This window comes from Notolepis coatsorum (assembly GCF_963971535.1).
Source record: "Notolepis coatsorum genome assembly, chromosome: 6".
NCBI lineage: Eukaryota > Metazoa > Chordata > Actinopteri > Aulopiformes > Paralepididae > Notolepis > Notolepis coatsorum.
The window spans coordinates 47,832,529-47,904,617 of NC_140170.1; the positions used below are offsets into that span (position 1 = coordinate 47,832,529).

A 72,089-nucleotide genomic window follows, 5' to 3' on the forward strand; every position below is an offset into this window, starting at 1 on the left:
GCCCCTCATAGCACAAAGAAAAACATTTGCAGAGCGAGAGAAACAAAAATATATATATCTTTTCTGAGTGTTTCGAGGGGAGTAAAAAGCAGCTAGGGAGCTCAGCCAGCTGGCTCCAATTCCAGAGTCCAGGGGTTAGAGTGTCTGGTCGGACACACGCAGCTCCCACCCCTCTCACGGCAGCATCAGCAACAAGGGAAGAAAAAAAGGGAATTCATAACGGCGAGCAGCGACAATTCAGAGTTCATTATCCCACTTGTGTGTCACAGCTTTTGAACAATGGACACATAAACTCTTTGCTTTTACATGTGTTCCACAGATGGGTGTCAGGAGGACTGGCCAGCAGCCCCGCCGAACCCCTGCCCGTCTATTCTCTACACTTTGGTGGCCAGAGAGTGTACCTGTGACTTCTGAGTCTGGGCTTTGAGTGTGGAGGACATGGAGCTCATCTGGCCATGCATGGCCTTCTTCAGGTTCAGAAGGCACTGGGAGCGGAAGTGGAGGTCAAAGAAGGCATACAGGAACGGGTTGAGGCAGCTGTTGACGTAGGCCAGACAAGTGGCGTAGGGGTGGGCCAGCAGGAGGAAGCGCAGGAACCCACAGGAGTCAGGAGCCAGGTTGAGGTAGGAGAGAGCGTCCATGCTCTTCAACACGTGGAAGGGTGTCCAGCAGAAGGCAAACACCACCACCAGCGTGGTGATGATCTTCAGGAGCCTCTTCTTCTTCTGGTCCTCCTTGCGCAGGTTGTTGAAGTGACGGGTGACGGTGCAGCCGATGAACCAGTAGAAGATGGTCATGGCGAGGAAGGGCAGGAGGAAGCCCAGGGCGGAGGAGGACAGGCTGAGCCCTGCGATCCACAGGGACTCGTGGTCTTGGTTCAGGGTCACCAGGCGGAAGTCCATGGCACACGTGGTGTGGTTACTGTTGACGTCGTCCACCGTGGTGCGGAACAGCAGGGTGGGCACCGCCAGCAGGCCAGACAGCGTCCAGATAGCTCCCAGGGAGGCCAACATGGTGCCGCGGGAACGCAGCCTGGTGCTGGACAGAGAGTGCACGATAGCCAGGTAGCGGTCAAAGCTCAGGCAGGTGAGGCAGAAGACACTGGCATACATGTTTACCACAACATAGCTGCTGATCTTGCAGAGAGCAACGCCAAAGGGCCAGTGGTAGCCAAGCGCCGTATACACGGCCCAGAGAGGTAAGGTCGCAACAAAGGTGAGGTCGGCCAGGGCCAGGTTTCCAAAGTAGACATCTGCTGCCCGGCGCTTGGATTTGGATCTCCAGACAGTGAAGATGACCACCCCATTGCCTGACAGACCAAGGATGAAGATCAGCATGTAGAGAACAGGTATGAGAGAGTAGGATGGCTCCCATTCAGAGAAGTCACAAACAGTCTCATTGTCATCATAATATTCATAGGGATATCCATATTCCATAGTGGTGGCTTCCATGCTGAAGTGGAGATCAGGAAAAAATATTTATCCTGTAGAAATTCTTGTAAATTCCAGAGCTTCAAAGGTACAGCTAAATAAATCAAGTAAAAAATCGGTGTAAAAGGAGACTAAATAAATACAGTAGGAGTTCGTCCTTCTCTGTTGACTGCAAGAGTTGGAAGAGAGTTCAGATTAATGTGAGAGTGAGGGTTGGTGCTGCTTGCCTTTTTAAACTCGGCCATCCACACCCCTAGTTCCCTCCCAGGACAACCCCCTCCCCCCATTAAAACACTCACATCCCCCACTCTCTCCCCTCCTCCTCTCTCACCTCTTTTCGCGCACTCAATGGCTCTCCTGGGATGACGTCCCGGATTTTAAATGATTTTGCCTTCCAGAATGTTTCTATCCCAAAACATAATTATCCTGGTCTACTAGTTGGTCAACTTAATCATTGATAACATACTGGTGTCATATCTCATTGAACTGTATCTGGTTAATAAGCTACTACCCAAATCTGTAAAGGAATGTGAATCACTACCCACTTTCAAAACCACTCTCAAGGAACACCTACGGGAGACTGAAATTCGAAACTGGCCCCTGTAAATGTCCTAACCCAACCCCCTCCAATGTACAGTAATTTACCTAGTATGGTTTTGTCAATATTCCAATGTACAGTTTTGCTTGTTTGTACAGTGTCCCCCCCCCCCCCCCAACCCCCTCCAATGTAAATTACCTAGTATGGTTGTCACTATCCCAATGTACAGTTTTGCTTGTACAGTTGTACAGTGTTTCCCCCCAACCCCTCCCTACCCCCCCCCCCCCCCCCCCCCCACACAACCCCACCCAACCTCCTCCAATGTACAGTTTTTACGTCAAATGTATATACTCCCTTTTCTGGACTCTTTTTGTATCACAAACAGTACTGTATTTGCAAATCTGGTATGTCATAAATGTATAGATGTAGCAGTACTGTCTATCTGTATGTCATGTATGTCATATATGTCCTGATGAATTGAAAATGGGGGACCCTGATGTAAACAAGACGAAAGTCTTTCTCTGGTCTGCATCTCCTTAACAATTGTGTGTATTGAGCTGTACTGTATTGTACCCATTCTGCAATCTGTTAATAAAGTTTTCAATCAATCAATCAATCAATCAATAAAACGCACCCCACTCACAATAATACATACATAATGGGATTATCTGATGTATTCTTGAAATGTATTATGACCAAAATACACACTTGACTTTTCAAGGTTGCTATTAACAACACATTAGTCTACAGTACTCAGCCTCTCGGTACAAAATAACGATTCGGAACATGTCTGAGCCAGGTCTGGACATGCATGATTCCTTCTTTACATTGCAATCACCAATTAAAAGTGCAGTGCGGCAAACGTAAACCACATAGGTTGTCTCCTGATTGATAGCTAAGCCTTTTTATTTAGTTATTTAAAGTATTTATTAATTATTTTATTTAAACATGAAATCCCTTGAGATTAAATCACGTTTTCGAGGGACCTGGCCAAGATGGCACACCATTACAAAGTTACAAACAATTATAAAATAGAGCGTGTTAAAATAGACAATTTAAGGGATGACAGGTGACAGCTAAAGCTATTTTACGAATAACAATTGCACTCTTCAGTTAGGCCTGCCCTACACCGTTCTTCAACAACCCCTGCAGGAGACAACATCATTACGCTGTATGTATCATTACGTTTATCATCATGACCAGACAAAACAGGAGAAAGCTGCGCTAAGTTCTGAACAAATCCTGACTATAGTGCGGCGAACAATATACTGGTCAGCTGGTGGTGAGAAGTGTAAACTCCCTTGTTCGTGTCCCGAGAACACATAAATAAAGGGAGTTTACGTATATGGCCTCAGATAAGCTGCACTAAAATGATGTAGCTTCAGCGACACAGGAGACATATAAGACAAGTTTAATGTTGTCTATTGTTTTGAAGTGAGAATGTAATTAAACTATAGATGGACAATGCATTGCAAACTGCTGATTATAGCAGTTAAAGGGATGTATGAATTCAATTCCCAAGTCTGGGGATTAATTTCCATGATAAAAAGACAAGCAAACACTAAGGTTAAACAAAAGGAAACGTCTCATTGACAAACTATCTTTGTTCTATTCTACTTTAGTGGCCCATAGTTTATTAAGATCAATGCATTGAGCATCAATTTCTTGGTTTTCTCTGAAATTATTGATAGCACAACAGTATTACATAAAAACGTCGCTCCATTTGATACTATAGGTGTAATGCAATACAAGCAACACATTTATTCGATGTTATGGATAATTAGGCCTATGGTGGAAGCTCTTCAAGACTTTGTTTGGCTATACAGTGAGTGGATTAAAGCAATAATTAATGTTTGAGCAGGAATGGGGATCAAATACTGAGCAATATAGGCCTAATTCCTATTTAACCTATAGCACCCTCCCCCACCACAACCACCCATTTTAATGACCGATTCAAGATTCCCAAACCATAAGAATCTATTGGTGATATGATGATGATGATAATTATAATATTAGTTATATTAATTAGTTATTGATCATTATTATTATTATTATTATTCATATATGTTTTACTTTGAGGTGATGCAGTAGTGCTTACCTCGCATGCAAGTCTATTCTAGGACTTATTTTTATAATCACAACCATGAAAGTCTCCCCAGGGCTTAATATTTAGTATAAATTAATAATAATAATAAAAAAAAAATCAACAAAATTGTATTTGATAAACATTAGAGGTAATTATGTAATTGTGCATGATTGCATTAATTTGCAGAAGGATAATAATATGGGAAAATCCTTTTGACAGACTACTAACAGTCTACTAACTCTATTATTATTATTATTATTATTATTATTATTATTATTATTATTATTATTATTATTATTATTATTATTATTATTATTATTATTATTATTATTATTATTATTATTATTATTATTATTATTATTATTATTATTATTATTAGGACTATTAGTCAACTAAGAATTGCAGGGGGAGTTATATTGTCTTTAAGACTCAGAATTTACCATATTCAAATGGCGGCTATTATGTCATGCTCAGGTTGGGAGCTATTAACAGCACATTAGTCTACAATACTCAGCCCCTCTGTACAAAAGAGGGATTTGGAACATGTCTGGGCCAGGTCAGGACATATACTGGACATGATTCCTTCTTACATTACAATCACCAATTACACTACAGCATTGATATAGCTATATGGCCTATTTTCAAACCAGAACAGGGTGGAAAGGAATCCCAACCCGAGCATGACACAAGAGCAAAATGGCTGCCGTGTGAATATGGTCAATTGTCTTATAGCTCCAGATGGATTCACAATCAAGGTGCACTGAGCTGCATGAGCGAGGTGGACAGCCAAGGTTGGAACTGCATTTTCAGGTTTAAACTATAGGTTTAAACAGTCCTCCTGCAGGCTCTTAGAGAACACACCTCCTAGTGGCTATAATAGAAAGGTGCACAATTCAAATATACCTTTTCAAAATCAGAATAATCTTTAGTGAAACAGATGAGTGAAACGCTTTGTTCCAGTCTCCTCTGCCTAGCAGCAGCATCAATCAGGAATCAAGAAGAAGCAAGCGGTTTATTTGTCACATACATACCAGGGCATACAGTGAAATGCGGGTGGTCATGCCCGCATTGATTGTGCAAAATACAATAATAAAATAGGCATAGGCATCAATATGAAGTAGTACAAAAAATATATAAAAATATAAAAATAAATAGCATTAATTTATAATACAATAATCGCAATGTAGTAATCACAGTGTGGGTGTGGTGGGGAACAGAGATGGATCATTCATCAATGATTCTCAATGTGTATTGTGGTATGTTATTTCAGACAGACAGACAGACAGACAGACAGACAGACAGACAGACAGACAGACAGACAGACAGACAGACAGACAGACAGACAGGCAGACAGACAGACAGGCAGACAGACAGACAGACAGACAGACAGACAGACAGACAGACAGACAGACAGACAGACAGACAGACAGACAGGCAGACAGACAGACAGACAGACAGACAGACAGACAGACAGACAGACAGACAGACAGACAGACAGACAGACAGACAGACAGACAGACAGACAGACAGAGGAGACAGCCTGTCTTTAAGGCCAGATGTGGGATAAGATTAAATGTGAAGACTCTGGCGCATTCACCAGGCAAATCCTTTAGCCTTCACACCACATGTGATCACAATACCATCACACAAGCATATACATGTCATCATATGTAATGCAGTTTCATATGTGATACAGTGAAATCACATTTGGTATCCTCATCCTGTAAATCACAAGTGTTCCAAAAACGAAGTAGAAATGCATGTGATAATGTGAAAAATATTTTGTTTTATTCATACAATTCCTGTGGCTTTTCTGTGAGAGAGAGAGAGAGAGAGAGAGAGAGAGAGAGAGAGAGAGAGAGAGAGAGAGAGAGAGAGAGAGAGAGAGAGAGAGAGAGAGAGAGAGAGAGAGAGCATGGGTGTTGGGAGGAGCCAGGGCTAAAATCTTGCCCGTCTCAACAGCAAGAAGATGCTGGTGCCCCGTCTCCACCTTGGAGACACAACTGCTACACAACAGACCTAGCTGCCGTCTCCAAAAGCCATATATATTGTTCACTGTTGATTTTTCCATCCATCATTACAAAAGGTCCTAAAGTACTGTGGTAGAATAAACACTGCTAAACACTGTTAAACCAGATACATTGACCTCTTCCCCAAATCTGTTAGGCAAAAATACAATGTTCTCAAGGTTCTTGTTACTTATTATTACTCATCTTATTTCTTAACTAATGACACACACACATGCACTGTTGTGTATGCATCTGGGTAGGCATTACAACGGTGTTCACTTTAAAGGAAAACTCCAACATTTTGGGAAATTAGCTTATTTAACATCTTCCCTGGAGTTAGACAAGAAGATACATAACTTTTTTGTCTCTGTGCATGCATTAGGCTTAGGGAACAGTCGCTCCGTTAGCGTAGCTTAGCTTCATCACTGGAAGTGGGGCAAAGTTAGATCCTGACGTTCCCTACAGTGCCCTACAGTCACGAAATACACTCCAAATACAACTCCAAAACGTTCCTGTAAACATGTTGTGACCTGTGGAGAAAAAAAAATGTATTCGACAATTACGTTTTCTAAGCAAATATACTCGGAACTATTTTTTGCCTAAGCACTCGTCTCTGGGCGCAGTCAGTGATTTCTACGTGAAGCCGCGTTTGTTGACATTCTCATTCATTCAAAGGATCCGAACCGATTGAAGTTTATGGATACCATGACTTAAAATCCTCTTACCTTGACGATTAAAAGCCTCCCCAATTTAGAAAACAGTATTCCAATGGCTGGTCTTCATAGGCTGCTAGCTAACGGAGCTAACCGGACACTAAAGCTAACCGGACACTAAAGCAAATATAATGACTTCCTTTCTGGGGGGTTTCAAAATAAAAGAGCGACGTCTATAGCAGCGGAATACGTTTATTTTGTACATTATCTAATGTTAACACAAACCTAAACTAACGTTACAACTAACCTAAAGTTAGTTTAGGTTCGTGTTAACGTTAGATAATGTACAAAATAAACGTATTCCGCTGCTATAGACGTCGTTCTTTTATTTTGAAACCCCCCAGAAAGGAAGTCATTGCTCTCGTTCTTTACTTTAGTGTCCGCCAGGTTCTGCGTTTGTTGGTTAGCTCCGTTAGCTAGCAGCCATTGGAATACTGTTTTCTAAATTGGGGAGACTTTTAATCGTCAAGGTAAGAGGAGTTTTTTATTTTAAATGAGGCAAGGGGCAAGCCAATGCATGTAATTGGCAAATAATTTAAATGTATGTTTTTATGTGCATTATATGTGCATTATATGTGCATTGTATGTGCATTATATATCCTGCCTTTTCTTCCAAAAAATGAAATAAAAATATATAAAAAAAAAAAAAAAAAAAAAAAAAAGGTAAGAGGATTTTAAGTCATGGTATCCATAAACTTCAATCGGTTCGGATCCTTTGAATGAATGAGAATGTCAACAAACACGGCTTCACGTAGAACTCATATGACTGCGCCCAGAGACGAGTGCTTAGGCAAAAAATTGTTCCGAGTATATTTGCTTAGAAAACGTAATTGTCTAATTCAATTATTTTTAATTTCTCCACGTGGTAAATACACAGGTCACAACATGTTTACAGGAATGTTTTGGAGTTGTATTTGGAGTGTATTTCGTGACTGTAGGGCACTGTAGGGAACGTCAGGCTCTAACTCTGCCCCACTTCCAGTGATGAAGCTAAGCTATGCTAACGGAGCGACTGTTCCCTAAGCCTAATGCATGTACAGAGACAAAAAAGGTATGTATCTTCTTGTCTAACTCCAGGGAAGATGTTAAATAAGCAAATTTCCCAAAATGTTGGAGTTTTCCTTTAAGACGGCACGGTGGTCTTACGACAGGCTGTGAAATACGTCCCAATTGCGTCTAAGTGTGCGTTATTTCTAAACCTAGCCGCATTCTGGCAGACGCTCTCTGATTGGTACTGACTGACGCTCTCTGATTGGCCACTGACGCGTTTGCCCAATCGCGTGACGAGCTGTGTCTTTGCCCATTTCCACGTCAAACAGCTTGCAAACTACCTGGCATTCTATCGCCATGCTCTAAGACAAACTCTAACCTTAACCAACTTCGAAAGAGTGCCTAAGCTTAACCAGTGTAGAAACAGGCGTCGGCCAATCAGAGAGCGTCTTGCCAGAAATGCGGCTAGGTTTAGAAATAACGCCAAATGGATCCGTCATCAGCTCTATTTTCAATCTTTCAAAATGTTCTTATGTACCCCAGTTGCTATTGCATGTACTTATTTGTGTTTCATTACACATATATGTACAGTACATGCTTACCAACTGTTTCGCTGTTTTATAGCAACACTACTATCACGACATCTAAGAAGGGAGATCCCCCCTTGAACGGCCTTTCTAAGGTTTCTCCCCATCCACATTGCCTGTGGTGCTTTTTTCATATTGCTAGGTTTTTAGTGAGTGTTGCATTAATTAATTAATTAATTAATTTAACATTTTATTTTGGATTTCATGGTGTTTTTGTTTTGTTGTTGATTTATTGTGATGTTTCTTCTTGACTTGTTTAAGAAGACGTGTCCAGCCCATGGGGACATTAACGTGTGTTAACGTGGGCCTTACAAATAAATTTGATTTGATTAAGCTGCTGACTCTCTCCACCACTGTGCCGCTGATGTGAATGGGGGTGTGCTCTCCCTCCTGGGACTGTCTAACTTAAGTATGCACTTAACGGGTATGTTCAACTTCAGCATTTTTGCCCTATTTCCTACTAACCAGTGAAGGGTAGAATATAATCCTGCAGCACAGTCCAAGCTGTTCTTCAGACGGGATCCACAGGTCCATGGATACCTGCCGTTCCACACAACCAATGCAAAGTCAATGCGGCAAAGTCTGTCCACGGCCTGAAATAAACACTGAAAGCTACTCCACAGTGCACCTAACATTCAGGGCTTGTACAGACTGTGTGTCTGGGGAGTGTGGCACTGTGGCCCCATTGACTTTGCATTTGTTTTGTGGCCTACTAGCCAGAGCTGTGGGAATCCAGCGTAAAGAACAGCATTGGCTCGTCAGCATCATTGATGAGTGGGATATAGAGGTAATGTTCCAAAATTCTGAACATACCCTTTAATATTGTTATAAAATGGTATTGTATTTCCTTCACTCAGTCCTTTGATTGGAAGTGTCCCTAGTACACATACATTATGGCAAGTCAATAAGTTGTAAGTGTGATGTGATTTGTTTTGCACTCTCGCTAGTGTCAATTGATTGGATTCATTACATTGACCTATCCAGCAACAGTTGTGATTGGAGGATCAATAAGAGAGGGGGAGGCTTGAGATAGGTAAATTGAGGCCACATACAGTAATGACACATTGATGACAGACACAGCCAACTGGTGCACACACAGTAAAACTAGACGGTGGACTTTGCTTTCCTACTGGTTTTGTGTGGCGGTAAGAGATTAGAAGATTAATAGACTAAACTTCATATTTCATTAGCATGTATTCTAAATTGAATACTTCGGGTAAAGTAAAGACAGTTTGCGTGATTGTGATGGGCGGACATGTGGTAAGCATATATGTGAATAGAATAGATATATGTAGTAAGCATATTATGTGAATAGAATAGAAGTACTTAACCCAGCAATGAACTCAACGTCTAAACCACGTTGACAGACCACGGACAGAAGATGATAAGTTGGAGTGTTGTGTTCATTGATAGCTGAAGATGTTAGAGGTTGACTACTTTCTGGTCATGTATCACATTCACACCCCAAGTGATTTAGAGAAAAAAAAGAGACATGGTTCTTTCTCTAAAGCATTACATTATTTATATCTACTGCCTTTTCTGATTTTAAGAAAAAGCTACAAAATAAAGGTCAGAACCATATGTTTGACCATTTGCTTCCATTCTAGTCCTATGACCACAGTGTAATGTACTGTAGGCTCCTGTACAAGGTTTGAATTCCTGCATCTACAATACAGACACACTACAATGGCAATGCCCACTTGTTATTATGATATATCTCCATCTAGTGGTATACACCTGTTATGGCTCATAGGGCCTCATGACCTGTGAAAATACAGAAACAATATGTCTGCATGCTCAAATTTGGCAACAGTTGGGAAGTCGAGGGGAATTTTCCTTCTCACAGGCCCACATATTACAATAGAACAATGTATCTCAATTTATGTATTGAATAATATCACATTCAAATTCATAATAACAACACATTGTAAATGTAAACACATGTTTCAGAAAGTTTCAAAGTAAGTTTTGTGTTTCCACTTTGTGTAATCAGATTATTCTTGTAATTACATTGTATTCTGTTTCTTCCCAACTGCACGAAGAGGTGGACAACAGGAGCCATGCACAGTTGGCGCTGAGCCCTGTCTATTGGTGGAGAGTTCACGCTGAGCCCTGTCTATTGGTGGAGAGTTCACGCTGAGCTCTGTCTATTGGTGGAGAGTTCACGCTGAGCCCTGTCTATTGGTGGAGAGTTCACGCTGAGCCCTGTCTATTGGTGGAGAGTTCACGCTGAGCTCTGTCTATTGGTGGAGAGTTCACGCTGAGCCCTGTCTATTGGTGGAGAGTTCACGCTGAGCTCTGTCTATTGGTGGAGAGTTCACGCTGAGCCCTGTCTATTGGTGGAGATTTCACAGCTAACAATCTGATGCTGTAACAGACAGCAGACACACTGAATCAGACGCAGCTGGTTGTGCTGGTTCTATGCCCTTTTGGACCAAAACAATGCAGTTCCGTAAACCAGCATTGTTATTTTTTTTTGTGTGTGAAGTCTCGCTTTAAATCAAAGTAGGCTCATATTTCCAGTGCCACAAGTTCAGTGTTGTAACAAAAACAAAACAAAACTATTAGAAGATTGAATCAGACAGAAACATGTGCAGCATTCCATATGGGGAGCAGATGTTTGTTTCTCTGCGCTCAATAGACAGTTATAAAGTAATGGACTATATGACATACTGTTTCAATAATCTATACGTTTAAAAAAATAAAATAAAACTATTTTTGTATTACAGAAAGCAAAAAAAATAATAGAATAAAATAAAAAATAAAAATAGTAATCATATCACAGGATGGAAGAAAATACATTGTGTTTATGATATTACAGACAGTTGGCACATTAAACATATCAAAGTGTTGGGCATGGGCTGCCTCAGGACGACCGTGTTTAAGACCCCTAGCTTAGCTGTGTGTTTACTGTGTAAACGCTATTCCTTACTTTATGCTTCTTAGGGGGGGGGAGGTAAAGCAGTCGTCTGGGAATCTGGAGGTTCCCGGTTCGATTCCAGCTCCTCCCGGGCAGCGTGTCTCAGTGTCCTTGAGCAAGACACTTAACCCCTAATTGCTCCCGATGAGCAGGTTGGCACCTTGCATGGTTGCCTCCGCCATCGGTGTGTGAATGTTCCAAGTTTCAAGTTTCTTTATTAGTTGTCATACAGAAGTACAGAATACTTTTATACAAAATGCTTCTTTCTGTTACGCTCCAGAGACTGTGCTAGACAAAAATAGATAAGTATAAAATAAAATAAGTATAGCAGTATAAAATAGAAGTCACGTACGTAGACACAAGTGTTCAGTATGTACATGTACAATGTTCAATGCAGAGTAGAAGTAACTGAGTTACCATACAATATACTAATATACAATATACTATATAGTGCAAAGGAGAAATGGGATGAGGTACAATTTAGGTACAATTTACAGTAAGGTGTAATGAGGTATTGGTTGTAGTGTAAATTCTTTACCAATAAATATAAAGTGTGTTTAGGTGTTCTAAAGTGGTTAAAGTGGGTGCTGCAGTGAGTTGTTTGTTTAAAGTGAGTGTGTGCGTGTGGATGTGTGTGCTGTGAGTGCATTTAATGGTTGTTACATAGTGTTATTGTTCGTTGAGCATCCTGATGGCCTGGGGATAGAAGCTTCTTCTGAGTCTCTCTGTGCTTGCCATGAGACTCTGGTATCGCTTGCCTGATCGCAGCAGTTCAAAGAGGCAGTTGTTTGGGTGGCTGGAGTCTTTGATAATTATCTTAGCCTTGCCCATGCAACGCTTGTTGTAAATGTTCTGGAGAGTGGGAAGCCCCCCTCCAATTGTGCGTTCGGCTGAACGGGCCACTCTCTGTAGTCCTGCTACGGTCTTGTGCGTGTGTGAGTGAATGGGTGAAATATGAGGAACAAATTGTAAAGCGCTTTGGTTAAAAGCGCTATATAAATGCAGCCATTTACCATTTACCATTTATGCAGCAGCCCTTAGAACTGAGGACGTGTCAGAACCATCTGGACCGTATTAGAATCAAATACTGCAAGTGTATTTCTCTCTCTCTCTCTCTTTATCTCTCTCTATCTCTTTATTCTCTCTCTCTCTTTCATTCCATAGGCACACAAACAGATCCTATCTGAGAGAGGACCAGTCGGCAGTCAGAGAGAGGATTAAAGAGAGAGAGAAGGAGAGAGAGACAAAGAGAGAGAGAGAGAGAGAGAGAGAGAGAGAGAGAGAGAGAGAGGAGAGAGAGAGAGAGAGAGAGAGAGAGAGAGAGAGAGAGAGAGAGAGAGAGAGAGAGAGAGCGACTTCAGTTGGATCCAGACATTCTGGAACCGACATTATTTAGAACAACAATCACACGGCCAGTTCTGGAACCAGAGCTCTGACTCACTCACCTCACTCAACCCATCTGGGCGAAGGACGGAGGACGAAAGAAAGAGAGAAAGAAAAGGATGTTGACAAGGATTGATTCAATGGTTTAGGTTCTGTGAGGAAGATTGAATAGGAACGATTACAGGAAAGTCCAAGTTCCTGAAGGTTTCAGCAGTAGACAGTAACAGTTGATCATAAATAGAGTGTCTCGGTGATAGCGGCAGCAGCAGTAGTGGCAGCAGTTGTAGTAATAGTAGTAACAGTACAAGTATAGCCTCAGCAACATCAGCCTCAGTAGTAGTAGTAGTAGTAGTAGTAGTAGTAGTAGTAGTAGTAGTAGTAGTAGTAGTAGTAGTAGTAGTAGTAGTAGTACTAGTAGTAGTAGTAGTAGTAGTAGTAGTAGTAGTAGTAGTAGTAGTAGTAGTAGTAGTAGTAGTAGTAGTAGTAGACGTAGTAGACGTAGTAGTAGTAGTAGTAGTAGTAGTAGTAGTAGTAGTAGTAGTAGTAGTAGTAGTAGTAGTAGTAGTAGTAGTAGCAGCAGCAGCAGCAGAAGTAGCTTCAGAAGTAATACATTTAGTGACAAGTCCAAACAAGGTCAGTGTTAGCAATGCCTCCAAACTTAGTCCCTGTCCTTCTGCTGACCCTGTACCTGACCTTGGGTTCAGTCCACAGTCAGCGGTCCACCCAGGAAGCCTCCATGATCCAGTACTTTCAGGGGAGACTGGCTCAGATGGAGGTAGGTAGCTACTGCAATACTTTTTATTTTTGCATTTGTGTAAATGGGGCAGAACGCTAAGAGCAAATTCTCATTTGTAGGTGCACCCTGTGTACAAGATGAATAGAAAAAAGGAAGAAAAATAAGAGAATATTAAAATGCTTAAAAAAAAACATGTAAGGACTTGTAAGGGCAATACAGAGTGAATGAGTGGGAAAACAGGGATATAAATAGTATTAACGTGATACCTGCCGGTCTACAGATACAGGGAATAATAGCTGGAGAACTGGTTGACTAGTGAACCCTGCAGACTCTGGCACACCTTGAACAAGGACTTACACATCACTCATTAATTTATTCACATCTTAATTTGTAAACGTACATTTATATTTATTGGTAATCTGCTTAATCTGTTCATTTATACCAGGGTCGACTAAGACTCAGTATGTAGTATTGCACATTGTACAGAGTAGACTTAGTAAGTTATATATCTGACTTAGGATAGAATCTGTATATTATGCCATGGTGGGCTGTATAGATGCACAGTGATATTATTGATTAGTGTAACTGAGGGGTACAATTCCCTGACTGTATTGATAAGTATGGTATCATTAAACCACTACCGCTTTATGTACTTTAATTACTGGCCATACAGTACATGATATATAAATATGATGAACACTTCCCACAATGAATCGGTTCCACACAAAGTGGTAATTAAGTATTTATTGCAGCAAAAGGTACATAATATACTTCTCTATTTTACTTTGGATGCGCTTATAAGGCAAAGGAATGTGCGTAGGCAAATCAATAATGAATGTCCATTCTCTGGTTACGCAGGAGGTAATTATACAACCTGAATCTTAGGGAATTATATCTATGGTACACTAGTAATATATAGTGGGAGATACTGGAAGGGTCCCCCCGGTTGTAAGCCAGCAGGGGTAGAGGATCTGTCGGTAGTAGAGAGTCTGGCCAACGAGGACTAAGGAGACTCCAAGTACAGGAGACGGTGCAATAGTCTCTTGATCCACAGACGAATACAGCTGTTCTCCGTAGACTGTAGCTCCACAGTGAAGAAAGCTAGCCGGCCTCAGGCTCTCTGAGGCGCAGACTCGACGTGGCTCCTCACAGGGTAAATCCCACACGTGTAGGCGTCGGCGATTCTCCGCTCCATAAATCACAGGACCAAAACAAATATAATCCAGCCGCAAAGGGCTATGTAGTCGTCGGGTAGATTAATCCAGTGTACATGTCCACACGGTTCTCGTCTAGGTCTCCTCGGGTGAAAGCGCCATGAAAGCAGCCCAGCCTGGATAAGCACTCTAGCTGATACGAGGAAGCGTTGGTGATGCTGGTCACTGTAGAACTTTAGCCGCACGATACACTATACACAAATAGACTATTACTGACTTAATAGAAATATGTCGCACTCGACGGTATAGCGCCAAACTCTGACAATTCAGTTATTAATTCGCACGCGGTCTCAATGCTCTATTTGGGGCCAAAACAGGCCATACTTCACCGCACGTTGTATCGTGGGTGAGGCTTCAACTTATTGGGTAACTCTACTTCTGTATTCACCTGCGCCATATTTATATGCACAGCGAACAATCTAGTGCCAACCTCATTTCTGTCTCGTATTCCTGGGCAAGGCCGGGCATGTACAGACATGTCTTGACGGTGGCCTTGAACCTGACTCTGGAGGCATGGCCCTGGCGCCTGTGGACCGCTGTCCAATAGGAGAATGAAATATTATGGTCTGTACTAGGCTAAAGGGATATTCCGTGTATATGTACAAGGAATATACAAGGGATATCAAACGATATACAAATACTATGCAATATATATCAATCAATAAATATATATATTTGGTTTAATCTGATCCTTTGTAACAGCCGCCTCCTAATTAGTCCCACCTAATTAGCTAAGCAGAGACAGATTAACCGCACTGTCCACTACTCAATGTCTGTTGTGAGGGGTCGGGCAGTTCACAAAGTCATGGGGTCATGGTCGTCATCGATAGTATCGGGGAGCCTTGGCAGTTCTATTAGCCTCGCCACGGGTCGGGTGTAGATCCGTCCTTGGACGAGCACTTCGGCTGCTCGGACCTTTCCGTCGGCACCGGTGATCACTTTGCTTACGCGGCCAGCCGGCCACATAGCTCGGGGTAGTGACTGGTCGATAATCATGACGACTGTTCCTTCTGTCAAATTGTCTCTCTCTTTCACCCATTTCTGGCGGGTCTGTAGAGACGGTAGATAGTGGAGTAGGAAGCTGTTCCAAAACTTGTCAGCCAATACTTGACTGTACCTCCACATTCTTCGGCCGTTCGCTTCTTCAGGCCTGTACATTGTCTGTGGTAGCGCGGGGTCCAGCCGCCCCATCAAGAGTGTGTTGGGGGTGACTGGGTCGACATCTGCCACATCACTTGAGACGTAACCGAGGGGCTTTGAGTTCAATACTCCCTCGATCTCCGTGAGGACTGTCATTAAGACTTCTTCCGCCACGGTCTGGGCCCCAAGCACGGCGTACAGGGCTGTCTTTATTGAACGTACTTCTCGTTCCCAAGTTCCACCGAAGTGAGGTGCGTTCGGGGGATTAAACTGGAAGTCAATCTGGGATGGAGCGAGGTGGGTCTTAAGTTCTGGGCCCATAGCTTGGAAGCTCTCTCTCAGCTCTCTTTCTCCGCCTTTGAAGTTTGTCCCGTGATCAGACAATAATATAGACGGTTTGCCTTTCCGCGATGTGAATCTTCGGAAGGCCATAAGGAATGAGTCTGTGCTCATGGTTGGAAGGAGTTCTATATGCATCGCTCGGGTGGTCATGCATTTGAATACAATACCCCACCGCTTCTCGGTTCCTCTTCCTTTCTTTATATACAGCGGGCCGAAACAGTCCATACCGGTGGAGTGAAAAGGCTTGTCGCCGAGTCGGAGGCAACAGGGAGGTAGGTCAGCCATCCGGGGTATACTGGGCTGCGCTCGCCACTTACGACAGTCTAGACAGGTTCGCTGGAAGCGCCGCACTGCTTCTCTCCCTTGCAGTATCCAATAACGACGTCTGATCTCCGCGAAGACTCTCTCTGCCCCGGCGTGATGCACATCCTCGTCGTATTTCTTTATGATCAGCTCTGTGACCTTTTGTCGGCTGTTTAAGACTATCGGGTACTTGACGTCATCCGGTAAGTCTGGAGCTCTCCGCAGACGACCACCCACTCTGATGAGACCATGGGCGTCGCTCTCGGGGGCTAGGTGGAGCAGTCTGCTGTCTGATGGGACGGGCTTTGCTCCCTGTAGACAGTCTAGCTCATCGGGGAACGAGTCTCTCTGGGCTCGTTGTAGTAGAAGAAGTTCTGCTTCTTCGTAGTCAGCTGCTGTAATGTCAGTAGTGAGCTGAACCTCTGGGTGGTGCCACAGGAATGTCTTTAGCTGCGCACTCTCTAGGGTGAGGCAATCGTCTATGTCGGGGTCTGTCGAGACGAGTGTGTTCAATCCACAGAACATAGATTTCTTGTTTTCGGCCTCCTCTTTACTCGCTTCCCGTGGGGTGGGTGTAGGCCACTCTTCTTCCGGGAGCTTGAGGAACTCTGGCCCGTCACTGTATAGGTTGTGACGGGTGAGGTCATCCAGGGACATTCCCCGGGTGATGACGTCAGCTGGGTTGTGTTTTGTGTCCACATACCTCCAGCTTGCTACTTCTGTTAAATCTTGAATCTCTGTGACTCTGACTCCCACGAAGACCTTGTATCTGCACGAATCAGACCGGATCCATGTGAGTACTGTCGTGGAGTCTGACCACAAGATTGTTCTTTGCACCGGAATGGTGAGTTCACGTTGGATTAACGTGGCGAGTTGCGCTCCTGCTAGGGCTGCACAGAGCTCTAGACGCGGGATAGATTGTTGCTTTCGTGGGGCTATTCTTGAGCGAGCCAGGATGAAAGCAGTATGTATTTCTCCTCCCTCCTCTCGGGCACGCAAGTAGGCCACCGAACCGTAGGCTACTTCGGAGGCGTCGCTGAAGACGTGCAGGTCCATCTGGCACGTCTCCGGCCTCACTGTGGGTGGGAAGTAGCTGCGGCGTATGTTGACACCTGGGAGTGAGCTGAGTTCCGTCTCCCACTCTCTCCATGTGGATGCAAGGTGTTCGGGTATGGGGTCGTCCCAGCCCTGGTCCTTGTCCCATAACGCTCTTACAATCATCTTTGCCCTGGTGGTGTAAGGTAGAATACATCCCAACGGGTCATATTGTCTGGCGAGTGTTCTGTATACACTCCGTCTGGTGGTCGGTAGTGCAGTCGACCTTCCCTGCTCCTTGGTCAGGGGTGTGTGTTTATAATGGAGCGAGTCTGTTTTGAAGCGCCAGACTAGTCCTAATGTCATTTCTTGGGCTTCTCCTGGGATGGTCACCATCCAGGTCTCGCTGCTTGCTGCCTTGTCCTCGGGGGAGAGGCTGCGCAATACTTGCGGGTCGCTGCTGGCCCACTGCCTGAGATCAAAGCCGCCTTTGATCAGGGAGGCGCGGAGCTTGAGTAGAAGGGCCTCGGCTTCTTCTGGCGTCGAGACGCTTTGCAGACAGTTGTCCACGTAGAAACTATTTCCTACACTTTGTCGGACCTCTTCATCAGCTGCTGGGTCCTCTGCGACGTGTTTTTGCAGTGCAAACGTAGCACAGCATGGGCTGCATGTGGTTCCGAAAGGGAGGACTTCCCATTGATAGATGGCTGGTTGCTCATCCCCGATCCTCTCTCTCCATAGGAACCGCAGCAGGGGCTTGTCCTCCTCCACTAGTCTCACCTGCAGGAACATCCCTTTGATGTCGCCGCTGATGGCCACCTTGTCTTGGCGGAAACGTAGTAACACGCCTAGTAGAGAGGGGCCGAGTGTTGGGCCGGGCAAGAGCTCTTTATTCAGATTTTGTGATCCGATCTGGTAGCTGCAGTTGAACACAATACGATCCTTGCCGTTGTGGTGGACTTTGTGGTGCGGCACGTACCATGATTCGGTCGTCTGATCGGCCTCTTTAATGTCAATTTTCTTTATGTGTCCCGCTGTGATTAGCTTGTTAATCTCAGCGCGGTACACCATCTCTTGAGCGGGGTCTCTGGCTAGGCGCCGCTCTGTGTTCAATAGATACCGCTCTGTCGCTTCTTTTGGGGCGTGGAAGGTAGGCATACCCTCTCGCCTCAGGAGTGGAGTTGCGTATCTCATCACTCCGTTGACTTTGACTCTCTTTGTCCCCTGCTCGAGGAGGGCTATAGCGTAAATGTCTTCCTTGGAACGAATGTCTTTCTTTTCGTTCTTAAAGGGCATTGTCTCTAGTGTCCATAGCCTCTCGACATGCTGTAGGAGGGTGGTGTCTTCTTCTGTCACTCTGGAGTGGAGGCAGTTAGTGGCTGCTGTTCGGTTAAGAGACTTAGCGAGGGGGCCTTGTAATGTCCATCCTAGGCGGGTCTCGACTGCTGCAGGACAGCCTCTGGGCCCTGTGTGGACCCGGTCAATCGGGACGATGAGGTCTGCATGGTCGGAGCCTATCAGCAGGGTCGGGGTGGCACCGTCTATGAGCGGTATAGGTAGTTGACGCAGGTGCACATATTTATCCATCAGCTTGGCGATGGGGTAGGTGTACTGCGACAGGCCTATTTCTTGGCTGGTGAAAGCATTAGTAATCCTATACCGTCTCTCTGGCTGCCCGCTTGCTGCGATAGTGAAGGAGACATTCTCGCCCTTTATTGTCTTTAGATCTCTTCTTATTGTCCGAATCGTCATCTGGTTTTCGCTCCCCCGCAGCCCCAGCTGGGCCGCAGCGGACGCGAGGAGAAGGGTCTTCTTTGACCCGTCGTCAAGGACGGCGTAAGTGTCCATGACCTTATCTTGGTAACTCAGTGTTACGCGGACCACCTTTAAGAGCACCCGGGCGCCCCCGCTGCTGGCGGGGTCAATGTACATAACACTTGCCTTTGTGCTGCTTGAGGGTGCAGGCTTTCTTCTGTTACTGTCGTGTAGGACATCTAGGTTGGCTCTGTCACACCGATTACACCTCTTCTTTAAGCGGCAATCGGCTGCCATGTGACTGCGCGCACATCGGTAACAGCGTCGGTTGGACTTTATCCATTGACTCACCTCGTCGGCGGTCATCTTCTTGAATGTGTCACATTGTGACAACCAGTGTTCCTTTTCGCAGTACGGGCACACCATCTTCCACCTCTCTTTCATCGAGGGGGTACTGTGGTTCTTGCTGCTCGGTACTGATTCTGATTGGTGCATGACGGTCACCAATCTTCGGCCATCGTTTGCTCTCCTAGGTCCCTCTCTGGAGCTTGGGGTGCTCCGCATGAACGTATCCAACCGTAGGCTGTTGACTTCTCTCGCCAGGAAGTCGGCTAGGTCTAGGAGGGATGGCTCGGGACCGTTAGGATCACGGTGGTCTCTTTGCCGCCTGAAGCGCTCTTGTCGGGCGGGCGGAAGCTTCTCTAAAATCCTCTCGACATTAGAGTTTGCGTACAGTTCGTGCATACCCTTTTCTCTTTGCGCCCCCAGCATCCCTACCAGGGATTGTACCTTGATAGACAGGTCATCTAGTGAGCGATTGTCTGTGGCTGGGGGTAGGCGGTCAATATGCCTTATCTCTTGTATTACGTAATCCCATATGCGTCCATATCTTTGGTCGAGTGCTGCTAGAGCCGCTGTGTATGGGGTAGTAGAGGTGGCATAGGCCAGCGCTATATTGTGCGCTCGGGGCACCTTGAGGTGCTTCAGTAGGATAGCATACTTGTACGGTTCATCAGCTACATCGGACATCATTGTCTCTAAGCACATTCGTAGCTCCGTGTACTGTGCTCTGTTCTCGTGGGTGAAGTCCGGAAACGTCGGTGTGCCAATGTATGATGCCATGGATGGCTGGCACATCGGTGAGCGTTGGAAGAGAGGCCTCCTAGGCGAGTCTCCTCTTACGCCTCTTGGTGGGCTGGTACCTGCTGGGTACCATGGCCCGCGTATCCAGGTGCTGTTCCTCGGGGCTGGTCGTGCGTCAAGCTCACCCGTGAATTGAGTCGGGGGTCTGTAGCGCAGAGCCGCGGGGGTAGAGCCTGGGCTGTACTGGACCTCCTGGTCCTGTGGAGTACTGTGCTGCTGTCGGGCTTGACTCTCCTCCTCTCCCTCTTCTTCTTCCTCTGGCAGGTCCTCTAGATCCTGTAGTCGTCTATTTAGCCTCTCCGCGGTGTAGACCGTTTCTTCCTTGTAGCTGGGTCTCACTTGGACCGGTCGGGGAAGGGGTTCGGAGGGGGGTATAGGCTCTCTCTGGTGGTCGGGCTCAGGGTCGCTTGATCGGGTAGGGGAGGGTGCCCTTGACCCTTGTCTTGACGAGGCCCTGGAACCCCGTGCGGAGTGATCAGCTGCTCCATTATCTGCGCTTGTAATCGGTCGCGCTCGGCTTCGCGCTTGGTGAGAGCGAGGTCGCGCTCTGCTTCTCTTTGGGCACCGGCAGCGGCGCGCTGGGCTTCGGCGGCGGCGCGCTGGGCTTCGGCCCGGTCCCTTACCATATTCTCTTCCGTCTGAAGGCGTCTAATCTCTAGACGTATACGATCTTCGTCGCTCCGTTGCTGCGCCTGAAGGCGTTCTCTTTCCATGGAAGAATGTTCGCGCTCACTAAGCGTCTGTGCTTGGAGTCGATCGCGCTCTGTTGAGGCTGCTAGGCTGGCGAGGAATGCCTGTGCCAGCATCTTGTCCGCCTCGCTGGGGGAAGACGCTGGTTGAGGTGATCCGCTCCTGGCAGTACTCGTTGGAGATCTGTTCTCCTGTGGCGAGTCCTGGAGATCCATCTCCGGGGTGCTCTCCTCTTCTTGTAGCGGGTAGAGTTCCATCCCTGGAGGGCTGTCTTTATCCTGGAGCTCTCCGGGGACTACTTCTTCGGTCTTGGCGGTGGGTAAAGTCATGTCGGGTCCCTCCTGGTCCCTACCGTGAGCTTGGTCAGTTACGTTAGAACCCACTAGGGCCTCTATTGGCGGGGTAGCCTGGTCGATAGGGTCGGACATAATTTTACTATCTACTTTTTCCGCGTTTACCGTCTGTAGAAAGCTAGGTAGTATATTGGCAACGTAATCCTCTAAGTACTGAGGTGTCTGCCGTCTACGCTGCGGGCGATCTACTTTAGGAGAACCGTTTTGTGGAGTGTTCATCATAGGCCATGTCAATATTAATACCACTATATTAATATTACACTAGTTACCCTCCGGCTCGAAGGACCAATTGTAACTGAGGGGTACAATTCCCTGACTATTGATAAGTATGGTATCATTAAACCACTACCGCTTTATGTACTTTAATTACTGGCTATACAGTACATGATATATAAATATGATGAACACTTCCCACAATGAATCGGTTCCACACAAAGTGGTAATTAAGTATTTATTGCAGCAAAAGGTACATAATATACTTCTCTATTTTACTTTGGATGCGCTTATAAGGCAAAGGAATGTGCGTAGGCAAATCAATAATGAATGTCCATTCTCTGGTTACGCAGGAGGTAATTATACAACCTGAATCTTAGGGAATTATATCTATGGTACACTAGTAATATATAGCGGGAGATACTGGAAGGGTCCCCCCGGTTGTAAGCCAGCAGGGGTAGAGGATCTGTCGGTAGTAGAGAGTCTGGCCAACGAGGACTAAGGAGACTCCAAGTACAGGAGACGGTGCAATAGTCTCTTGATCCACAGACGAATACAGCTGTTCTCCGTAGACTGTAGCTCCACAGTGAAGAAAGCTAGCCGGCCTCAGGCTCTCTGAGGCGCAGACTCGACGTGGCTCCTCACAGGGTAAATCCCACACGTGTAGGCGTCGGCGATTCTCCGCTCCATAAATCACAGGACCAAAACAAATATAATCCAGCCGCAAAGGGCTATGTAGTCGTCGGGTAGATTAATCCAGTGTACATGTCCACACGGTTCTCGTCTAGGTCTCCTCGGGTGAAAGCGCCATGAAAGCAGCCCAGCCTGGATAAGCACTCTAGCTGATACGAGGAAGCGTTGGTGATGCTGGTCACTGTAGAACTTTAGCCGCACGATACACTATACACAAATAGACTATTACTGACTTAATAGAAATATGTCGCACTCGACGGTATAGCGCCAAACTCTGACAATTCAGTTATTAATTCGCACGCGGTCTCAATGCTCTATTTGGGGCCAAAACAGGCCATACTTCACCGCACGTTGTATTGTGGGTGAGGCTTCAACTTATTGGGTAACTCTACTTCTGTATTCACCTGCGCCATATTTATATGCACGGCGAACAATCTAGTGCCAACCTCATTTCTGTCTCGTATTCCTGGGCAAGGCCGGGCATGTACAGACATGTCTTGACGGTGGCCTTGAACCTGACTCTGGAGGCATGGCCCTGGCGCCTGTGGACCGCTGTCCAATAGGAGAATGAAATATTATGGTCTGTACTAGGCTAAAGGGATATTCCGTGTATATGTACAAGGAATATACAAGGGATATCAAACGATATACAAATACTATGCAATATATATCAATCAATAAATATATATATTCGGTTTAATCTGATCCTTTGTAACAATTAGAGTATATATACAGTATGTCCCACCTGTTCAGATCCAGTGCAGATCAGACCTTTATCTTTTTATTTATCTACTATATTTTGTATTCTTATATTTTATTTATATTATCCTGCCATATCGCTCTCCTGTGCAGCTATGACTCCCATATTTCCCCATCGATGAATTGAAAATGGGGGACCCTGATGTAAACAAGACGAAAGTCTTTCTCTGGTCTGCATCCCCTTAACAATTGTATGTATTGAGCTGTACTGTACTGTACCCATTCTGCAATCTGTTAATAAAGTTTTCAATCAATCAATCAAATTGGGGTTAATAAAGATCCATCTTATCTTATATTGATAATATGTAATATCTAAAAGTTGTCAGAGTTTCAGGGTAATGTGAACTGTATTCGATGTTGAGTGTAGAGAGGTCAGGCTTACTTCTGGCAAAAATGATGGTGAAGGATTAATTCCTTTACCTTTCTTCTATAACCCGAGGAGTGTTTGACCCTGGTTTAGCAGATGTACAGATGCATGACTCTATCTGTACTGCAGAGGCTGTTAAGCTTTGAGCTGCATTGCTTTTTGCAATGTCTCTCCGTATTGGTAGCCTAATGTCAGGAGCATGTGAATTTGTCAGTCAAATGTAATTGATGTTACCTGTGGATGGGTAGTCAGATGTAGATGGCAGATCTACAGGTGTTTTACAGTAGTATACTAAAACAGAAATAATATATTTGCTCAGTATTTTAAAATCAGGAATGTCTGAGCATGTGTGAGCAGCAGAAACATTTAACTGAATAAATTATCTGTTTAACTTCATATCTTGTAACATAAGACGCAAAGTAATTCAAAATGAACTACCGGTAGATGAATATCAATTTGGATTTGCAGAAATACTAGGGGATAAAAAAAATGTATTAGCAATGTTAGAATCCTGTTCGAAAAGGTTTTCATTCTCAGTATTGGCTACGACAACAACAGCAGCTGCTTTCAACATGGATATATGGATATATGATCACAGAAGACATTCACAGTTGGATTTATTAGTTTATATAAAGTCTCCAAATTAACACTGCTTTACAAACATGGATTACAGAACCTCTGGAAATCTCTTTGGAAAGCTACAACGGTAGGGTTGCTAACGAAAAGAAAGTGAGCAACTAGCATGCAGCGCTGTGGAGCTGTTATGAAAATAGTAGGGATGCTCGATATTGGCTTTTTTACCGATACCGATATTCCGATATTGTCCAACTCTTAATTTCCGATACCGATATCAACCGATATCAACCGATACCGATATATGCAGGGTTTCCCCGTCCAAAAAACTGAATAATTTTAGGTAACTAATAATTTTCACTGGATATATATATAACAAATATTGTTATTGTTTATTTTTTTTTAAACCGATACCGATATTTTCCGATATCACATTTTACTGCCGATATCGGCCGATAATATCGGTCGGCCGATAATATCGGACATCCCTAGAAAATAGTAACGTGAGTGCGCTTCTCAGTCGTTGACGACTCAGTCGTCCCCAGACAGTCACACAGTTTGGAGATAATCAATAATCTATAATGAATTACATTATGAGAGTACAGTACTGGAGCAGTTGAGCCAACATAAAACACATAATAACCTAGAAGATCTATAATCTCTCTCTCTCTCTCTCTCTCTCTCTCTCTCTCTCTCTCTCTCTCTCTCTCCTCTCTCTCTCTCTCTCTCTCTCCCTCCCTCCCTCCCTCTCTCTCTCTCTCTCTCTCCTCTCTCTCTCCTCTCTCTCTCTCTCCTCTCACTCCTTTCTCTCTCTCTCCTCTCTCTCTCCCTCCCTCCCTCCATCCCTCCCTCCCTCCCTCCAGGAGCGGTTGAGTCAGTGTGAGCAGAAATCTGGGAGTATGACCCAGAGGATTTACGATCTCTCCACTGAGGTCAGAAATCGCCTGTCCATCGTTGATGTCCTCAGGTATGGCATTGCCTGCCCGATTGATCAATAAACAGATTAATTAATGAATGTTATACAATGGCATGCAAATGTCTTGATTATGATTGGCTGAAACAGTGAAGTTGCCGGTTGTTACTTAGTATAACACACACTCCACGTGACCCCAGATCCCTCCCACAACCGAATTACTTTATTTTTTCTGTCTGAATCAATCCGCCATAGATAGAAAAATGGAAGTATGAATAGCTGTTGAACGAATCCTCCAAAAAAGATACAGTCAACTGGAATATGTTAGTTTGTTACATACACATGGATTATGTAATTAATTTGTCATGACTCATTGTGAAACAAAAGAAAAATCGAGAAAATTAAAAACAATAAAAAAATGGTCGACGTATTTTTTTTCTTTTTTTTTCAGATTTGATTAATTGATTGATTGAAAATTGTATTACCAGATTGCAGAATGGGTACAATACAGTATGGTACAATACACACAATTGTTAAGGGGATGCAGACCAGAGAAAGACTTTCGTCTTGTTTACATCAGGGTCCCCCATTTTCAATTCATCATCACATATGACATACATGACATACAGATAGACAGTACTGCTACATCTTGTTTAAGAAGCACAGTGAAGTTACCTAGTAAAATGTTCAATCAATCAATCAATCCAACCGGTTGTTATTTGATTGATTGATTGAAAATTGTATTACCAGATTGCAGAATGGGTACAATACAGTACGGCTCAATACACACAATTGTTAAGGGGATGCAGACCAGAGAAAGACTTTTGTCTTGTTTACATCAGGGTCCCCCATTTTCAATGCATCATAACATGACATACATGACATACAGATAGACAGTACTACATCTATACATTTATGACATACCAGATTTACAAATACAGTACTGTTTGTGATACAAGAAGAGTCTAAAAAATAGAGTATATACATTTGACGAAGAAACTGTACATTGGAGGAGGTTGGTAGGTAGGAGATTGGTAGGTGGGGTGGAGGGGGGGTATTTCGTATAACACACTCCACGTGACCCCAGAACCTCAATGTAAATAAACCATAGTCACCCTACAAAAACAGTACGGTATTTGTAAATCTGGTATGTCATAAATGTATAGATGTAGCAGTACTGTCTATCTGGGTTTAACATGGTTTGTGGAGCTCCCTCTACTAGTGGATCTACTATTGGATCTACTTTCTCTGTGGATGGTTTTGTGAATAAATCTCCATTATGCTTCAATTACTGTGTGTTTATTCTATAGCAATAAGGTTGTGTGAATTCGACCATTGTATAAAAGACATTACACCACTTGTAGTCGTGTGTTATAGGAATTAGATCATGCCTAGGCGGGTCTAACGACCCTGCGCTGCGCGTCGGGCCTAACAACCACCCCTAGGCATGATTTAATTCCTATAACACACTCCTGTGCGTGATGCAATGCTTAAATCATATCAAGTTACCATGTTAAAAAAGTGAACAAGGAGTTTACCCACTCTTATATCTTGATATTTACAAAGCTTGTGATCCATTTCAAGAAGAATGGGTAGAAATTAATCTAAAATAGTTGAAGAAATGGATGGATGTTTGCTCTCAGATCAGAGGTGAGAGGTCAGTTGGATGGTGTCTCCATGCGTGTGGACCGGGTGGAGAGAGAGCTGGAGTATCTGGAGAACACGATTCCTACCCAGGCTAACATAGAGATGGAGGAGGCTCTGCTGGAGCAACAGACGAGAGATGCACAGGTTGACCAGCTGAAGAAGAAGGCCAAGATCTCCCTGCAGAATGGTAGGAAAGACATGTCTGGTGGGGGAGAGAGAGAGAGAGAGAGAGAGAGAGAGAGAATGAGGCTGAATGAAAGTCACCATGTAGTAGTCACCCATAATGCTCCTCTTCCCACCATCCGCAGACTGCAGCACAACTCTAACAGAGGTCAAGTCTCTGAAGATCGTGAGGAGGACAGGAGACACCCACGGTTCCTGGTTCAGGGACCCTTCTAAAGGATCCGCTAAGGTCCAACCTAAGTTTTTCCCGATTGAACAATAGCACATTTTTCCACTGGGGAAATTACGCTCAGGAACCAACTAATTAGGTCTTAAAGGAACACGCCGACATTATGGGAAATGCATTCATCATCTTCTCCAGAGTCAGACAATTAGATATACAGTACGAATAAATTTTTCTGGGTGTGTCCAGTAGAAAGATATCCCGCTGCAAGCTAGCCTGGCTTAGCACAAATTAATGGAAGTAAACAGTTCCATTAACCAGAACATTACATGCTTTATGGCTCACCCCTCTCTAAACAGTTCCATTAACCAGAACATTACGTGCTTTACGGCTCACCCCTCTCTAAACAGTTCCATTAACCAGAACATTCTATGTTCACGGCTCACCCCTCTCTAAACAGTTCCATTAACCTGAACATTCTACGTGCTTTACGGCTCACCCCTCTCTAAACAGTTCCATTAACCAGAACATTACGTGCTTTATGGCTCACTCCTCTCTAAACAGTTCCATTAACCAGAACATTCTACGTGTTTTACAGCTCACCCCTCTCTAAACAGTTCCATTAACCAGAACATTACGTGCTTTATGGCTCACTCCTCTCTAAACAGTTCCATTAACCAGAACATTCTACCTGCTTTACGGCTCATCCCTCTCTAAACAGTTCCATTAACCAGAACATTCTACATGCTTTACGGCTCACCCCTCTCTAAACAGTTCCATTAACCAGAACATTACGTGCTTTATGGCTCACCCCTCTTTAAACAGTTCAGTTAACCAGAACATTACGTGCTTTACAGCTCACCCCTCTCTAAACAGTTCCATTAACCAGAATATTCTATATTCACGGCTCACCCCTCTCTAAACAGTTCCATTAACCAGAACATTCTATGTTCACGGCTCACTCCTCTCTAAACAGTTCCATTAACCAGAACATTCTATGTGCTTTACGGCTCACCCCTCTCTAAACAGTTCCATTAACCAGAACATTCTATGTTCACGGCTCACTCCTCTCTAAACAGTTCCATTAACCAGAACATTATGTGCTTTACAGCTCACTCCTCTCTAAACAGTTCCATTAACCAGAACATTCTATGTTCACGGCTCACTCCTCTCTAAACAGTTCCATTAACCAGAACATTCTATGTTCACGGCTCACTCCTCTCTAAACAGTTCCATTAACCAGAACATTCTACGTGCTTTACGGCTCACCCCTCTCTAAACAGTTCCATTAACCAGAACATTACGTGCTTTATGGCTCACTCCTCTCTAAACAGTTCCATTAACCTGAACATTCTACGTGCTTTACGGCTCACTCCTCTCTAAACAGTTCCATTAACCAGAACATTCTATGTTCCCGGCTCACCCCTCTCTAAACAGTTCCATTAACCTGAACATTACGTGCTTTATGGCTCACTCCTCTCTAAACAGTTCCATTAACCAGAACATTCTATGTTCATGGCTCACCCCTCTCTAAACAGTTCCATTAACCTGAACATTCTACGTGCTTTACGGCTCACTCCTCTCTAAACAGTTCCATTAACCAGAACATTCTACGTGTTTTACAGCTCACCCCTCTCTAAACAGTTCCATTAACCAGAACATTACGTGCTTTATGGCTCACTCCTCTCTAAACAGTTCCATTAACCAGAACATTCTACCTGCTTTACGGCTCATCCCTCTCTAAACAGTTCCATTAACCAGAACATTCTACGTGCTTTACGGCTCACCCCTCTCTAAACAGTTCCATTAACCAGAACATTACGTGCTTTATGGCTCACCCCTCTTTAAACAGTTCCGTTAACCAGAACATTACGTGCTTTACAGCTCACCCCTCTCTAAACAGTTCCATTAACCAGAACATTCTATATTCACGGCTCACCCCTCTCTAAACAGTTCCATTAACCAGAACATTCTATGTTGACGGCTCACTCCTCTCTAAACAGTTCCATTAACCAGAACATTCTATGTTCACGGCTCACCCCTCTCTAAACAGTTCCGTTAACCAGAACATTACGTGCTTTATGGCTCACCCCTCTCTAAACAGTTCCGTTAACCAGAACATTCTACGTGCTTTATGGCTCACCCCTCTCTAAACAGTTCCGTTAACCAGAACATTCTACGTGCTTTACGGCTCACCTCTCTCTAAACAGTTCCATTAACCAGAACATTCTATGTTCCCGGCTCACCCCTCTCTAAACAGTTCCATTAACCAGAACATTCTAATTTTTTATTTTTTTACTTTTGTTTCAACATTCTGATTGCGATACATTTCACAGGAGAGCATACTGAGACCGGTAAGAATACACCCTGAACTTCCCGTCTCGGAAAAGCACATTTTATCATTGTTTTTTCAAAGGATTTACGATTGCCCAGTGATTGCCTGCAGGGAAATTGTAGCTAGCTCAATACCTGACTGATCAGTCCAGTGAAATGATGGTCTCTATGTGTCAGGTACATGCAGTGATGTACCTGAATGCGTTCAATGAACGATCGTTCATGAACGCGTTCATATTATGGGCGAACATGAACTGAACGCACTGTATTTCCGCTAGATGAACGTAATTGAGAACGCGTTCATTCTCAGCGCTGTATAACGGCGTTCAAAAGTGTGTTCATTCTCAGCACTGTATTATAACTGCGTTCAAAAGTGTGCCAGATTTCATATGCCTTTCAGCCGAAAACCCAGTTAAAACACACCGTAAACAGGATTCAAAATAATGCGGAAAACCACCCAATCTGGCAACAGCAAGCTGCCTGTCACCCCTGGCTGTTGCACTAAAATATACGTCATTAGACTCCTCACAACAAGAACAATGTGGAACCACGGAACCGACTGCAGCAGCACTCGCTCAGAGTCAGACTGTACGGCGTCGGCGTATGAGCATTTAAAAGAGTTTAACGTTAAAGTCAGTACTGACTCAGACGGAAAAAATCTAACGTTTGTCTGTAAACTTTGTCCACCCGGTTTGAAGAAGCAAGTCCGTACATCGACGACGTCGACAGCAAACCTTAAACGGCACATTGAGAATAAGCAAAAATCCTGTTTTTGTTTTCACAATAAAGACAATTCAAGCAAAGTTTTTCCTCAGGTTTTTGAAAATATACTGTAGAGATGAAAGCTGCAGCTGCTACTAGTGTGGACTGAATGGGCTGCAGCAAAGCCTTATGGAAATACCAGTATTCTGATTGCTGTCTGTGGTTCTATATGGGTTGTGGCAATCATTTTTACAAACAATAGCTCGCAGCAACGTATTGAAAAAAAGAACTATAAACTATAAATTACTTCATTTTTGAAACCATGAACTTTATAACTGCTTATAACTGAAAATGAGCCCCCAAGTAAGAACCAGAAGACAGCAATCAGAATACTGGTATTTCCATAAGGCTTTGCTGCAGCCCATTCAGTCCACACAGTGGTAACTAAGAAGTTGGAGTTATTGGGCTTACCGCAGGTTTCCCAGTGGAAAACATACTGTATGAAATGTCATCAATCATAGTGTTACTGTATGTCTGTTAGCGTTAGTCTAATATCCTTTCTGTTCCTTTAAAACTTGTGACTTTTATGGCGATTCATAAAGCTGTCAAAGAGCAGGACTGAGCTATGAGCTCCCTGGTCACATGTGAACTTCACTGTGATTCAATATGAGGCGGATCGGTCCCAGGTGACCCCTCCTCTGAAGCTTTAATGAAAACCATCGCCACGGCAATAATCGATTCAATCTTCAATCCCACAGATCTACTTCCTCAGTGGGTTCCGTAACGACACTGTGCTGGAGTATGTCTCTCTGAAGAGCTTCATAGAGAGGAATTCCTCACAGCTAGCGAGGGTCATAAAGCTGCCTTTCCATTGGCAGGGGACGGGTCACATGGTCTACAACGGATTCATCTACTACCACAACGCCGACACCGCCAACCAGATACTGAAGGTGAGACGTGACGTGTGCAGGTGGGTGGGAATATTATTTGCGTTCGTGGAACTGACCTGTTGTGGAATGTTCTGTTGATGATCTGCAATGCTTGTTCGAAAGCCGCCTTTCACTTGCAACATAAAATGTTTTCAATACATTAAACCAATTGAACCACTTTGCATTCACCACTGGCATAATTATGCTCAATATTGCTCAGGAAATTGTCCATGGGCAATTATGTCTCACCTCGACTACTGCAATGCACTGCTAGATGGTTTACCGACCACCGCCACCAAGCCACTTCAACTCATAGAAAACGCAGCAGCCCACCTGATCTCCAACCTACCAAAGTCAGCCCATATTACCCCACTTCTTAGGGACCTGCACTGGCTTCCCATTGCTGCACAAATCCGCTTCAAGGTCCTTGACCTGGCATACCATGTAACGAGGGGAATGACTCCCTCCTACCTCTGATCATGGTCTCTAACTACACACATGGGCGGAGTTTATGGGGGTGCAGGGGGTGCATTGCACCCCCTGGTGGCCGGGGGTGAAATTGCTTTAAAAAAAAAAAAATTAATTTGTGAGAAACAAATCTGAATTCTATTATGTTTTGTTTTACAATACATTCATTTTATAGTAGTAATCATGTCACATTATAAGGCGAACCTTCTGTAGTGTGGCAGTGAAAGGGTTAACGAATGCCCCGCGCGATAGATTGTAACGCTTGTACAAAGCCACTTATTCTGAGATGATAATTAATGTATCTGGATAACCAATGCACGGATTTTGTCGAGGCAGGTAGCGTTATTTCGGGAAAATTGATATCTATAGTCTGGTATATTTTTCGTCCACGAAAAATGGAGGCTGTAATAATTATTATTGCTCGAGACCAAGAGTCTCTATGAATAATAATAATTAGAGCCTCCATTTTTCAAGTCAGTTAAAAATGATCCCCCGTAGTGCTGTGTGTGTGAGTGTGTGTGTGTGCTGCTGTACTACCTAAATAAAATAAAAAATTAGGGGTTAGGGCATTGTAAAAACGCTAAAATAATAAAATAAAGGTCAAAAAATCGGTATCATTCGCCGAGCACTCACACCCCCTGGTGTCAAGTTCAAACTACGCCTATGACTACACACCCTCAAGACCCCTACGCTTTGCATCTTCTGTGTCATGGGTGGTGGTGAGAGGGGATGAGGCTTTAAGGCCAGGGGGTATTTATTCACAAAAGGACTAAAAACAGAACACAAAACAAAACCTCTCAGTCAAAACTGGAAGAGGGGGAAAACATAACAAAATCTAAACGAAGAAGGGGAAACTTACTAACATGGGGAATAGGAGACCAGGAACGATAACATAGAACATTACAGGAAACGACAATAAACCCACAAAGAGAACAGGAAACAAGGAACTCAAATACACATGAACAAATGACAAACGAGAAACACCTGGGCTGATTACAACTGGAGACACCTGGGAGGGGAAACAAACTGACAAAGAACTACAAGGGACTACAACTATGGACGACAAGACAAACACCATACACTGGGACAAAACAATCAGACCACATACACTGAACAGAGAACCTAATAACAGACAGAGTAACACAAGACAAGAGTAACTATATACTAACAGGGGAACATGAAGGGCAAGAGAGAGAAAGAGCATGAGAGGGAGAAGGGGGAGAACACTAAGGAACAGGGATACACCAGGACAGGGACGGGGAGAGGTAGAGCAGGGAAGAATAGTCCATGAACTGGTGGGGAGAATAGTCCAGTAACAGGCGGAACGTGACATTCTGACCGCCTCAGACCCACTCCTATCCGAGCTCCGGGGGGGGGTCATCAAAGTGAAGCAGGCTATTCTCAGTCTTCGCTCCACAATGGTGGAACGAACTTCCCACCACAGTCAGGACTGCCGAAACCCAACCAATTTTCGGGAGCATGTCTATGTTTCAAGTTTCTTTAATAGTTGTCATACAGAAGTACAGAATACTTTCATACAAAATGCTTCTTACTGTTACGCTCCAGAGACTGTGCTAGACAAGATAGTATCAAATAACATAGTATAGCATGTTCCCCGGGTCCCATGTTCCCTGGTAGCGATAAAAAAGGTCCTATGTTCCCCGGGTCCTATGTTCCCCACTCCCGTTGCGGCTCCCGAAAAAGCGACGAGTTGTGTGAGGGCCGACCATGTCAGCTTGCTTAATTTCTCTGTCATTACGGTAGTGTTCTCAAACGTACACGTCGCGACTAAAAAAAGGTTCTATGTTCCCCGCTACTCCCGAAAAAGCGACAGAGTTGTGTGAGGGTGTAGATATGGTGCAACATGTGTAATTGTGTGTGTGTGTGTTCTGGATGTAACAGTACTGTATATCTACTCCAGTGCCATCTGACAGATTCGGCCAACAGACGCTGCTGGCGTGTAACAGAGATGTATATCTGTTATTTAGTCCTACTGGACATTTTCGTTGACATAAGTAGATTTTTCATTTTTGTTTATTTATTAAGTTAATATAAAGCTTTTGATTTCTTTAAGTGGCGAGTGACGTCTTTTTCGTGCTTATTTGAGAAGGGTCCAGCTGCACAGCCGGAGAGCAACGCTCTCAGGGCCACGCTGTGACTGCTGTTCTGTCACTCCCAGCCTAGTAGTGGGCCGGTCGTTGACCAAACTTTATTTTAATTTTTTATAAATAAATTATAACGGCCCAAAGGCGCGTCGGCCCACCGGAAAAATTTCCAGATTACCAGTCCAGCCCACAGCGCAAGCTTTTTTTTTTTTTAACTTTCTTTTTTATATATTTTTTTTTATATATAGTTATAAATAGTTACCGAGGTCCAGACCTCAGTGACCTCATAGCTGGCTACGGCCATGAGGTTGAGTAAGTTGAAGAACCACTTGGAGGTCCATTTTAAGCAGGCAGTTTCCTATGAAGGTAAAGTTGGCCAACATTCTCTGGGAAATGCAAATAGATTTACAGTAGAGACCATTTTTGAGAAATTAATCAAAACTAACCCTTCTGTGATGTCTGTGGCAGGTAATAGGTATATGATTCAGATGTTGTAGCATAATTATTCAATTGACAAATGATCTCTCTCTCTCTCTCTCTCTCTCTCTCTCTCTCTCTCTCTCTCTCTCTCTCTCTCTCTCTCTCTCTCTCTCTCTCACTCTCTCTCTCTGGTTTAGGCAAGGTTTAGGTTCATCCTACTCCTTTTCGAACATTACTGTTTTGCTTGTTTGTTTTTTAATCTGTTTATTACTTCATTGTTTTATACATTTTTTATTTTATTTATTTTATTTGTTTTTCATTTATGTTCGAAATAAATAAACCCATTCATTCATTCAAGATATTGAAAAGAAAAATACATGTTATGAAGTATAGTTAATTTACTATATGTATACATTAGGGCTGTCCCCGACTAAGGATTTGGATAGTCGACTATGATTGGCCAAAATTTGTCGTTAGTCGACTATTAGTAAAAAAAAATATATATATATTTTTTTTATCATTCCATTTGGGCTGTGGGGGTGCTTAATGTCTGAAGGAGTCAACGGACGGCTTCTTGTCCTCTGCAAAAGCATGCAATTGGTCCACTGATGGATACATCTTGATATTTGTCTAGTCTAGTGTGTTCATTAGATGGGTGAAATCCTCTTTCAGTGCCTCTGTGCCTGTTTTCGTAGGCAGTTAGCCTCTGGTATGCGTGCCATTAGCGTTAGCCACGCTTCTATGCCTCTTTTCTTTTGGAAAGAATGATAAAAAATAAAATAAAATAAATATCTTTTTATAAAAAAAAAAAAAAATTGTATTCGACTAAGAGGTTGGCAGTCGACTACGGCTCCTTTCGACCGATTAGTCGATTATTCGACTAATAGGGGTCAGCCCTAGTATACATCCTCTGGCCTGTTTGTAGAACTTCCCTGTGTTGTTGACAAAGCTAAACCCTATTGATATGAAGTCTAATGGGAACATGAGAGGATGCCGTCACTTGCTGCTATGTTCATGGCCCTGGGAGCGTCGCTCTCTGGCTGTGCAGATCAAGTCAAGTCAAGTCAATTTTATTTATATAGCACATTTCCAGGCAGCGGCAGCTGGCACCAAAGTGCTTCACAGGCAGGTTGATAAAAACAAAATAATGTGATGCAAGATATAAGATTAAAACATAATAAAGCAATGAAAGTAATAAAAACTAAATAATATGATGCAAGATATAAGATTAAAAACATAGTAAAGCAATGAAAGTAATAAAAACAGGTAGGACACAGTCAAACAAAGAGGATAGAAGGGCCAGGAGAACAGGTCGGTTTTTAAAAGTGATTTAAAAGCCTGCACGGTCTGGGCGGTCCGTACGCTGAGGGGGAGGCTGTTCCACAATCTAGGCGCTGCGGTGGAGAAAGCTCTGTCTCCCCTAGTCTTGAGCCTAGTTCTAGGCACCACCAGTAGCAGCTGGTCAGCTGATCGGTGGGGGGTGTGGCGGTGCAGGAGTTCGGACAGATAGGGAGGAGTCGTGCCATTTAGTGATTTAAAAACATTTAGGGCTAATTTAAAATCGATCCTAAAGCGGACAGGCAGCCAGTGGAGCGAGGCCAAGACTGGGCTGATATGTTCATGTTTTTTTGTTTTGGTGAGGAGGCGTGCGGCTGCGCTCTGCACAAGTTGTAGGCGGCGAAGCAAGGATTTGTCGATGCCCATGTAAAGGGCATTGCAGTAGTCGAGGCGAGTGGTGACAAAGGCATGTATCACCGTCTCTAGGTTACTTTGGGAGAGGTATGCCTTTGTCTTCGCCAGGAGTCTAAGGTGGTAAAAGCTGTTTTTGACTACGGCGCTGACCTGTTTGTCAAATTTAAAATTGCTGTCGAAGATGACCCCGAGGTTCCTGACAGAGGTGGAGAGGTTTGGACCCAGGGGACCAAGTGCGTCAATGAGGGGGGTCGGGGGGGCACTATTAAAAACAATGACCTCAGTTTTCCCTTCATTTAATGTCAGGGAGTTAATTTTCAGACATCCAGCACTTGATTTCTGCCAGGCAGTCAAGTAGTGGTGTTATTGATGTTTTCCCTTGGGTGGGTTTTAAGGGGAGGTAGATGGATACTATTGGCTAATTTCTCGCCAGGTGGACAGCGCCTTGGTGCTGAAGTGACATTCAAACTATCCTTACTTAAATATGACTGTGACGGCGATGACGGCACCACACATGTGAACAGTAACAATGCAATTCATTAATTTCTTGTTGTAATTAGTATATACCCAATGTCATGCGTCTTCTTGAAGCGTGTATTGCAAGCTATATTCACGTATTCACATAACTCGCATATATCCTCAATATCACCAGAGCGCATCAGGTGCATGATGAAATACTCGAGTGACTGACGGAGCGGGGAACATAGGACCCGGGGAACATAGGACCTTTATTTCAGCGGGGAACATAGAACCCTTTTTTTGTTCGGGAGCATTCGGGACCGGGGAACATAGAACCTTTATTTCGGGAGTGGGGAACATAGGACCCTTTTTTTTTTTTTTTTTTAGCAAGGAACATAGAACCCGGGCGTACGTCAGTGGCCAATCATATCGCAGAACCCGAACGCGGAACTGCAAGTTTGTTGGTAAAAAACTACACGCATACATAGGGATGACCCCCAATTTTCCACTCTCAAACTAAAAACACACTTCTTCAATCAATATCTGAAATGAAGAAAGAAATCAATCACGTTTATTTGTATAGCACATTTAAACATGACACTTGTCAACCAAAGTGCTTTACAGTGGGTCACGTAGCAAAAAAAATTAAGTGGTCCTGATGTATAAATAAACTGAAAATAAACAACCAACAGACAAACAAAGAAACAGAACAACATGTCAAAACAAACAAGGCAAGTTTTGAGCTTAGATTTAAAAGACTCGATGGAGGGGGCCTATTTGATGGACGTGGGGATTCTGTTCCAGAGGTCAGTGGCTGCGACGGAAAAAGCATGCCCCCCCCCCCCCCCCCCCTAGACTTGAAGTTGGACCTATGGGTGGTTAGGAGACCCTTGTCAGCAGATCTGAGGGCCCTGACGTTGGTATATAGGGGGTGAGGAGGTCTGCTAGGTAAAAGGGGGCCTTACCATTAATTAAGAGCTTTATAGACTAATAGGAGAACCTTGAATTCTATCCTGTAGCGCACCGGGAGCCAGTGAAGGGAGGCAAGAACATTTACCAGAACCATTATGCACTTTGCTACTAAGGAATCTACCGTGCCTATATTACTACCTACAATGCTAATATGTCTAATACTACTATGCACTCAAGAGTCAAGACTGTAACACTCAAGTGTGACACTGTTTGATGAACAATCTTACCCTTAGCTGCCAGAGTTGCACGTTTCCTGCTGACTTGTTGTACAGAACTTGTAAGTCACTTTGGATGAAAGTATCAGCTAAATGACTAAATGTAAATGTAATTAAAAACAACTTCTAACAGGCTACTTAAAAAGGACAGAATAGGCTTCTAAAAACCATTATGCACAAGTAACGTATGGCTTGAAGCAGTATTCCTCAGTGTGGATATGTTGAAGCAGTATTCCTCGTTGCTCTCTTCTGCCACCAGGTGGACGTGTTGAACGGTACACTGGTGGACAGCACGCTGCTGGCAGGAGCAGGCCGTCTGCCTGTCTACAGTCTGAACCCCAACACCTACCTGGACCTGGCCGTGGATGAGCTGGGCCTCTGGGTCATACATGCTGACCCTGACTACGCAGGGAACCTGGTTATCACCAAGCTAGACAAAGGTATGAGATGGATGGATGAATGGAAAGATGCAGACAGACAGACAGACAGACAGACAGACAGACAGACAGACAGACAGACAGACAGACAGACAGACAGACAGACAGACAGACAGACAGACAGACAGACAGACAGACAGACACAGTTGTGCAGACAGAGAGACAGAGAGAAAGACATACTGACTGACAGACATACATTTGCATGCTCACTCACATTTAAAATGCTTTATTTTAAAATCTGAATACTGTATATAGGAGTAATATTGCAGTTCAGCGTTGTTCTTACTATCACAGCAGGAACTGAACAGAATCACTCTGGCTGTTTGGTCTTTTTCTTTGATAGGTCTGCAATTTTCAAGTCAATAACAGCAAGCAATCCCCCGAATCCCCCACTCGACTAGCAACAAGGAGACAACCTGTCTAAGATAGGAGTACAGAGAGAGAGAGAGAGAGAGAGAGAGAGAGAGAGAGAGAGAGAGAGAGAGAGAGAGAGAGAGAGAGAGAGAGAGAGAGGCAAACAGACAGACCGTCTCTCTCTCTCTCTCTCTCTCTCTCTCTCTCTCTCTCTCTCTCTCTCTCTCTCTCTCTCTCTCTCTCTCTGTGTCACACACACACACACATACATACCCTGACCCACTGACAGGGAGTCCCAGTCTTGTCCTCCCCCGTGTGTAATGAGCTTCTCTCTGGTCCTCCCAGCTTCGCTGGCGGCAGAGCACACGTGGGACACCCGGTGCAGGAGCCATAACGCTGAGGGGTCCTTCCTCATCTGTGGGACCCTCTACGTGGTGTACAACACGGGCTACGGAGGACGCTCCAACGTGCAGTGTCTCTACGACATCCATGACACCATACACAGGTGGGTTGCCGTTCACATGGATACTTAATATACTTAATATACTTAAAATGGATACTTAAGGTCTGCACACTACAGTACATACAGTATATCACTAGCACAGCCGACAAGGCGTCAAATGACCCCTAGGCATTTTCAATAAATGTATCCTCGTCACTCGGTCGAGCTCCAGCTCTGTCACTCAATGACTTTTCCTAAAAGTACCCGTTTTATCTGGCACGGTTTCTGACATTTCAAAATGACTTCAGGAAAATGTAATTGGAACGTTATTCCACATAGTGGGCCGTTGGAACAGACGAAAGTCACAGCACTTTGTGAGCGTCTAGTGCAGGGGTGGCCAACCCATGGCTCGCGAGCTGCATGTGGCTCTTTGCCCATCAATGTGTGGCTCTTCCATCCAAAAAAAGAAAGAAAAAAAAGTATATATATTTTTTTTAATATTACATTTTTATTTTACGTCACTCAAACCTACATTTCATTGTGGTAAACCTCATATTTTTATATTCAGAGGTAATTATATAGTTTACACTGTTTATTTTTCTCATATTTCTCATATAAGCTGTCGGCGGGTAGCATTTTCTCCATGGCTGTGCTAGTGATATACAGTATATATTCATACACATAATATGCACAAACACAGACACACACACATGCACACACACACACAGTAACAGGAATGAACTATTCTCTCTCTTTCTCTCATCCATCCTCTCTTTCCTGTTGCCCCTCCACCCACAGTTTGGAGAGCCCTGTGTTGTTCTTCCCTAAGCGCTACACCAGCCATGCCAGTATGTACTACCACCCGAAAGACAAGCAGCTGTATGCCTGGGACGACGGCTACCAGACCATATACAAGCTGGAGACACGTAGGAAGGAGCAGGTCATCACGTCATCAGGATGATAGGTGTCACCGGAGCCTGAGATGATGTCTCTTCTATATTGGACCCCCCCGTTGGCAGAAATCAATTATAGGAACGGAGACGTGTTGTCATACTGTAGTAGACTGAAGGAGTTACTGTTACAAGGACTAGAGGACAGGGAAGACGGGACGAAAGCATGATGAAAGCATTTGTAATTATATTGGCTGTATTTCGTGTTTGTGACCTATAAACATTGGAATGAATACAACACATAATGCTGGTATCTATACAAAAGGTTGGGAAATTCCAAAAAGAACATTTTCCATCTACAAATCTAACTTTTCAAGAAGGTGTATAAAGATACCCAACATTTAAATGGTCCAAAAAATAAATCCAGAAATCCAGAAAAACTTTAAATGGAACGCTCAGTTTATATATATATATAAATATATATATATATATTTTTTTAGAAGCTGATCCCTTGGTCACAAACCAAGCATCCTTTCACAACATATGAAATGTTTTCCTGGCAGGGATTCAGCAGCTTGGTGTGGTGTTAGTATGTTTCTATCAGTGCTGATCCAGGAGATCAACAGGGTGCAAAACCATTTCTCTGAAAACGTGAGAGTTTGAGAGTGTTCTTTCTTTCTTTCAAACTGTTCCACTTACTAGTCCTACTCTCATTACAACTTATATGTAACTACGGGGAATGGCTTGTTGAGAGAAATGTGTTTATTCCTCCACAGAGGCTTCTGCCAAGCACACTGAAAACATCTTGGATTTTGTGAACGGGGTACTCAGTTAGCGATCAATAAAAATAGGTGTTTCTAAACCAATATCATGGATGCCTGTAAAATGGGTGTGTAAAGTAGTTGGTCTTTATAGGCCTTGCAGACACTTCTCTTTTCTCTTCAAGCCCTCATAATAAAATGCACTATATGATATAACGTTTCTCTTCTAGTTTTGATAGTACCCTCACTGTAATCTGGTGCAATGTTGTATCATCGATCAATGACTATGGTCACTGTCTTTATATTGATTTCACCAGATGATGAGATTTTCTAAAACCAAGGCACATAATACAAGACACTGTCTATCTACTGTCACATTATAATAAAGTGCATTACAGCATCAGATATGTTAAGCATTCCATGTGTATTATTATTTATGTTTGTATATGAAATGTAGTTAAATTTTCAGTCTGATTATCACCGTATTTCACTTTATATCCACTAGATGGCACCATACGCTATGTGAATATATTGTGTGTACAGGCAAAACACAAAAAGAAAAGGCAAAGTGGTTGGTTCCTCCCTGTCTCTGACTGAAGTATTCAAACTGGCTGTTTCCATTACCAGTTTTTATGGCCTCTAATGGTCCCATTTGTTAGCTAAATATAATTTATTTTCAAATGTGGACCGTTGGACAACTCTTTAACTCATTCAGCGCCAGCTATTACCCTCATCCATGTAGTTAATGCGCCTGCTTTCCATTGCCTATTTTCACTGTGCGTCACGATGTTTGCAGAGCTATATCTATATTCTATATAAAGGAGACAATACTATGGCTCATTTGACACTTGACAGTCACTATCTCTTGTCCAACATGTAAAAAAGAGTATGTTTTTTCATGTATACGTTCGCGTGTTATCCCGTGGTGAATATTGTATAGTTTCAGAGTGATCCGGGCTAATTCCTGAAAAGCTGAGTTATGGAGCGCTGTGTGAATTTTGCTAAAGTCGTTTGTGTTGCTCGCCTGGACACGTTACAATTTCAAAATCAAAGGTATATAATAGGTATTATGTTTTATCATGAATGCATCAAAGGGGGGGGGGGGGTCGTTTTTTGTTGCTCTGATCGTCAGCAACGGCATACGTTTTGGAGTATGTTACATATTATGATCGTTGCGATCGATGTGAAATCATTGTTGGATCAAAGTATGATTGATGTCATATAGTCCTTACCTTTACTAGGAGGTATCCCAAAAATAATATTCCAATTGTCTGATCGCAATTTCCAGTATTGATGTCCATCGGGTCCCTGACATGAAATGGCACACAATATGCATGAAGTGTGCTGAACGCGTTACAAGGTGCATAGTTCGGGATCATCCCTATGTTCCCCGGGTCCTATGTTCCCCGATTGATTGATTAATTGATTGAAAATTGTATTAATTTTTATTATTTTATTAACACTTTCACTGCCACACTACCAAAGGCTTAACACTTTCACTACCACACTACCAAAAAGTTAACACTTTCACTACCACAGGTTAACCGTCTGTAGTGTGGTAGTGAAATATGTAGTGTGGTAGTGAAAGGGTGAACCTTCTGTAGTGTGGCAGTGAAAGGGTTCATTATTAATGTCCGCCTTGTTTCGAACTGGTTAGGCTTAGGCCCTCTTTCGAAGTTGGTTAAGGTTAGAGTTTGGAATCAGGGCTGGTGGTCTAAAATATTCAATCAATCAATCAATCAATCGGGGAACATAGGACCCGGGGAACATAGACATGCTCCCCATAGTTCTATTATGTGACGCTGACACATGAGGAAACAAGGGTTGATTGATTGATTGATCATTGTATTAACAGATTGCAGAATGGGTACAATACAGTACGGCTCAATACACACAATTGTTAAGGGGATGCAGACCAGAGAAAATACGTTTGTCTTGTTTACATCAGGGTCCCCCATTTTCAATTCATAGTGACATTTATGACATACACGACATACAGATATATATATATCATGCCATTTATGACATACAAGATATACAAATATACAGTACTACTGTTTAAGAGACAGAGGATCCTAAAAGAAAATAATTGTGTAGACGGGCAAAACGCAAAAAAAAAAGAAAAGTGATTGGTTCCTCCCTGTCTCCGACTGAAGTATTGGCTGTTTCCATTACCAGTTTTTATTGCCTACACATAAATGGTCCCATTTGTTAGCTAAATATATTTAGGGCAACCTGTGTTATTTTCAAATTGTATGTGGACCCTATTGGACAACCCTTGAATACGCCCCGCCCATTTGTCGTTGACGCTGTTCTATATTCTGTGACGCGTCACGCACCGAGGAAACGAGGGGCGCGGCATGTTTGAATCAACTGACAGCTGGACGAAACAAAGTAGCAACAAAGCCGTCAGTGAGCAGTCACCCAACCCAACGATCTGTCTGTGTAACAAAGTGTCTTTCTTCACCATGATGAGGAGGAGAAGTAGCAACGTCGGCAGGACAAGTTCAACACTAAAAAGACGCAGTGATAATAATTATGTTTTTGACGAATTTGGCTTTGCCCGTAATAAAAGAAAGGAGCAAAAACTTCTTCATCGATGTCACGATTACAGGTGCGGGGTCGGGTCAGGTGGGGTGGGGGGGTTATATGATGATGGTGTTAGTGTGCTTATTTATTAAGCCACTATTTTATAATTGTGCATATCCAGACATTTTCATTTAAAGGTAGTGTGATGATGGCTTCAGAGAGCCCCCTTATGCCTACTACTACTACTACTACTACTACTACTACTACTACTACTACTACTACTACTACTACTACTACTACTACTACTACTACTACTACTACTACTACTACTACTACTACTACTACTACTACTACTACTACTACTACTACTACATCCATTGCACAGTGTCTACCACAGTATTTGGCTATATTAGCCTTCTTAGCCTAGAGAGATTGATTTGCCTGATCGTTTGATTATGCTTTAAATATCATTAATCACGTTATAAATATGTTTACCAGATTTGTATTTCTCTTCTCTCTTATCTTCCCTCCCTGATTGATTGATTGATTGATTGAATTGATTGATTGATTGAAAACTTTATTAACAGATTGCAGAATGGGTACAGTACAGTACAGCTCAATACATACAATTGTTAAGGGGATGCAGACCAGAGAAAGACTTTCGTCTTGTTTACATCAGGGTCCGCCATTTTCAATTCATCATAACATGACATACATGACATACAGATAGACAGTACTGCTACATCTTGGTAGGGGGGGGGGGCACTGTACCCTGTACCCTGTACCCTCCACCCAAGGTATTGGTGTAATGTGCTGTTTCTGAATGACTGCATGAATGGTGTGTATTAATAGTGTGTGATCATGTCTACGTTCCATTGTGTTGTCTTTTTTTCAGCTACCTCCAGCTGAGCTCTGTGAGGGTCAAGGAGCTGTGTGAAATCCTCAGCTACTGGAATGGAGCCAGCTTCATCTGCAGGAGCCAGGTCGGTTTCGGAGTCTTGACTTTTAAAACGTTGTACAGTATCGGGGCCCTAACTGGATCACAGCCAAGTCAGGACTACTTCTGGTATAGCTCCCTACTACATGACATGGGTGGGGAATTATGTTTTCGTGATATAGGACTGGAGATGACGAATAACCACTTCTCCTAATGCTGCAGTATCAATATTAATATCACTATACCTCCACTTCTGATGAAACATATTTTAGCCATGTTGTACTATATCAGGGGTTTTCAACGTTTTTTTGATGACTGGGCCAATTTTAGAGACCTAACATTGGATTGAGGTCTTTGAAAAAAAAGAATTTATGTAATGTAATCTGTCTTGCGAGTAGCCATCTCGAGTCACACACATCTCGAGTCACACACATCTCGAGTCACACACATCTCGAGTCGCACACATCGAGTCACACACATCTCGAGTCGCACACATCGAGTCACACACATCTCGAGTCACACACATCTCGAGTCGCACACATCGAGTCACACACATCTCGAGTCGCACACATCGAGTCACACACATCTCGAGTCACACACGAGTCATATCATATGCGACTCGCCATGCATGATTCGCGAGATACCTATAGTCACTATGCAACTTCTTCTTAACCCTTTCACTACCACACTACAGCAGGTTAACCCTTTCACTACCACACTACAGACGGTTAACCCTTTCACTACCACACTACAGAAGGTTAACCCATGCATGATTCGCGAGATACCTATAGTCACTACTATGCAACTTCTTCTTAACCCTTTCACTACCACACTACAGAAGGTTAACCGTCTGTAGTGTGGTAGTGAAAGGGTTAACCTTATGCAGTGTGGTTGTGAAAGGGTTAAAGCGAAGTACTGTGTCATGTTGTAGGTTGGTTTAAAACTGTATTGGAACCGGACCAAATATAATGCACGCATTTACACCTTAACAACTCATCGTGGGCCGCCTGCAGGAACGCCTGTACTACGCTGTATGTCTGGATATAATACAGTAGAACTAGAATTTAATGTGATGTATTGTGTTGCATTAAAAAAAATATGTTTACAGTAAAATAGATGTTTCTTCTCCAGGTGGAGAGGTTCATCAGAATGGGTATTCCTCCAACCCTGCGTGGCAGAGTGTGGAAATGTCTCCTCAACATCGACAGTCTGAGAGAAACCAGCAACTTTAACTACCAGGTAATAGTCTTCTACCGGTACAAACCTAGAACTCTCTGCTGTGTGGTATTTCAAAATCTGCTTAATCATTTACTTTGGATGTCCGTGGTTAGCATATTAATAACCAAGACAAAGCGGGGCTCGCAACTCACTTGTTGTTCCAAGGTGTTTTAATTGACGAAAAGGCAGTAGATACGACGTTTCGACCGACCTTTCCGGTCTTCTTCAACAACAAGTTTGAAGAAGACCGGAAAGGTCGGTCGAAACGTCATATCTACTGCCTTTTTGACAATTAAAGGAAAATCTGTTTACTAAAAAGAAAAAAAAGAAAAAAACATTTAGGGCATTTAATTTTGTAATGTGTTGGGTTTGTCCCTGTTCTCCAGCAGTCCTTAGGACATTTCATTTTGTAATGTGTTGGGTTTGTCCCTGTTCTCCAGCAGTCCTTAGGACATTTCATTTTGTAATGCGTTTGGTTTGTCCCTGTTCTCCAGCAGTCCTTAGGACATTTCATTTTGTAATGTGTTGGGTTTGTCCCTGTTCTCCAGCAGTCCTTAGGACATTTCATTTTGTAATGTGTTGGGTTTGTCCCTGTTCTCCAGCAGTCCTTAGGGCATTTCATTTTGTAATGCATTTGGTTTGTCCCTGTTCTCCAGCAGTCCTTAGGACATTTCATTTTGTAATGTGTTGGGTTTGTCCCTGTTCTCCAGCAGTCCTTAGGACATTTCATTTTGTAATGTGTTGGGTTTGTCCCTGTTCTCCAGCAGTCCTTAGGACATTTCATTTTGTAATGTGTTTGGTTTGTCCCTGTTCTCCAGCAGTCCTTAGGACATTTCATTTTGTAATGTGTTGGGGTTGTCCCTGTTCTCCAGCAGTCCTTAGGGCATTTCATTTTGTAATGTGTTGGGTTTGTCCCTGTTCTCCAGCAGTCCTTAGGACATTTCATTTTGTAATGTGTTGGGTTTGTCCCTGTTCTCCAGCAGTCCTTAGGACATTTCATTTTGTAATGTGTTTGGTTTGTCCCTGTTCTCCAGCAGTCCTCAAGGTAAGGACTCCATATTGTGCCCCATGACCATGCTGGTAATTGTCATGTCATGTTCACCAACAGAATTGTGTTGTTGTTGTTGTTCTGTTGACTACCAGAGATGTCTGTTGGAGGTGCGAGGTCCCCTTGTGGATCTGGGTGTCAGTGAGTACGGAATCCTCTCTGCCATCTCTACACTGAGTGAAACTCAGAACGACCTGGGATTGAACAATCAGCAGCCTCATGGCCCCGCCCCCGGCTACTCCAGTGATGATGTCACGCTCTTCCGCCAGATCGCGCTGGACTTGCGTGAGTTAGACGTCCTTTTCCAAACAGAAGCTCTATGCATGAAAGTCGGGGAGAATTCACTTTTTTTTTGCGCAAACATACTCCTGACTCGTTATTCTGACCTCACAGGTCGTTCAGACCATTATTACCTCATGTCACGAACGCAGCACTATGTGAGGGACACACACGAAGGAGTAAAAGGTGTGTTTTTCCCCCTCTGAAATGTAATTGAGTAAAAGCACAAGTATACAAACCTAATAATACTCGAGTAAAGTACAAATCCCCCAAAACAGTACTCTAGTATTGTAACAAAGTACAAGTACTTTACACCCCTGGACACACACGCGTACAGTAAATGTCCTCCTGTCCATCCCCTCGCATGACTCTCTGATCTACTTCTTCTCCCTTTATAATCAACAACAAGTTTGTCTCCTCCACCGTGTTTTATAAAGTGCACTCAAACTATAAACGGTGGAAGGCGGTCGGGTGGCGTAGCGGAGATTGCGCTCGTCACCAATGCAAGAGGCTGTGGTCTCGACTCCCGGAGTCAGCATTGCTTGCGGCTTGGGCCGATCGTCATACTAACTCATTTGGCTGAGTTAGCGGGAGGGAAGTCATGGGTGGGAATCTGGCGTTGCGGACAGCGACGCCTACAGGTCAGGTCAGGGAGCTTGCTCAGCAAAAGGCAGGAAGTGGTGAAGGCAGCGTGACCTCCCACGCGTTACGCTTCACCAATGAGAGTCTTCGCTGCCAGGTGAAAAGAGAGCCGCTGGCTGTCTCCACATGTGTCGGAGGAAGCATGTGGTAGACTTCAGGGTTCCCTTGTACCAACCAGTAGGGGGAACATGCACACAACGACCAGGTAGGGGAGGGGGGGAATTGGCATAACGACTAAATTGGGATGGGAGGAAAAGCATAGAAAATCAGGTGGAGAAAAAGAGGGTTACAAAAACTTACTATAAACGGTGGAGACGCTTGCCTAATTATTTGTACAGTCGTAGTGTTGGGAGTTCTACAGATGGACGTTGACCCTAAAATGTGTGCGATTCCTCCTCAGAGCGTTCTTTCCCAACCCACCGGTCTCTGATGGGCGACAGGCCGGAGGCCATTGAGGGTCAGGCCAAGCTCTTCAGGGTCCTCCTGGCCTACGCCAAGTACAACCCCGAGGTTGGCTACAGCCAAGGTGACATGCTGCTGATGAAACACTCTGAATGATTGGCTTGGGTGGATGGATGGGTGGTCGATTGATTTGATTTAGACTTTTAATTTCATGTGAAATCTTTCAGACTCATGTATAACACTAGATTGATTGATTGAAATGTTTATTAACAGATTGCAGAATGGGTACAATACAGTACGGCTCAATAAACACAATTGTTAAGGGGATGCAGACCAGAGAAAGGCTTTCGTCCTATTTACATCAGGGTCCCCCATTTTCAATTCATCATAACAATACAGTACTGTTACATCCAGACATTTATGACATACAAGATGATATACAAATATACAGTACTGTTTATTTACAGACAAAGTTTCTAAAAGAGAATATATACATTTGAGGGGGAGGAAACTGTACATTGGGGCGGGTTGGGCTGCTGGCTACCGCCCTGTGACTGGAGTAATGCAGTGCTATTTGATCTGTTGTCTCTGCTACTGACCTGCACACACACTACACTCGCGCTGTGTTTGTTAAAGGAGCCACAGCTACTGTATCACTCACTCTACTGCCACTCTGCACCCACCACACCCACACTGGGACTATTGTATTACAAATTAATGCTGCAAATGAATACATGCTGCACTTTATTACAATACATTTTATTGTATTTTACAATTTTTTTGTTAATTTTTTTGTACTACTTTATGTCTATGCTGTTGCGAGGCAGAGTAGCCAAGAACAAATTAAAGTCACTCCTCTGTGCTGTAACAGAATAGGGACGTGACAATGACATTCTGATGGATTGTTGTGTGTAATTAGAACGTCTATACAAAGATTTGATTTTCAGTCCAGTTTCCAAAAGTCGAGTTATTTTAGTTTGAATATTTCTTAAAAAACAATGATTTTCATAATGCTGATATATCAACTTTGGTGCTTAATTCATTAAATAAATCTGAGATGAGCCTTTTAGTGTCTTTCCACCCTGAAGTATTTCAAATACAAATACAGATATTGGAGTTGTTTCTTGGAATCTGTAATAATTTCAATGTTTCATGATGGAACGTTGGATTTCTGCAGTTACATGCCATAGCCACCAGATGGGAGCAGAGTATCAACAAGCAGAGTCTGTGACCCCAGTGTTTTTTCCATAACTCTTTTCACTGAAATGACTTTGGAGTTGCTCCCAAAACCTTACCCATGCATATATCATCGATACACTCATGCCAGTAATTTCATTGTAGCTGTGCTACAAGCAACTTCAATTGTTTCAACAATGTGTGTTGTTGTGTGTGTCTCTCTCTCCCAGGTATGTCATACATAGCTGCAGTGCTGTTGATGCAGTTAGGCGAGGAGGAAGCGTTCTGGAGTCTGGCTGCTCTGTTGAGCAAACCCAAATACCTCGGTCAGCTGTTTGACCTCAGCCTCAACAAGTAAGAATGGACACTGACCTAGAACCAATAGATTAGTCGAGGGTTATCGGTTACTGTATGTTGCCTGGCTGTTTGAATAACAGCGGTTCTGAACAACAACTTCTCCACGCTGGTCCCTTGAACCATGAATGACCGCCGTGTCATGAGATCATTGTCCAGTCCAGTCCTCTTTTTTTTTAATTGATTCTAGAGCTGCACAGGGAGAGTGGTATATGGTGGCTGTTGTAATGGGTGTGCGTGTGTGGCAAAGAAGAATAGTGCTGTTCTGAGATGGAACCCTATTTCTGAATTGTCAGCTTCTCAGGACTTCACTGAATTAAACTGCCTTGTTTTTTTCATTGATGGTTTCTTTACATTCTTGGCTATGATAGTAGTGGTGACCGGAGTGCCGGATGTCCCGCGATGATGTCGGGGAGTTCGCGACCCTCTCTGTGCCACCCCCCCTTCCCCCTGTCTCCGGCTGTCCCTGAGCAACGACCGGAGTGTTGAATGTCCCGTGACTAAGACGGGGAGGACGTGACCCTCTTGCGCCGCCCCTGTGCTTCAAATAGATCCGCTATCAACTCTATCTTTAATTTTTCAAAATGTACAGTTGCTATTGCATGCACTCATCTGTGTTTCACCACACACATGAGTGCATGCTTACCAACTGTCCGTCTGCAACACTACTATCACCGACATCTAAGAAGGGAGATCCCCCCTTGAACGGCCCTTCTAAGGTTTCTCTCCTCCACATTGCCTGTGGAGCTTTTTTCCCTATTGTTAGGTTTTAGTGAGTTTTTCCTTACCTTCGCGTGGGGTATGTCTGGGAGTGCTTGCATTCTTTCATTTATTTGCATTCATCTAAAAAATGTTTGGACCCTATGGTGTTCTTGTTCTGTTCTTGACTTATTGTTATGTTGTCTTCTTGACTTGTTTAAAGAAGACCTGTACGGCCCATGGGGACATTAACGTGTGTTGTCGGGCCCTATAAATAAATTTGATTTGATTTGATTTATGATGACCAAGCAGCTAGGATAAGCCGGTCTGTTCATCAATCAAAATAAATAATTAAAGATGCTATAGAGATGACATTTAGCCACTAGATGCCACACACTAGAGCACCAGCATGTCAGACCAAAACAATGGTCTACCATCAAACTGAGTTCAGATCAAACTGTTACACTAGTTCATACTAGTTGTCAGGAACATATTTTAGGTTCGACTTTAGGTTGGCGAGTGGGTAAGCCACCGTTTTCTTTTTTTAAACTGGAGCATAAAAAACGGATCTCTCAACTCGCAGCTTGTTTATCCAAGCAGGTGCATTCCATGTGGGGAAATGGGAAGTATAGGGTGGGGATACATGCACGCAACATGAAAATAACAACATTCATTTCGGACCCACCAATATTTTTGAAATGACAAATTCATAAATCTAAAAAAAAAGAAAAAATGGGGGAAAAGCAATACTTTTATTCTGCACCTTTTCTAATGGCACATTTGAATCTGTAAATAAATCTTTATCTCTTGAACCTCAGATTAGGACAGGGCGATTGACATGAGGGGGCAACTGCATAGCAGAGGAAGGATCTCACTTACTGAGAGCACAAAGTGAAAAATGTGTCATTTGAGCACGGAGGTTGTGATCAACGTGGTGTCAACTGTGGCGCAGAGGGCTTGGAACCCAATGGGGTAACAACAACAGAGTAGCCCTGCTAATGGGTGGCGGCGGCTACCATTTCAGTCCATTCATTGTGAAACAATATAATAGATTATACATGTGTTTTATGGGCGCAAGGCTCATGACTCATGGAATGATAAACGATTTAATATAAAATAAAATAGCAGAGTTTTGCTGAAAATAGTTTGTTCTTCCTCCTCTGATCAGAGTTCAGCATCAGGTGAAGGTGTTTGATCAGCTCCTGAAGCACCGGAAGCCTCAGCTCCATCGACACCTGGTGAGTCTGCAGCGATATTAATATCTATAAATGTGTGATTTATGACATTCATGTCACAACACCCGGCATTGAGAAAAGCTCTTTTAATGAAACACCTCTCGCTGACTCTTGAACTATTATTGGTGCATTTAAGTCATGATCTCCTCGGCTCTTGTTTGGGGGCAGGAGCGTGTCGTTGCAGGTCTCCTGCAGCTGGATGATCAGTGTTATTGTATTGTTCCTGCAATTAGTAGACGCTGACATATTGAGAGAAGGATATTACATTATTTGAGTTAAATACTTTGAAAATAACCCCACATTTCTGCTAAATGAAAGTATTGCCTCAGAATGATTGGCAACTATCACATAAGTGTGTGTGTGTGTGTGTGGGTGTGGGTGTGGTCAGTTATGGTCAAGTGATGAGAAGTTGATCTGGTGAGAGGCCACTGTGGAGCGTCCGTCAACATCTAGGCCTCTTTTCTGCTGCCATTCACTCTATTACACACACACACACACACACACACACACATACTAAATCTCCTGTCTCTCTCTCGCTCACTCACTCTCTCACTCACTCTCTTTCTCCTTCTTTCTCTATCTCCCTCGCTCACTCACTCTCGCTGACTGTCTCTCTCGCTCACTCTCTCTCTCACTCTGTCTCTCTCTCCCCCTCACTCTCTCACTCTGTCTCTCTCTCCCGTTCACTCTCTCTCTCTCTTGCTCACTCTCTTTCTCCTTCTCTCTCTCTTTCTCCTTCTCTCTCTCTCTCTCTCTCTCTCTCTCTCTCTCTCTCTCTCTCTCTCTCTCGCTCTCTCTCTCTCGCTCACTCTCTCTCTCTATCTCTCTCTCTCTCTCTCTCTCTCTCTAGGAGTCATTGGGGGTGTCATCGGTCCACTTTGTGATGCCCTGGTTCCTGACCCTCTTCACCTCTCTGCCCTGTTGGGACTCGGTGCTGGCCATCTGGGACCTCATCATGCTGCACGGTACGCGCACTTTAAAATGCCTGATTTTAATTGACACCCATTAAATTACATGGGATTCAAACATTGCAGAGGTGTAGCACTAGAGTGCATGTTCAGAGGTTTAGACCCCCCAGCCCTACTCATCATGCCGTGCTCCATACAGGGTACCTAGCTCTTTCTTAGTTAGCCACAACACTAATGTAAACTTAATGGGGGCCACTGTAACAAAGCACTTAAAGGAACACTCCAACATTTTGGGAAATTAGCTTATTTGCCATCTACCCTGGAGTTAGACAAGAAGATCCATACCTTTTTCTTCTCTGTGCATGCAGTAGGAGTAGGAAGACATTGGGAACTAGGCTAATGGAGGAACCTACTTCCAGTGACTGACGCTAAGCTAGGCTAACGGTGCGTGTCTTCCTACTCCTACTGCATGCACAGAGAAGAAAAAAGGTATGTATCTTCTTGTCTAACTCCAGGGTAGATGGCAAATAAGCTAATTTCCCAGAATGTTGGAGTTTTCCTTTAAACTGACTCAAAAAGCAAACTGCTTTGCATTGGGTTCCCAGTAGATTTAGGTTCAGGGCTTTTGCAGACTGAAGCGAGGCCCATTTTACGTTGCATTTGTTTTGTGGCCCACTAGCCAGAGCCTGCGGACATCCAGTATGAAGACAAGTTAGACAACATGGTAGAGTCGAAAATTATAGGCTAGGGGTCCAAACGTGTCCTGTCTCGGTGCATCCCAGTGTTAAGGTTCCTTGCATGTACTGTTTGAATCTGGATCACAACCTTTGTTTAAAGTTATGTTTATTGTCATTTTTCCATTGACATGGAAGCACGAGATACAGTACTCGGCTCTCGGTTATGGCCATTTGATACGAGATAAACTAGAATAAAATAAATACTGATCCTCATGACAGACATACAAACTGATTCAATAAAAATCCAGTAAAAACTAATCATTCAATAAAAACAACAAATTGGGCGGCTAGGTGGCGCAGTGGGCAAGGCGCTCGCCACCAATGCAGGAGATGCTGGGTTCGAGCCCAGCTCTTGGCGTTGCTACCAGCTTGGCTGGTCGTTCATACTTAGGGGGTGGAAAGCTGATGGGTGGGGATCGGACGTTGTGGACAGCGACTCCTACAGGTCGGTTGGTGCGCCTGTACAGCAGAATCAGGAAGCTACAGGGGCAGCGTGAGCCTCCCACGCGTTACTCCTCGCCGCTGAGAGATTGCGCTGTGCAGGTGAAAAGATGCGACGGCTGCCTCCTCGTGTACCGGAGGGGACACGTGATGCAAGGCTTCGTCCACATTGCAGCCAGCTTGTGGGAGGCATGGCCTAACAACGTTCGAGACGGGGGAGGGTAGAATTGGACGATACGAAATTGGGGACGGGAGAAAAATAGAAAAATGGGGAGAAAAAGTAGATAAAAAAAATGTAAACAACAAATTGATTCAATAGAAAACTAATCCATTCAATAAAAACCTAGTCTAATTCAGTAAAAACGGATTTAATTCAATAAGACTAATATGATTCACTGATTAACACTTTGACTGCCGGGACACGTCTTTAGACGTCTTTGCTGGCCATGCTAAAGTTGCCGGGGGACGCTGTACGTCGTCCTTATATCAATATTTCAAAAATCTGCGATCGGATTCATATTCCCCCTCCGCTGGCCTGAGATCCACCAGCAGGACCCACTGAGCTCTCTGGCGGTTCAGGAGCGCCATCTGGTGGCCGATCGGCGCAACCGCTTAACAGGAAGCGCAGTAGAGGTTGTGCTGGTCTGCCATATTACTTCCGGGCACTCGGTATAGGTTCCGGCACTCTAGCTCGTCACACTACATAGCGATCGATTGCCAATAACTCGATAAACAACATGATTTGGACGTATATACCATTATACAAGCTGGAGATGGACCGGGTAATAATATATCCCATAATGATAACATTTCTACTCGACGATGATCGCCCAACGGCGAGCGGAGACTGGGGTGAGTTTCGGCGTGTAACGTTACCGTCTTCGATACTAACTGCTTTTATCAACATTTGACCCACATTAGATGAATGGTATAACGCTGCCCACGGAATTATAAACGCCCCCTCGCCCATCCGGTCAACATCAGATGACGTGTAGTAACTTCTAGAAGTACGTCTAGTTGGAATTTTTTATATCGCGCTGATTGCCATCAAACTGTATTTCATCATCAATATAATGCATTTGGGGCTATATATCACGTTCTGGAGAAAGCTGCAGAAAGAGATGAAAACATACTTATACTTTAGACCATATTTGAGTATGAATATGTGAATCAAAAAGTTTAACGTTGCTACACAATGAACAATACATATAGGACTTTGAATGGGCCCTAATAATGGCAATGTAGCAATAGAATTTAAAAAGTTATAGCCCTGCAAAGAAGGGGACTTTCTCCATAGACAAATAGCGCTGGCAATCTATGGTATATCATTAATTTAACCCAAGGCAACCAAAGTGTTAAAAGAGATGGGTGCCAGAAAGTGCTATGGTGCAGAGGCATGGCAGGGATGAGCTGCGGTGAAGTTGGAAGTGATCTCTCTCCCTCTCTCTCTCCCTCCCCCTCCCCCTCTGCTGACTGTGTTTACACGATGCTGTCAAACGAAGTTGAAATGCGATGGAAAAACTCAAACTAAAAGTGAGAACTGGTCCGTGTCTCGCTCTAGGTGTGTCTGCAGTGTTTCGTTCTGCTCTGACCATCATCCAGCTGCTGGAGGGTCGCCTGATGAGCCTGAGCGACGAGGGAGCTGTGTTACCTCTGCTGCTCCGGGTTCCTGTGGACGTGTGAGTAGTGTTTCACAAAGGACCACGAGCCCTAGGTCAGCCTGATCACTTGGACATACATTCAATCTGTAAAACTCACATATTGATAATTTTACTTAGGAATAAAATAGTTTTAAGCACAAATGCTGTGTACATGCATGCATACACACTAGGGGTGGGAATCACCAGAGGCCTCACAATATGATATTATCACGATACTTAACACATTGACCGCCAGCAGCAGGGGGCGCTGATCCCCCTTCATCGCCAGGTCTTTATTCAATGGATATAGCTTTAGACTGCGACATTTGCGAGTGCTTAAAATATATCTTATATTATATAGGGGTGGGGGGTAAATCGATACGTAGTAGTATCACGATACTTTGCGTGGCGATACTGTATCGATACAGGGACACCAAGTATTGATATTTAATTATTCATCTTTTTTTTTTTGTATAAGGAAGTTGCATTGTTCATTTCAATACCTGTAATAGTACAGTAGTCCACACACACACACACACACACACACACACACACACACACACACACACACACACACACACACACACACACACACACACACACACACACATGTGCATTCAGTTAAGTTGGAATATGACTGTAATACAAACAGTTCAGTTTGTCAGGTACATGCAACACAGATTACAGTGTACATCTGTTTGAGAAAATACCATGTTCTGCAATAAAAATGATTGAAGTGAGATGAACAGACTGAACTTTATTTTATTAGATAAAACATGTTGACAGTTTTACTTTGCAGTTGAAAAAGGTAATAAATTAAATTAGAAAAAAATATATATATCGCAATATTAATATCGCAATACTCAGCGTATCGCGATATATCGTATCGTGACGCAAGTATCGCGATAGTATTGTATCGTGAGGTCTCTGGCGATTCCCACCCCTAATATTATATCTTTTTTGTTTTTTGATCCACTTTTTCTCCCATTTTCTATATTTTTCTCCCATCCCAATTTCGTCTCGTCCAATTCTACCCTCCCCTGTCACGAACGCTGTTTCTTGCCTCCCACAAGCCGGCTGCAATGTGGACTAAGTCATACATAGCACAAGTCCCCTCCGGTACTTGAGGTAACAGCAGTCGCATCTTTTTCACCTGCGCAGCTCGATCTCTCAGTGGCGAGGAGTAACGCGTGGGAGGCTCACGCTGCCCCCGACACTTCCTGATTCTACTGCGCAGGCGCACCAACCGACCTGTAGGAGTTGTTGTCCACAACGCCCGATCCCCACCCTTCAGTTTCCCTCCCCGTAATACGGCCAATGTGTATTACTGCGGACGACCAGCTAAACTGAAAACAATGTGGAGAGCTGGATTCGAACACGCGAACCCAGCGTCTCCACATTGGTGGCGAGTGCCTTGCCCACTACACCACCTAGCCGCCCTCCCCTAATATTATATCTATGGGTCTAAACGCCGTCGACTGTCAGTGAGTTGTTTCCAGTCAACATGCCCAAAACAGATAGTTTTTTCATCCGTACATTTCCGTTTTATACCATTTTGAATAGAGTATGGTTTGGGTGCTTTTCTGTAATTCCAGGAAAAAGACGGGAAAATGACATTTTAGTGTAATCCAGTCATCACGTTGTAATTTTTCGGCTGATTATCTAATCATCCTGAAATCAACGCTAGATTATCATTATTATATCTCGTCGTGCATACATGAAATGGCCATCGTAGCGGGGCGCTTGCCCCCCACCGCTGTCAACGGTAATAAGCACATACACCTACGCACACAGATAGCTTTGATCGCGGTAGAAATAAATATCAGATCAACGCAAGGTTTCATATAGTGTTCTTACCTTGTCTCTGATGTAATGCAAAAAAAACTATCCAATTATCTGATCGCCATTCCAGTTATCCACAGCGATCCTGTCCCTGACATTACCGCGCGTTACACATGGACGGGCGGGCTGGGTTAGTGTTCCATGCCATCGTTGTAAAGGCCTGCCTCGCCTGAGTATTTAAACCCCGCCCCCACGGCTCAGATCGGCTCATAAAACACACCAATCCATTTTCAATGGGATGCAATAGCTCCGCAAGGCAGTAGAGGGCGGTGTTGACCGCCTGCCAGCGCAGACACATTCACCAGGGTATACAGAGGCTGCAGACATGAATTATGAATAGATATAGCGAATAAACGAAATGACTCGTTTTTGGCGATATTCGCATGGCGGGCATATACTCGTTTTTGGCAATTATTGTATTAAGTCACGATACGATAGTATTGCGATTAAAAATATATTGCGATATGCTGAGTATTGCGATGTTAACACTTTAATCGCCGATGCCGTGTTTAGACGTCATTCCTAGCCATGCTCATTCTGCCGAAGACGCCGTAACTCGTCTTTGATGTCAATATTTAAAAAATCTGTGATCGAAATCATATTTCTCCTCCGGGGACCTGAGATGTACAGCTGAGCTCCACTAAATTCTCTAGCGGTTCAAGAGCGCCATCTGCTGGCCGATCGGCAGATCGCCAACAGGAAGTGACTCGTCAAACAGGAAGTGCTCATCCATATATCGTCCGGGCACTCGCGATCATTAGCAGGACTCTATCTCAACACACTGGATAATCAATCGCTCGCCCTAACTCAATAAACAACGTTATTTGGACGTATATAGTATTATACAACCTGGAAATGGTTCATCAGGATCAACATCCCATAATCGAAAACTGTCTACTCCACGCTGATCGTCCAACGGCGCGAGGAAGATACAGTGAGTTTCAACGTTATTTTCTAACGTATTCTATACTAACTGATCTGATGATCATATGACCCACACTAGATGAATGGTATAACGTTGCCCACGGAATTATAAATGCCCCCTCGCCCATCCGGTCAATATCAGATGATACGTAGTAACTTCTAGAAGTACCTCCAGTTGAAATTTTTCATCTGGCAACGATCATGATGAATGATCATCAATATAATGCATTTGGAGCTATAAATCAAGTTCTGGAGAAAGCTGCAGAAAACGATAAAAACATACTTATACTTTAGACCATATTTTAGTATGAATATGTGAATGAAAAAGTATATCGTTGCTACACCCTGAACAATGGATATAGGACATTGAATGGGCCATAATAATGGCAATTTAGCAATAGAATTAAAAAAGTTATAGCCCTGAAAAGAAGGGGAACTTCTCCATAGACAAATAGAGCTGGCTAGGGATGGTAAATTATGAATTTGAACCATGGCGATCAAAGTGTTAATATTGCGATATATTGCGATTTATTATCTTTTTTTCAACTGCAAAGTAAAACTGTCAACATGTTTTATCTAATAAAATAAAGTTTTCAGTCTGTTCATCTCACTTCAATCATTTTTATTGCAGCAAATGGGATTGTCTCAAGCAGACATATGTCAACACTGTAATCTGTGTTGCATGTACCTGACAAACTGAACAGTTTGTATTAGTCATATTCCAACTTAACTGAATGCACACGTGTGTGTGTGTGTGTGTGTGTGGACTACTGTACTATTACAGGTATTGAAATGAACAATGCAACTACCTTATACAAATTCTTTTGAAAGAATTTTATAAAAAATTATTTGCATAATAAAATATCGATACTTGCCGTCCTTGTATCGATACAGTATCGCCAAGCAAAGTATTGCGATATTATACTGCATTGGTTCTCAAACTTTTTTATACCACGACCCCATTTTATTTAGGAATTGTTTTGGCGACCCCACACTTAATGTATTGCGTAATTTCAATGTGGAAATAAGGAATATCAAAATAAAAGCACACGTTGTTTTGAAAATGAAATTACAACACTATGTTATCAATGAAATGAATGAATATTATCAACAAAAGCAATGGAATTGTTTCTGTATACACATTTATAAAACAAGGCATATTTAGCCAAAATATGTTGCCAGAACATGAAAAGAAAATGCGCTCACTTGTGCTTTGGCAGAGATCCGCTTCTACTCTGAAAATCCGCCCTGACAGAGGTATGTTGATGCGAAGGGGACACGCTTTCTCAGCGCAGCATTACACAACACTGGGTTCTCGTTCCGGACTGATATCCAGAACTTTGTGAGGGCCTGTCCAGTGAACTTGACTTTCAGTAGCTCGTCACACGAAAGATCATTGAGCGCCTCCTGCATTCTGTTCCTATCAAGCTGAGTAAATACCCCCAAATCTCCGCTGATTATCCTGGAGTGCCACTAACAGAGTTTCCAGCTCATTATCAGCACATTTCTCTGCCAATGTGTTGTTTTTGTCTGCAAGGAAAATCCACGCTTCTTCTCAGAGTTAACAAAGGCGAATACTCTGCCACCTCACTTCAGTGTGGTATAGCAGCTGGTTGTGCATAGAGCCCATTTCATCGCGGTCAACCAGCAACGCTTCTGACAACAAACCTATCCATTGCGAGTTCAGGTTACACACAAAAGACCAGACCCCCCTCCCGCGATTATAAATGTGCAGGGTGTAGTGAGATGTGTATTGGAATACGTGTGTCGGCCTCCATTGATGAAGATGCGAGACATGGCAAATACACACAGCTGCCGGGTGGAAAACTCTATCTGAATTCTTTTTGTTGCCAATGCGCGACCCCACCACTAATACACACATACATACAGTACTTTGGTTGTATTGAGTACAATAATATTCCTGCAATAGATGGAAACTAGTCTTCTGAGGGTCCCTGGTCTATAGTTACTGATGCTCTCTCCTGAACCTAAATGGATTGTACACTCAACCTCCCATGCAATTTTTTTTTATCACTATCAATCTATTTGAACTACATTAGAATGCCCAGTGACTGGTCTAAATGTTTGTAGTTGTACATAATGTTCAAATGCAGTGGATCTCTGCCCGTTACAGACGCATGTGATGACGAAAGAAGACTACTTGCATTATTTATTGACACCTGCTACTTCAGTCTATTGAATGTATTCTATTATTATTCTTTTAATTTTTTTATTTACAATCATGAAGTCTGAACAATCATAGCCTATATAAATTAAATGCAGCAATAGGCTGTAATGTTTGATTCCTCTAAACAAATAATCATGCCATAATATTATTTAAATCATTGTGTTCATGAGGATACAGTCAAATAAACCAAACTATAATTGCATTGGTATGATGAAGCAGGAGTGCGGCCAAGTAGCCTACGGGATGGAGTTCAGGGCGCTTAGGGCCCCCAACCAATCGGAAGGCTTTTTGACAGATGGATACAAAATAAATCTCAGTATGACTGCCGAGTTAGTAGTGGAATTATTCAATCATGACCTTCTTAGTTATTTAATTGGTTGTAGGGAGGTCAGCCAGCCACCCTCGAAATGTCAATCATCATTTCAACCAACCAGAGGGCCCCTCCTAATGGCATCATTATTTGTAAGTGTTGAAATGGCTGTTACCCTTCCAGTATGGAAATATAATGTAAGGTCAAATGGAAGGGTCCTCAAATTATTTATTTTCCTAATAGGGCCCCCAAAAGTTTAGGGATAGCTCTGCCTGGCAGGAACTGTAAGCTCACAGATACAAATGTGTTAAATGTGGCCCATAATTTTGTCAGTGTAGCTCACATTTGTGAAAGAGCAGAGTTGAGCTTCCGTGTGGTTGAATAGAACACCAGGCCCTGAATATCAAGCAGCTCACCAGACACTAGCTGTTGGCTTGTCTTTGACACCAAGCTCTGGCAGACGAGCACAGTCTTATTGTTTCCGGATTGTAGCTTTTCAGAGTAAACATTTTTATGCAAAATAAATATATTCAATAGCAGCTCTATGTGGCTTTCAGTCAGCCCCCACACACACTCACACTCCTCTATCTCCTCTGATGGCAAACTTCATTGAGCTGCTGTAGCGGAAAAGTAAAGATCCATTGTGTCTGTGTAGTTCCGTTTTAGACATGTTGAATTAAATCATTTTTATGCTAAATTAGTTTTTTTCAATAGCGGCTCGACTACTGCTTTGTCAGGCCCCCCCCCCCCCCCCCCCCTCTCATATAGACATGTTATGTGGACACCAACCCGTTATAGAAAAGCAAGAGACTCATTGTTTTCAAATAGTTGCTTTTAGACGTGTTTGGAGCAAAAGTCTTTTATGCTGAATTAGTTTCTTCAATAGCAGCCCCCATGCGGCTTTCAAACTGCCTCGCTCGCCCTTTCTCTCATGAATATCAACGTCACATGCTGCCGGACATGTTTTGTTGACATCAAACCGTCGCCATAGCAACCCAGCAGGGGCCACTGGGTTTGTGTATACAACCAGTGTGTCCGTGACGGGCCGATGCACAGCGTTTATTAAAACAGGGTTTTATCATATTTGTTTTAATAGCTAACCTGCCTCCAAGTACATTAATTTCACCCTCGTCTGCCTCCACCTTTGAAGAAAGGTCCCGCTGTCGGACTGCGTGTTTGTTTTGGACTGAGATCTGTTTAGATCTGTAGAGTAGACTCTGGATAACGTGACATTGAACAGCCGCACAGCTAGTTTCCATTGTCACAGCGGAGTGTTGGCACTGATATGGTGCTTTATCATGTGAATAGGAGGAGGGAAGGTGTACTTACAGAAGCAACGTCTTGCAAAGTGGATTGGAAAAGGATTACAGTATACAGTACAGTAGTGCCAGTTACACAGCTAGTTAACAAGTAAAGGTACAATCTGTAATGCAGTCAAAACTAGGGATGTCCGATATAACAGCCGATATTGGCATAAAAATGTGATATCGGAAAATATCTGTATCTGTTTTCAAATCTATTTTTATTTTATTTACATTTATTTAACCTTTATTTACCCAGGCAAGTAAGAACAAATTATTATTTTATTTATTGTCAAAGTATGCATAATGTTGTGTTAATTACACGGCAAGAGATATGTAATGTTAATTACCTGAAATTATTAAGCTTTTGGGGGGGGGGGAACCCTGCATATATCGGTATCGGTTGATATCGGTATCGGAAATTAAGAGTTGGACTATATCGGTATCGGTAAAAAAGCCAATATTGAACATCCCTAGTCAAAACCCCTTGTTTTGACCCCTTGATTAAAAAATTTGACGAAAGTGCACTTTTTTTGTACTGACCAAATTTTTGACTCGACAGATCAACAATATAAGGATCCTGTTCTAACAGTGTCATGTCTCTTGTGCTTTAATAGTGTCATGCATGTCTCTTGTCCCCTGTTTTGTCTTGGATGTGTATAAGTGCAACTGTTTGCCGTATTCATGCCTTAAATTGCCCCTTGCGGGACTAATAACGTTTTTTGAATTTAATTGAATTTAATTGTTTTGGTCTTCCGTGTGGGTTGGAGTTTAGTATACTGTAGTAGTAGTGCACTGGTGATTTCTCCAGACCTCTCTTGGTAGAGCCTGCAGTGTGGCCAGCAGTAGCAACCCCTATACCCACTGACTTCCAACCCAAACATCAGACAACTCGTAAACTTAGCACAATACCATGTTATAGGGCTAAGCCCAAATGTTCGAACGTTCGAACCTTCGTTCGTTACGTTGGCATTTGAATTCTAAATAAAAATTCATTTTTTTTATTTTTTATAAAAAAAAATTATAAAAAAAACTTTAAATATTTTTTTTCTATTAATTCTGTTTAAACCAATGGGGTTTTTCTTCACAGTTGCAGATAAAGACTAGGCTACACTAATATTATAGTATTAAAAGAAACTGAGTTATATTCATTAAAGAAAGTTGATTTAATTGATTTACCGTAGTTGGGCTGGGGCTTCTCCCTGGGCTGGGTCTGGTGCTGGAAAGTTGATTTAATAAAAATGAAAATACTCATTTAATCAGATGAATCACTTTATTCAAATTGAGGATTTAGTTTGAGGATAATTTGAATACATTTTTTATTATTAAAAACGAAGGTTCAAACATTCGTTCGAAAAACCCTGACGAAGTTCGAACCCCAAAAACAAGCTTCGGGGGACAGATTTACCATGTTCTCACCTTTTCCCTAGAGGGGTTGCTGTTTGACGACGTTACAGATTATACCTTTACGTTTGATGAGAGACCAGTTTAAAGTCCATTTTTATATTTGATTAGTTCTCCTACTTATTCAGGGAACTCGTAAAGTATGGAAGTAGCATAGAGTCGGCAGGGGCGGAATACAATGAAATGAAACCACAGTAAAGAACATTGAAAGAAAGAAAGGAAAGAGAAAAATTCAAAATAAATCCCCCTCAATCAGGAAAAGGGAAACCGCCTTTGGGACTGTGTGTGAGATACAGAGTTACCATAACCTCCTCTTTGCATATTCAAACATCAAGGTCTTCAGAGTTGCAACATTGACAATCTAATTGTCTGTTCCAGCTCCCGTGTTGTTGTTTTTAGTTTCCTCTGCGGGCGTGGTGCCACCCACCACATTGAGATGTCTTTGTCGTCCACTCGGCATCATCGCTGTAGTCCCGTCAGGAGTCAACACTAAGTGGTCTCCATGTCTCTGAGGAACAGATCCACTTACAGTGGGAAGATACTGCAGAGAAGGGGGGGGGGGGGGTAAGTGGAGGAGTAGGAGGATACTGTTAAGGGGAGGAGGTATTAGAGAGACAGAGGTAAGAGGGAGAGGGGTAGGAGGGTACTGTTAAGGGGAGGAGGTATTAGAGAGACAGGGGTAAGAGGGATAGGGGTAGGAGGGTACTGCCATAGGCAGGAGTTACTAGAGACGGGTAAGAGGGAGAGGGGTAGTAGGATACTGTTATAGGCAGGAGGTATTAGGGAGACATGGGGGAGAGGGGTAGGAGGGAACTTTAATAGGCAGGAGGTATTACGGAGACTGGGTAAGCGGGAGAGGGGTAGTAGGATACTGTCATAGGGAGGAGGTATTGGAGAGATGTACCGATACGGGTATCGTATATTAGACCAATACCAAGTCTAAAATGGTGTATTGGAGAATTTACACTGACACATGACAAAGAAAAATGAGGAGAGCGTTCTGCCAATCAGCTGGCCCCAGTGTTCACCACTATATTCAACCGATCCCTGGCCGAGTCTGTGGTCCCTGCCTGCTTCAAGGTGTCTACTATAATCCCTGTGCCAAAAAACTCCTCCCCATCTGGCCTAAATTACTACAGGCCGGTGGCACTCACCTCTGTGGTTATGAAATGCTTTGAGAGGCTGGTCAAGGATTACATCTGTGCCTCCCTCCCCAGTAACATGGACCCTTTGCAGTTTGCATACAGGTCAAACTGGTCCACTGACAACGCGGTCTCCCAGGTACTGCACAACACCCTTTCTCACCTAGACAGCCAGAAGGGGGGTTATGTGAGATTGCTGTTCATTGACTATAGTTTTCAACACCATAGTCCCCACCAGACTGGTTGACAAGCTGATCGATCTGGGTCTGAACTCTGCCCTGAGCGCCTGGATCCTGGACATTCTGACCGACAGGACCCAGGCGGTCAGGGTGGGTGGACACACCTCCAACTCAATCACCCTGAGCATCGGGTCCCCCCAGGGCTGTGTTCTCAGCCCCCTGCTGTATTCACTGTACACACATGACTGTGTGGCCAGATTCAGCTCCAACTCCATAGTGAAGTTTGCGGACGACACAGTGGTGGTGGGTCTGATCTCTAACAATGACGAGAAGGCCTACCGGGAGGATGTTGATGAACTGGCACGCTGGTGCCGGGATAACAGCCTACTCCTGAACATTGGTAAAACCAAGGAGCTGATCGTGGATTTTAGGAGAATACAGCAGGGGACACACAAGCCACTGTGGATAAATGGGGCTATCATAGACGGGTTGAGCAGTTTTTTTTTTAAACTTTGACCAGTCAGCTGGTCCTTTTTAGCGTTTATCGCTTTTTCTGGTCAAGCATGACCGACAGAAACAGGTTGAATAGGATATAGATCGGGGGAAAGACACTCTGAGAAAATACGGCGAGTCCAGGAGTCTAACTCGTGTACCCCAGATCCGTGACGCGCACGGTTGTCCCCGACGCCGAAATAGCGCCGAGATACGCGGTGAGCTACTGGAGCTCCCCTGGGTTGAGCAGTTTTAAGTACCTGGGAGTCCACATCACAGAGGACCTATCATGGTCAACTCACATAGACACTGGTAAAAAAGGCGAAACAGCGCCTCTACCAACTGAGACAATTAAGGAAGTTCAGAGTATCAGGGAAGATACTCCACTCCTTCTATTCCGGGGCATTCTGACTGGGAACATCACTGCCTGGTTTGGAAACAGCACGGCCCAGGATAGGAAGGCCCTACAGAGTGGTGCGCTCAGCAGAATGGACTACGGGTATTGCACTACCACCCCTGCAGGACTTATACAATAGGAGGTGCAAATCCAGAGCCTGCAGAATAATGAAGGACCCTCACCACCCCAACAACAGCCTGTTCAAGCTGCCTCCGTATACACGCAACAAGAACAGAGCGACTAAGGCTCAGCTTCTTCCCTCAGGCCATCAGAACAATGAACACAGATCTCTCCACACACAACACAAGCACACATAAACACACACATACACACACACAACACAACATTCTGCACTCACACACACTAACGCACCACACAAGAAAAGGACACTTTAAAGGAAGGAAAAAGGACACTTTAAGAAAATAACTTGTTGTGATAGTAGCATAGTATAGTTAGTAACAGCAAGTATAGCATAGGGACATAGAAGAAAAACTGCACATTGTATACTGTAGGAGTGTACATAGGATCCAGTGCCTTTTTAAAGGGGAACTATTTTACTATTTCTTTCACTATTTGGGCACTTTTACACAATTCCTGTGAGTCTATGGAACACCTCTGTAATTTCTTTATTTTTTTATTGATTGTTTTGTATTTTGTATTTTTTTTGTCTTTTTCCCCCTCCATTTTCCTCCGAAAACGTTGTTTATATATTAAAAATGTAACCCTTAACCTTAATCTAATCCCTTGTAGACCCCACGCCTGACCCTAACATCAATCAAATAGAGACTCGACCATCAAACAGGTGGGAGAGTGAGAGAGAAAAACCAACGGAGTGAGTGAGGAAGAGGTAGATGCTGTATGTCTCTTTACTCAACAGCTCAACTATTACCCCCTCTCTCTCACTCTCTCGCTCTCTCTCTGTTTGAATGGTCTAAATGGGAGATGTCAGGCCCCCATATGGTCCATTCTGATTAATGATTGGCCGATAGCCTCATCCATCAGGGCTGCCTGTGTGTGTCTCTCCAGTGAGCTGTCAATCAGCTGTCACCGCAGGGTCTACAACAATAACTTAGTGTCCCGTCCCACGTCTTTCTCTCGCTTCTTTTCTTTAACTTTCCCCTCTTTTTCTCTCTCTACCCCCCTCCTCCTCCTCCTCATGTCGGCCCTCTGTTCTCTGTTCCTCTCTGTCTTGTCCTTCATTCTGTCTCTTTCTTATTGGGTCTCACTGTCCCTCTTTCTCTTCCCGCTCCACCTCTCCTTGCCTTTGGGACGTCCCGTGGGAGAGACACACCTGTGCTCTCTCTCTCTCTCTCTCTCTCTCTCTCTCTCTCTCTCTCTCTCTCTCTCTCTCTCTCCGTCTGACTCCTCTTCACTATCCTTAATGCTTGGTCACTTCTCTCTCTCACTCTCTCTCTCTCTCCGTCTGACTCCTCTTCATTATCCTTAATGCTTGGTCACTTCTCTCTCTCACTCTCTCTCTCACTCCGTCTGATTCCTCTTCACTATCCTTAATGCTTGGTCACTTCTCTCTCTCACTCTGTCTGACTCTTCTTCACTATCCTTAATTCTTGGGCACTCCTCTGGTAGTGTAACTGAGGGGTACAATTCCCTGACTGTATTAATAAGTATGGTATCATTAAACCACTACTGTCTTATGTACATTACTACTGGCCATACAGTACACAGGTATATCAGATGAACACTTCCCACAATGACACGGTTCCACACAAAACTGGGTTATAATAATATTTATTAGCAGCAATGATAGTATATAACAATACTTTACGTAGGGTCGCGCTTATAAGGCGAAGAATGTGCGTGAGTAAATCAATAACGTAAGTCCATTATCATATTACGCAGGAGATAATGAATACCACCTGTATCTTAGGAATTATATCTATGGTACACTAGTAAGGCAGCGGGAGGTACTGGTAGGGTCCCTCCGGTTGTAGGCCAGCAAGGGGAGAGGATTTGTCGGTAGCAAAGTCTGGATCAACGGGGACTCAATAAGCTCCTGCTACGGGAGACGGTACATTACTCCCTTGATCGGCAGACGAAAGCAGCAGCTATTCTCCGGTATGCAGCTCCGCATTGAAGAAAGCTAGCCAGCCTCGGGCGTCTTAGAGGCGGGCTCGACGATGCTCCTCACAGGGTAAATCCCACACAGTTGTGGGTGTAGACGATTCTCCGCTCCATCAGATACAGGACCAAAGCAAATATAATCCAGCCGAAAAGGGCTATGTAGTCGTCGGGTAGGTTATCCAGTGTACATGTCCACACGGTCCTCGTCTAGGGCTCCTCGGGTGAAGGCGCCAGGTTAAGCTGCCCAGCCTGGATAAGCACACTAGCTGGTACGAGGAAACGTTGGTGATGCTGGTCACTGTAGAACGGTAGCCGCACGATACACTATACATAAATAGACTATTACTGAATTAATAGAATAGGTCGAACTCGACGGTACAGCGTTAAACTCTGATACTTCAGTTATCAATTCGCACGCGGTCTCAATGCTCTATTTGGGGCCAAACGGGCCCTACTTCACCGCACGTTGTATCGTGGGTGAGGCTTCACTTGGGTAACTCGAACTACTTCTGTATTCATCTGCGCCATATTTATACGTTAGGTGAACAAACTAGTACCAGCCTTATTCCTGTCTCGTATTCTTGCGCAGAGCCGTTCATGTGCAGGCATGTCTTTGGCGGTGACTTTGAACTAGGCCTTGGGGGTATGGCAGTGGCGCCTAGGGGACCGCTGTCCAATAGGAGAACGAAATATTATGGTCTGTACTAGGTTAAAGGGATATTCCGTGTATATGTACAAAGAATACACAAGGGATATCAAACGATATACAAATACTATGCAATATATATCAAGTAGTAAATATATATATTCGGTTTAATCTGATCCTTCGTAACAGCCGCCTCCTAATTAGTCCCACCTAATTAGATAAGCAGAGACAGATTAACCGCACTGTCCACTACTCAATGTCCGTTGTGAGGAGTAGGGCAATTCACAAAGTCAGTGGGTCATGGTCGTCATTAGGAGAGTCGGGGAGCCTTGGCAACTCTATCAGCCTCGCCACGGGTCGGGTGTATGTCCGCCTCTGGCCGAGCACTTCTGCCGCTCTGACCTTTCCGTCGGCACCAGTGATCACTTTGCTTACGCGGCCGGCCGGTCACGCAGCTCGGGGTAGTGACTGGTCTATGATCATGACGACTGGACGGGATGAAGGGGGGCTTAGGAGGAAGCGGGCCTGAGACTGCTTTGATCTGTGCTTGGCTGTGCCTCCTCCTCCTCCGTCTGTTTCTCTTGTTTGCTCTGTACCCCGTCTGAGGGGGGGCCGGTTCCGGCCGCCCCGTCAAGGAGTCGCTTGGGGTGCTGGGTTCGAGGTCAGCTATGTCTAGAGCGCAGCTGAGGGGGGTGGAGTTCCGAACTCCCTCTTGTGCCCACGGTTCTCTCACAGGCCTCTCGCTTAATGTCAATAGCCTCTCAACGGGCTGTACGAGGGAGTGGCCGGTGTCGCTCGCCTTTGTGTGTAGGCAGCGTGTAGACGTGGGTTGACTGTCAAGTCCGTAGAGGGGGCCCTGGAGCGTCCACCCCAGTCGGGTCTGAACCGCGACTGGGCATCCTTTGGGTCCGATGTGGGCCGCCTCAATTGGGAGAATGAGGTCCGCGTGGTCGGAGCCGATGAGCAGGGTCGGTGTGGCGCCGTCGATAAGCGGTATAGGTAGTTGACGTAGGTGCACATACTTGGCCATCAGCTGTGGGATGGGGTAGGTGTACTGTGATAGGCCTATGTCGTGGCTGGTGAAGACGTTGGTTATACTATACTGCTTCTCGGGCTGGTCCACCGCTGCTATCTTGAAGGAGACCTTCTCACCTTTTATGGTCTTCTGGTCCCTTCTGATGGTGCGTATTGTCATGGTACCTTTGGCACCCCGCAGGCCCAACTGGGCTGCTGCGGAAGCGAGGAGGAGAGTCTTTTCAGACCCGTCGTCCAGGACGGCGTAAGTGTCCAGGACCTTGTCCTCGTAGCTCAGGAGCACTCTGACCACTTTGATGAGCACTCGGGGGGTCCCGCTATGCTGGTCAATGTGGAGCACTCCTGTTGGTCGGTTGCTTTGGATCGTCTGGGGTGGTGCCGACTCGCGGTCGTCCGAGTAGCACCGTGACTCCCAGTGTCTGCTGTAGCAGTCGGTACAGTAGGGAGCGGTCTGGTGGATCTTTGGTACTGGTGCCACCGCCTCGGCCTGGTACATTACCGTGACGGGCCCACTCTGTTGTCCTGGCTGACGCTTGTTGATGTCATGCAGGACCTCCAAGTGGGTGCCGCCGCACCTGCCACACTTCTTCTTCAAGCGGCACTCAGCTGCCATGTGGCTGCGCGCGCAGCGGAAGCAGCGGCGGTGGTCCTTGATCCACTGACTCACCTCATCCGTGGTCAGCTTCCCGAAAGTGTCGCATTGATACAGCCGATGTTCTCCTTCACAGTACTGGCATTCAATCTTCCACTCCTCTTTTGTTGAGGGGGTGTTGTGGTTCTTGTGCTGCGGTACTGATTCGGCTTGGTGCATAACGGTCACCGACCGGCGGTTATCATTTAATCCCCGAGGTCCTGGTCTTGGGCTTGGTCCACTCCATACGAACGTGTCCAGTCGTAAGCTGCTGACCTCCCTGGCGAGGAACTCAGACAGGTCTAGGAGGGATGCCTCTGGGCCGTTGGGGTCACGGTGGTCTCTCTGCCGCCGAAAACGCTCTTGTCGGGCGGGAGGGAGCTTCTCTAATATCCTCTCTACATTAGAGTTAGCGTACAGTTCATAGATCCCTTTTTCCTTTTGGGACCCCAGCATCCCTACCAGGGACTGTACCTTGATAGAGAGGTCATCTAATGCTCTGTTGTCTCTGGCTGGGGGGAGACGGTCAATGTCTCTTATCTCTTGTATCACGTAGTCCCATATGCGTCCATAACGTTGGTCGAGGGCTACTAGAGCCGCGGTGTATGGGGTAGTAGAGTTGGAATATGCCAGCGCTATATTGTGCGCTCTGGGCACCTTCAGGTGCTTGAGTAGGATAGCATACTTGTACGTTTCATCCGGTACATCGGACATCATTGTCTCTAAGCACATTCGTAGCTCGGTGTACTGTGCTCGGTTCTCGTGTGTGAAGTCCGGGAACGTCGGTGTGCCAAGGTACGATGCCATGGATGGCTGGCACATCGGTGAGCGTTGGGGGAGAGGCCTCCTGGGCGAGTCTCCCTGTGCGTGTCGTCTTGGGCTGGTACTTGGTGGGTACCGAAGCCCGGGTACCCAGGTGCCGTTCCTCGGTGCTGGCGGTGCGTCAAACTCACCCGTGAGTTGAGTCGGGGGTTTGTAGCGCAGTGCCTCGGGGCTGACGTCTGGGCTGTACTGGACCTCCTGGTCCAGAGTACGTTGCTGCTGGTCGGGGCTGTACTGGGCCTCCTGGTCCAGAGTACGTTGCTGCTGGTCGGGGCTGTACTGGGCCTCCTGGTCCAGAGTACGTTGCTGCTGGTCGGCTTGACATTCCTCCTCTTCCTCCTCCTCTTCCTCTGCTAGGTCCTGGAGTCTTCTGTTCAGTCTCTCGGCGTGGTCCGGTTCTTCCCGGTTGCTGGGTCTCGTATGGACCGGCCGGGGAGGGGGTTCGGAGACGTGGACAGGATCCTCCTGTTGGCGGGGTCCCGGGTCGCTTGGTCGGGTAGGGGAATGTGCCCTAGACCCTTGTCGTGATGATCTCCGGGAGCTCCGTGCGGAGTGAGGGGGTGTCGCCATGGCAATCAATTTGTCCATCAGCTGCGCCTGCAGCCGGTCGCGCTCTGCCTCGCGCTGGGCATGGGCGGCTTCGCGCAATGCTTCGCGCTGGGCATTGGCGGCGTCGCGCTGCGCATTGGCGCTGGCATGGGCGGCGTCGCGCTGTGCATTGGCGGCGGCGTGCTGCGCCTCGGCGCGGCTTCTTTCAATGTTCTCTTCTGTCTGAAGGCGTCTGGTCTCCAGTCTTATGCGGTCGTCTTCACTCCTTTGTTGCGCCTGGAAGCGCTCTCGCTCGGTTGCAGAATGTTCGCGTTCACTGAGGGCTTGCGCTTGGAGTTGCGCGTGAAGGCGCTCTCGTTCGTCTGCAGCTTGTTCGCGCTCGCTCGTCTGTTGCGCTTGGAGTCGATCGCGTTCACCCTGAAGTCGATCGCGTTCGGTGGAGGCTGCCAGGGTGGTGATGAGTGCCTGCGCCAGCATCTTGTCCGCTTCGCTGGGGGAAGACACAGGCGGAGGTGATCGGCTTCTGGCAGTGCTCGTTGGAGATCCGTTCTCCTGCCGCGCTCCGAGGAGGTCCATCTCCTGGGTGTGCGTCTCTTCTGGTAGTGGGTCGGGTTCCGTCCCTGGAGGGCTTTCTTTATCCTGGAGCTCTCCGGGGACTACCTCGTTGGCGTCGGCGGGGGGTAAAGTCATGTCAGGTCCCTCCTGGTCCCCCCCGTGAGCTTGGTCAGTTACGTTAGAACCCACTAGGGTCTCTACTGGCGGGGTCGCCTGGTCGGTAGGGTTTGACATACTTTTACTATCCGCTTTATTTATTTTATCCGTACTTAACTTCTTTATAAAGCTAGGTAGTAGACTGTCAGCGTAGTCCTCTAGGGAAAGAGGTGGCTGCTGTCTGCGCTGCGGGCGATCTAGTTTAGGAGAACCGTTTGTGGAGTGTTCATCATCGGCCATGTTAATATTAATATTATATTAATATTACGCTAATTACCCTCCGGCTCGAAGGACCAATTGTAACTGAGGGGTACAATTCCCTGACTGTATTAATAAGTATGGTATCATTAAACCACTACTGTCTTATGTACATTACTACTGGCCATACAGTACACAGGTATATCAGATGAACACTTCCCACAATGACACGGTTCCACACAAAACTGGGTTATAATAATATTTATTAGCAGCAATGATAGTATATAACAATACTTTACGTAGGGTCGCGCTTATAAGGCGAAGAATGTGCGTGAGTAAATCAATAACGTAAGTCCATTATCATATTACGCAGGAGATAATGAATACCACCTGTATCTTAGGAATTATATCTATGGTACACTAGTAAGGCAGCGGGAGGTACTGGTAGGGTCCCTCCGGTTGTAGGCCAGCAAGGGGAGAGGATTTGTCGGTAGCAAAGTCTGGATCAACGGGGACTCAATAAGCATTGAAGAAAGCTAGCCAGCCTCGGGCGTCTTAGAGGCGGGCTCGACGATGCTCCTCACAGGGTAAATCCCACACAGTTGTGGGTGTAGACGATTCTCCGCTCCATCAAATACAGGACCAAAGCAAATATAATCCAGCCGAAAAGGGCTATGTAGTCGTCGGGTAGGTTATCCAGTGTACATGTCCACACGGTCCTCGTCTAGGGCTCCTCAGGTGAAGGCGCCAGGTTAAGCTGCCCAGCCTGGATAAGCACACTAGCTGGTACGAGGAAACGTTGGTGATGCTGGTCACTGTAGAACGGTAGCCGCACGATACACTATACATAAATAGACTATTACTGAATTAATAGAATAGGTCGAACTCGACGGTACAGCGTTAAACTCTGATACTTCAGTTATCAATTCGCAC

The 72,089-nt window shown here is 44.4% G+C and overlaps 3 protein-coding genes across 3 annotated transcripts in view; 2 read left to right on the forward strand and 1 right to left on the reverse strand.

Annotated features, from left to right (window-relative positions):
- Window positions 1-374: 374 nt before the first annotated feature.
- On the reverse strand, window positions 375-1,451 carry LOC311230416 (apelin receptor A-like; the record flags this gene model as incomplete). The annotated part of the gene is made up of 1 exon (XM_084316687.1): window positions 375-1,451. One exon carries the CDS (start codon window positions 1,449-1,451, stop codon window positions 375-377), a length of 1,077 nt encoding a protein of 358 aa, XP_084172813.1.
- Window positions 1,452-12,605: 11,154 nt separating this feature from the next.
- Window positions 12,606-40,461, forward strand: olfml1 (olfactomedin-like 1). The gene is made up of 8 exons (XM_084317205.1): window positions 12,606-13,431; window positions 24,836-24,939; window positions 26,529-26,719; window positions 26,841-26,944; window positions 30,673-30,864; window positions 37,434-37,614; window positions 38,311-38,470; window positions 39,206-40,461. Exons 1-8 carry the CDS (start codon window positions 13,303-13,305, stop codon window positions 39,366-39,368), a joined length of 1,224 nt encoding a protein of 407 aa, XP_084173331.1. The 5' UTR covers window positions 12,606-13,302; the 3' UTR covers window positions 39,369-40,461.
- Window positions 40,462-42,454: 1,993 nt separating this feature from the next.
- The window catches only part of LOC311229465 (uncharacterized protein), a gene marked incomplete at its 3' end in the record, with an annotated part of 202,182 nt that continues 172,547 nt past the window's right edge, over window positions 42,455-72,089 (forward strand). The window contains exons 1-9 of the mRNA XM_084315545.1: window positions 42,455-42,672; window positions 43,483-43,570; window positions 44,656-44,763; window positions 45,886-46,075; window positions 47,112-47,237; window positions 48,520-48,643; window positions 50,511-50,580; window positions 51,428-51,542; window positions 54,225-54,342. Coding sequence (XP_084171671.1) covers window positions 42,527-42,672; window positions 43,483-43,570; window positions 44,656-44,763; window positions 45,886-46,075; window positions 47,112-47,237; window positions 48,520-48,643; window positions 50,511-50,580; window positions 51,428-51,542; window positions 54,225-54,342 — 1,085 coding nt within the window. The 5' untranslated portion in view covers window positions 42,455-42,526. The remainder of the gene's footprint in view (window positions 42,673-43,482; window positions 43,571-44,655; window positions 44,764-45,885; window positions 46,076-47,111; window positions 47,238-48,519; window positions 48,644-50,510; window positions 50,581-51,427; window positions 51,543-54,224; window positions 54,343-72,089) is intronic.

Coding starts and splice junctions, on each gene's coding strand:
- olfml1 (XM_084317205.1), top strand. CDS start 13,303: ATGCCTCCAAACTTAGTCCCTGTCCTTCTGCTGACCCTGTACCTGACC. Junction 24,940..26,528: donor TCCATCGTTGATGTCCTCAG/GTATGGCATTGC, acceptor GTTTGCTCTCAG/ATCAGAGGTGAGAGGTCAGT. Junction 38,471..39,205: donor ATCCATGACACCATACACAG/GTGGGTTGCCGT, acceptor CTCCACCCACAG/TTTGGAGAGCCCTGTGTTGT.